Genomic DNA, 71,262 nt, shown 5'->3' on the forward strand with positions numbered 1-71,262 from the left:
AAGGATTTACTGATTATGCAGATCTCCCTTCCCACTTTTCCTTCCTGCCGTTATTACAGGAAATAAAATGCCATGTAATGAAAACCAACCCATCTAAGCACAGCTGCATATTAGTAATATGAGAAATCACTTTGGAGCACTATGCAATGGACCTGACAGAAAAGGTGTTAAAAGGTCACAGGTATCTAGGTGGAAAAAGCAACAGCTTAATATCCAGACACTAAGCAGTTACTGTGCCATTTGTTACCACAGATAGTGTTAGGTTGGTTATGCTTCATACTAGCAAGCCACGGTTTAGCTAGTCATGAAATGGCATCGTGGTTTGCTTCTTCCCAAGAAGCCTTAGTCTTCTGTTTGTGGATTGTTTAGAAGAAATGGACTTCTACTTGTTTCCTTCCCTGAGTGGCCCAGTCAGGAACAGGTGCAAGCCACGCACTCATGCACATCAAGCCGTAGTTGAAAATAAATGATAATGTTGTGTGCAAATTGGGTCATTTTTGTTTTATCAGTAAGCTGTGCAGCCAGCATTTTCTGGAAAGGAACGTATAAATAGGCTGGCAGGATGCCTGTAAGCGTAATTAAGAGGGCTCTTATCTGCCTTGTTAGAAGTGAAGTTATAGGGAAGGAAAACAACATTGACAAGTTAATTTTAAAGAAATATAGGGACAATGCATGTGTAGCGATGGAGGTGCAATTCACTGCAAGTGCTAGGATATGATCTGAAGGGATACCCAAGGATGAAATAAAGGTTGAGAATGGAGGTGGAAAGCAACACTTATCAATTTAGCAGGAAATAGGCAGGACTGCACTGACCCTTTGCATCCAATCATATGGCCCTCACCAGCTGTAAGCCCCTTTTAGAGGTAAGCAGCTGCCTGGATCTGCCTTGTCTCTTGCGCAATGCACTGCATGTGTTCTGGCCATTTGGAGATTTTTAAACTGGTTCTGGATAGACAATAGAGTCAGAATGAGCTTACTTTGCGGGATGAGTTGCCTTTCCAATCCAATTTTATGCTGAGTCACCCTTGTGCTGGTCAGATTTCTATTCGTAATTTCATTTAATTAATTAAAGCAGGAAAACAGTATGGAGATGACGCTTGGAGATTTATATTAGAAGAGTACATAAAGTGTTAACATTATAGCTACCATGCATTAAAAAAAGGAAAAAGGTGACATTTAGTAGAGAGCTATGGACAGTGGCAACAAAAGCCAATAAGGGAGTGAGGTCCACTCAGGGAAGGGCCCCTTGCAGGCATCTCACACAAAGATCCTCCAGAGCCTGGAGGTCACAGTGACTTCAATCAGCCAGTTATGAGATTTTTATTCCAGAGCCTGTGTGTGTGCTGCAGTGCCGATTAGTGAAATGGCTGCCTTGAATCAATCAATCAATCAATATACTTTATTCGACCGATAGTCAGAACAAAAACATTTCACAATACAAAGATAAACATATAAAACTGAAGGCATCAGGAGGATACATAAAATATAAAAATATAAAACTGAAGACATCAGCGGGATACATAAAAATATAAAACTGAGGGCATCAGCGGGATACATAAATGGGGTATGACCGCACTACTAAACCTCCTACAGGTAACCCACATCAAGACATTCGATTATACGTTTCCGACACTTGAGCGCCAGGAAAAGGAATTTAGCCACTGAGAAGGTTATTTTCCCAGTGGGCTTGTTTAGCAAATATGCTGCCTGCCGTTCTCTTGGTCGGGAACTAAACTGAGATAAATACGGGTCTATAAGATATTGCCTTAAATCATTATAAAAGGGACAACTCAGTAGAATGTGTTCTGTGGATTCTACCTCACCCAAGGCACAATGGCACATTCTCTGACCGTATGGGACTCCTCCAAATCTTCCCCTCAAAACCGCCGAATCAAGGACATTCAGTCTAGCCGCAGTAAGTAGTCTGCGGTATTCCACGTAGTGGATATCCGCCAGGTAACGGGCTGGTGCAGACCGATACACCTGCTCCCCTAAAAACATCCCAGATTTCACGCGGGCTATGTCCTCCTGTCTGGCGATATCCCCCAATCTCTGAGCGATCATCGCTTTAGCGCGACTGAACGTCATGGACTCAATATAAAGGGAGGACAGACCGCACTTTTGCACTTCCTCTACCACTTCCCTTTCCCATGGAGATTTAAAATTATCCCTCAGAATCAGGGGGGCCAAACCCATCGGTCTGAAACATAGTTTGAGCCATAGCCATAATTTCGCTTTCAGGGCCACATACGTAAAGGCTTGGCAACCGGTCTCCAATCTCATGATCGCACCCGCAACAGAAGGGGGGATCCTGAGAATGGCCCTGAGGAATTGTGATTGGATGGATTCCAATCTTACAAAGTCCCTACGCGTACCCAAGGCAATGCCCACCAAAAGTAGTGGGAGAACTTTCATTTTAAAGAGTCGCAGGGCAACATCCACTGTTTGTGCCTGTTTCTTGGAGTACAGGGATCTAATCAACAGAGCTGCTTTAGAAGCATTTGCGGCTATATATTCTCTGTGTGCCAAGAAGGACCTGTTTGATCGAACTATCTGACCCAGGTATTTGAAGCAACTAACCTGCTCTATGGGAATACCATTAATTGACCACAAATTAGGTTTTGGTCGAGCAGCAAAGACCATTATTTTGGTCTTGGCATAATTAAGATGGAGCTTGTGTTGGGTCACGTATTCATGAAGAGCTCGAAGCATCCTCCTTAACCCAATGGGGGAGGTAGCTAAAAGGGCGGCATCATCCGCATACAGGAGGACATTCAAGGCTCTACCTGCTAATTTTGGCGGGTGGAAAGCAGCATTGGTCATATGGGCCACTAGTGAGTTAATATAGAAATTAAATAGGGCAGGGGCAAGCAAGCAGCCCTGTCTTACCCCTCTAGTGGTGGCAACCGGATTAGAGACTAGCCCCTTGAATCACTTCTCTCTGTTTCTTTTTCCATTAAGTAGAGAGAATTCTGCTAGCATCTTAGGAGAGGGCTGAGGAACCTCAGACCAGGGCCCAAATGTATGTGCCCCAGGAAAAGACCTTTTTAATGTTACACCAGCTAACTAGAGTGCACAGCTCTTTTCTTAGAAACTACTAGGGATGGTAAGTGGGCCTATTTGTGTTTTAGTTATGTATTTAGTGATTACAGTGAAAGGTGTGAAAGGTGGTAGATGTGGTTTTCTTTCTCTGACAACAACCCTGTGAAGGAAAGTGAGGTTGGGAGATGGTGGCTAGCCCAGTGTTTCTCAAACTTGTAGTCCAACAATAGCTGACAATCCAACTCCCAACACTCTGGCCACTGGTCCCGCCAGTTAGGGAAGATGGGGGTTGTAATCCAACAACAGCTGGAGACCCAAGTCTGAAAAACACCGGCCCAGCCTAAGGTCACCCAGTGAGCTTCATGACTGAGTGGAAACTAGAACCCCAGTCTCCCTTGTCTCATAGAATCATGGAAATGTAGGGTTAGAAGAGTCTTGGCTAAATAATAATAATAATAATAATAATAATAATAATAATAATAATTGTAGCGATCAGCTTAAAAGTTAGCCAGGTTGTAGAGGGTTAATCTTAGTAGAACTCTGAGAACCCAGGGGGGAGGGCTCTGGGAGAGTATAAAACCCCCACCCCTGGAGTCAGTGAGGTAGTTGAAGTCAGTTGAGTTGTTGTGGAGTTAGGAGTTGGTTGGTTATTCGCAGAGAGAGCTGGTTTAATATTGAGGTGGATAATAGATAGTGATTATAGGCAGACAGGATACAGAGTTGTGTGATTATTTACAAATATTTATTTAGTTGACTTTAGCGGTAATAGGCCGGTAATTTATATTTAGAGGTAATAGGCCGGTATAGGAACCACCTGTAATTTGGAACATCTAAGATTTGTACTGCAACCATTAAGCTTATGAACACAATAAATCATCTTGTTTTATTTTACCTTATCCTGGTCTGAGGTGTGTGAGTGTCTGAAGGTATTTATTTTGTCGTTGGCACATCATCAATAGACCGTGAAACGTCCGGGGGTGATGTGCAGGTCAGAGTGACCGTGATAATAATAATAATAATAATAATAATAATAATAATAATAATAATAATAAATTATTTATTATTTATACCCTGCCCATCTGGCTGGGTTTCCCCAGCCACTCTGTGCGGCCTCCAACAGAAAAATGAAATAAAATAATCTATTAAACATTAAAAGCCTCCCTTAACAGGGCTGCCTTCAGATGTCTTCTAAAAATCTGGTAGCTGCTTTTCTCTTTGACATCTGATGGGAGGGCGTTCCACAGGGCGGGTGCCACCACCGAGAAGGCCCTCTGCCTGGTTCCCTGCAACTTGGCTTCTCGCAGGGAGGGAACCGCCAGAAGGCCCTCGATGCTGGACTGCAGTGTCCGGGCAGAACGATGGGGTTGGAAGTTCAGGTATCCCAGCTAAATGCAGGAATCCCAGCTAAAGAATCACTGTGCCATTCAAAAACCTCCAATGAAGGACAAGTCCATCACCTTCTGAGGTAGCCCGTTCCAAACAGCTCTTGCCATTGAAAAATTCTTCCTAACATTTAGTCTGAATCTCTTTTCTTGCAATTTGAATCCATTGGTCTGGGTCCTACCTGCCACAGCAGCAGGAAACAAGCTTGTTCCATCTTCCTCATGACAGCTCTTCATATCTTTGAAGGGGTTTCCTTTGTCAATCAGCCTTCCCCAACTTGAAGCCCCCCCCCCCAGTCATTAGAGGGAACCAAGCTAGGGACACTTGGCAGTTCAATACTAGCCACTATACCAGACTGTCTCTACTGTTTATGAGTAGATAACCTGCAGGTGCTGGCTATTTTTCTATATTTAATATGAGTTATGGGATTCGTAATATATTAAATTTATAAAACGATCCTATAAATTGTTCTTCTGCGATTTGATTTTGAATATATGCAAGAACAACCCTTTAAGCTATGCTGAGAAACCCCCACCCCCCCCAACAAGAAATCTGAACCATTGCCTCAATCCAGATCTTAGCACATGTCAGCATTGTCTTACCTTTAAGAGGACAGAATTTACGTCATCTTTGCAGCTGACTGAGAGTGTTTCAAAAGGGACAATCTAAAAACAGCAAGCAGCAATGTGTTTTTTTCTTTTCCTTTCAGCACCCTGTGTGGAGTGGAGGCAATTGAGCTTTATAACAATTCCCAAGGAACTGTTTCCTTTCCTGGGTGAACTATTAAGTGTGTGTTTGTATCCATCTCTCCCAGCAGCACCCAGTCCTTGCATTCAGAGGGGAATAATAGCAGAGGAGAGGGAAACAATGGACCACGTATGTCAGAACTTCCTCGTAACAGAGGGGGTGAGATGGGCACATACATGAAAATATTCCATGGACAAACTCTTCACTCTCATAAACTATGAACCATGTTTGAATCTGAGACAAACTATCGTGATGGTGCTTTGAGAGATCTGCGTTCTTTTTGTTACTTGCTTGAAGTGAATTCTGTGACTCATTTCCTACAACTAAGCTGGCAGTGAGGATAAGCTGCTGACATAGTCCAAATAAAGAATAAGCAATCTCACTCCCTTTCTTGTATCCCTGCTGAAAAATTTGTGCCACATCTGGGCGAACTGTGTTTGCATTGGGTTTAATGCTTTAGTTAATGACAGTCCCGGAATGAATCATTAGTGACAGTTGGAGGAAATACGGTAATATTGACGTGTTTATCTTGATCAGGTTTCAGAAGTTTTATTTTACATATTCCCTTGAGGGATAAACACCAGACAGGCAAGACCTGCTCATTTTAAAGCTCACACTGGGTCTGATGCTTAGCAAAAGAGAAATGTCTTTATGGCAACTGGAAGTTTCCGGAAAGGTGGATAACTCTTTCAGCTGGAAATTAATTCTTGAGCCATATTTTTATGGCTCAGAACTTGGCAGTGAAAAATCTTAGTTTTTGTTTTTTACTTGAAGGCGTGCCCTGATGTGTACCAAAGGTTTGCAATGCCAAAGAAAATTAGAAAGCACTTATTTATATGTAAATTAATTTGTTGATGGCTTTAAAGCACAATCTTATACATGTCTACTCAGAACTCAGTAGGGCTTACTCCTAGGTTATGTGGGTTACAAGGTCAGTAACTCAAGTGACATGATTTTATAGACCGATTATGCTCAACATAATTCCCCCGCCCCCATAATAGTATGCAACAAAACCCACTGAATACCTATAGGTCTCATATGTTTATCTGAACCAAATAAGATAATGGTAATACAGGATTGAAGCCAAAGTCTGTAGTGTTTTGCACACAAACCTGGGAATAATCCCTGTTGAACACTGTGGGACTTGCACCTGAGTCAACATGCATAGGGATGGATGTAAACTAACCAGATCTTGAATCAAGTTGCTTTCATGACTCCTGGCTTGTTTTCAGCTAGATGGAGTATTTTGTTGACATTGTTTTGAGTGCATGACCTCTACTGCCCTTATGAAGGCCAGATGACAAAAAAAATCTTTTTATAGCTGTGAAGTTCTTGTTGTGACTAGAGCAGTCCTGTGAAGTAATAGCCGTGTGATCAGATGCACTGTACAGCACCAACTATTGCTCCATCTTAAAATCTAGGTGATTCCATATGCAGCTGAGCCCTGCTGTATGTCCTGGTGTGGTCCATGTATCCTAATGTGAGCAAAAGTTTATTCGGTCTGTACGGTTATTTCTCATTTTAAATGAGCTTGAAGCCTGGCTTTTCAACTCGGTGCTTACCCCCACCCCCACCCCCCGCACAATATTATTTCATATCAGGGATTCGATCTTAAAGGGTGGCACTTGTTGTGGACTGGGGTGGTGCAAAGAGGCCCATCAAATGGAAACTCTGGGGGGGGGGGGAGAGCACTAATCTGAATTTATCACCTTATCCTTCCTGATCATAACTCCTCTTATTAGGGGTCTTCACATCCAATCTCCCTTCCACTGCTGCATTATTCCTGCTTCATGGGGTCAGATCTTCACACCTGCACTTCTGCGCCTGAGCAACCACATCGCTGGTTCTGTTATGGGGAAGAGCACTTTGCAAGTTCCCAGCAGCCCCAGGAAAGGCTCTAGAAAGAATTGGGGGTGTTCTCCCTTCTAGTTCAGGGATGCTGAACATCTGTGGCTCATCACTGAACCACTGTCCATGCTGGTTGGGGCTGGTAGGAGCTAAAGAGCTGCAGGTCCCGGTCCCCCCCCCCCCGCTGTAGTTACATGGATACCAGAGCCGTACTTCTTCCTAACTTCAAAAATGTGCTTCCTGGATTGCTAAGAAAATACATGTTTTTATGGTTGTGCAACCATAAACCACAGGTGGCGTTGTGGGTTAAACCACAGAGTCTAGGGCTTGCTGATCAGAAGGTTGGCGGTTCGAATCCCTGCAACGGGGTGCGCTCCCGTTGCTCGGTCCCAGCTCCTGCCCACCTAGCAGTTCGAAAGCACATCAAAAGTGCAAGTAGATAAATAGGGACCGCTCCAGCGGGAAGGTAAATGGCATTTCTGTGCGCTGCTCTGGTTTGCCAGAAGCAGCTTTGTCATGCTGGCCACATGACCCGGAAGCTGTCTGCGGACAAACGCCGCCTCCCTCAGCCTATAGAGCGAGTTGAGCGCCGCAACCCCAGAGTCGGACACGACTGGACCTGATGGTCAGGGGCCCCTTTACCTTTACCTTAACCAGATCACATTACCATAAAACCGTACTATGAATCCCATTTGTATCTATTTCTTCAGTCAAAAAGCCTGCAGCTGGCTCCCAGTCTGTGCTGTACATTTGAAACAAAAGTTTCAGTTCTTTCTTTTTTCCATATCTTTCAGAATTGTTGGGAAGTTTTCTCCCCAACTTAGTGCACAAAATGCTCCTCTGAAATAGGACAATAACACAGAAAGCTGGTCATCTTCTATTTGGCTGACCAAACTACCCGCAAAATACACAAAACCAAATTGCCTATTCAAAGTTGTGAAAGTCCGCGGGTGCTTTTCTTTGTACTAGTCATGAATGTGGAGAGTTTTCTATTATGCCTGCTCAGTGCTGGTGGTTGAAGAACAAATGGGAAATGGAGAGAAAGGGGAAAGTGGATTCTGAGGATAAAATTTCAGCATCAGTGTGCTGAACCTCTGGCATTTACTAAGGAACAACTGGTTCTGTTCTCCCTTCAGCCAGCTGACATTTGGGTTTTCAAAAGGCGAGCTACCTTCCTCTGTCAAATAGCAGGATTACTTTGTGCTCTGACACTAGACTCTTGAAGCCGACAATCTTCTTTTTACTCTGTGTTTTTCAGTCAATGTTGCTATGAGGAAAGAAGTCAGAGATGACTGATGTAGAGCCTGTGGTCACAGATTTTGCAGCCTCTGGACGGGCCGGTCGCCGAAATGCCTTACCGGACATTCTGGGTTCTTCTGCTGGTGCTGGAACATCGGACCTACCACACAAATTAGCTGAGCTCTCAATGTCTGAAGGTAATGCAGACAAAATGATTGAGAACAAGATGTTACCCCTCATTGATGGCCAAGGGTTGTACTATTTCCTAGGTAATGACTTGCTTGGACTACTGCAATGTGCTCAACGTGGGGCTACCCTTGAAGGTGACTTGGAGACTATGACTAATCCAGAATGCAACAGTTAGACTGGTGACTGGGAGTGGCCACCGGGACCATATAACACCAATCCTAAAGGAGTTACACTGGTTCCCAGTACATTTCCAAGCACAATTCAAAGTGTTGGTGCTGACCTTTAAAGCCCTAAATGGCCTCAGCCCTGTGTACCTGAAGGAGCATCTCCACCTCTATCATTCAGCCCAGATGCTGAGGTCCAGCTCCGAGGGCCTTCTGGCAGTTCCCTCATTGCGAAAAGTGAAGTTACAGGGAACCAGGCAGAGGGCCTCTCATTAGATGTCAAGAAGATAAAGAACTACACAACTTTTAGAAGACATCTGAAGGTGGTCCTGCATTGGGAAGGTTTTAATGTTTGATGTTTTATTATGCTTTTATATTTGTTGGAAGCTGCCCAGAGTGGCTGGGACAATCCAGCCAGGTGGGCAGGGTATAAATAATAATAATATATTTATTTGATTGTTTTGGGTTCCAGAGGAACTCAAGAACTTCTGAAATGTATATCTTCACAACAACAAAAAAGCAGCAGAAGGCTACCTTCCATGTAGTATGTAATATATACATGCTTTTTCCCCCCTGCACAATGAAATTAGCATATCATCTCCATTATCCAAAGCTTTATTGTCAGGGGTTTCTTGTGACTACTCTCGAGTAACGACGCTCCTCAGGTTACTTTTCCATAACGTGTTTATTGGTGCTGATATGTACAGTGAAGCAGGTGCAGAAACATGTCTGCTCAGTCCGTTGCAGAATCCGGAAGTGCCCCTCGGCGCGAACGCCCCCAACATAAAAGGCGTGGGACACTGAATCTCTTTCCTTTTCTCCTCCTTCGTAATTCCGGAACCGGCGGAAAGGGTCTGCGTTCCATGTTTTCCCTCTCCCCCTGGTCCCCTTCTCTCTCCTCCCGTCTGTGGAGTCTGGGCTCTTTCATCCTGCCTGAGCCCGGGCACTCACTCTCCGTGTCCTGACTTCCCTCCCCGGAGTCTGTGTTTCCTTCGCTACTCTGTGAGGAGCTACTCTTGATGATGGGGGGGGGTTACTCAGTACTCCCTCCCCCTTACATTTATTGTAGAACCTCCCAGATTCTCTGAATTCCGCATGGTCCAATATTAACATAATCCATTTTTAACTCGGAATTCTCTTCACCAAACCTCCTAATGATCGGAATGTTTTGACCAAACTGTTCAGGTACCATCTAACAGGTTGTTTCTCATACCTATCTCTCTTTAGATGAAGGAGCTGCCGGCGGGGAAACGTCTTCTTCCAACACCACAACGGAAAATCAAGAAACGGAAGGGAAGAGCATGGATTCCTAATAATTGTGAAATGCTTGGTTTGTGGCAATCGCCAACAGATTCCACTCCCAGCGTATGCAAGACTCTGAAATACACAATACTTCAAACAGCTGGCAGACACGAATAAGGAGCTGTTGAAGGTTTTCGGTGGTGTTACTTAATCCACGAAATAACAAGTTATTTGTGTACTATAGGTCCACAGCCAATGTCTGCAGAATGCATGTCAAGGTTTTAGATTTGTTTTCAGTCCTGTAACAAAATCAGCTCCAGCATATCCTCTCGGATACGGTGTAAATAATCAAATACAACAACCGCCCCAATACTTGCTGCTGTTAGGTTGATCTCTTGAGGGCTTTGCAGAGGATAAATCCAAAACATTTCTATATTTGTGTTTAATGTGAAACATTCCTAGCCCTGATTGAGAGCCGGTGGTGCACTGTACTAATGTAAAAGATGTAGGGTTCACTGTGCTGCAGCAACGGAGCTTGACCAAGGCTTTAAAAAAGAAAGTAGAAAATGAATCCTGGGAGATGGGTGCTCCAGAGTGGAGCAGGAGAGCTCAAAGGCCAGAAATAACAATACATTTCTAAAAGCTATAAAATGGTAGGGCACTGAGGCGGGAGAGACAGCCTTGCAGGTGTGCTTTTTGTTTTAAGAGGTCCCTGGGAACTCTCCTCGCAGCACTTCTGTAGTCCAGCAAAAAGGAGCACTATCTAAAAATGTAAACAAATGAATCATACGGGAGCGGCCTTATACCAGCCCAGATTATTTGCCCATCTAACTCAGTTATTGTCTACATAGACTGGTAACAATGTTTATCAGTCTCTCTGGCAGAGATAGGGAGACAATAAATTGTACAACCCCCACATTCACACACTGTTTCAGGACTGGGGAATGTTGGACGGGCACCATGGGGACAATCTAGTAGGTGCCCATGGCTCTCATGCAAGCACAATTCACACAACAACGGCCATTGGCTGATGGGAGCTCTGCTCCACACAGCCGTCACCATGGCAATGGGCTGCTCAGAGTGCCACATTTTCCTGGCCAGAGAATACAGAGATGAAAGTATCTCTAAACCGTAGGAAAGGTCTCTGGATCCCTTGGAACAATGGCACAAGTGTTGTGCTACTATCTGGAAAGGCGCTCCTTTCTTCATATTTAAAGTAACCTTTTCTCTCTTTCCCCCAGCCCTATCATTTTTTAATTTCACCAGAATCCGAGGCTATATTAAGCCGTTTATTTATGACATAGAAGACTGTCTAATCTTTGGAGGAAATGGAATGTCACCTGTCTGTAACCCCAAGAAACCCTTTTGAAGTTTGGACTCTACCTAGAGATGTCCTGGTATACAGAGGAAAATGAAAAACACTCTTTCCTCACTCCTTCAAAATGTCACAAGGCAGTGAGATCACTTAGGATTTTAAAATCCTTTTGAGAGCATTCTGCACTGCCCTTTCTCAAATCTGACTTATTCGGTGATCTCAGCCTTCTGTGTATCCATAAGTTTCTAAAGTGAACTAGTGGCATTTGTAATTGATTTAAACTTTTATTTCATTTCAGCATGAAAAATGAAATTGGTTATCTCTTCATTTGGTCTTTGTTTGTCTTTTGTCGCTCGTGTCTTCACAAGACCCAGGGACGCAAACTTTTCACTTGAGTTAGGATGTGGGTTTATTGGCTCATAACTGATCCTGTTAAAATCAACATTCAAAGCATTTTCTTTCAATATATATTTTGTCTGTACCAAAGGCTTGATTCACATTTTATAATAAAGGTTGTATTTAAAATATACTGCATATGTTATTTGTACAGGAATTCAAGAGCACACTTTTATGAATTCTTGCACCCATAGCAGTATAATTTTGGATGAGGTACCATCCAACTTCGTTATTTGCTCTGGCATCAAAAGTTGCTGTTGTTGGCATCCATCTGTCTTGGGAGACAATGGAAGAGTGTACCTTTAGGGGTAAAGTCAAACCATTGGAGAGTTATAGCACTTGCTGTGGCTGTAGAGACCAATACAGGAGAGACATGTTTTATTGCAGGTGGGGCAGATGAAGGCATCCAGTTCCACTGTTACAGATGTTTCTTCTCTCTGCACTCCTCTGCACTCCTCCTCCTCCTCTGGTCACTGCTGTGGATACACAACCTGACTATCTGTCTCCAGGCACTGCCAAAGATGCTTTGGGTAATCATAGTTTCAAAATGTAGTGGGTTGTACAGTTGTGCCAATAATTGCCATCATTACCACTTGTCATGCACCAGCATCATACAGAACTATCATGTAATACAGAAATTAGAAATGGGCAAAATGAGCCCCATCCTTCCTTGCCAAGAATTGACCCAAGCGGAAGTTTGGCTATCAGCTAGGAAAAAAATGCATACATTGGATACCTAGCAATTGCTTGTTATTATAGGCCTTGCAAGTGACAAGTCAGCAAAGCAGAATTTTCTCACTTGTTAGGAGCACAGGAAACGGCCTGAGGATTAGTCAGTTCTTTGGTTCATCTATCTTGGTATTGTTCATGGAGGCCTGTGACATCATTTGCCTGCACCCAGGCTGGGTCCAGTCTCTTGATAAGAAAATTGTGTGCAGCTCCAGCATACCTTGGTCTCTGCTGCAAACAACATTCTGTGATAGGGAAATGGGTTTCTCCTCCCCTCTATTTCACACACCAGATGCTGCATTCATCCCTCTATGCTCCATGGCAAATCTGTAGCAATTTGTACCAAATGTTGCCACCTGCCTCTGGGCAGGATTCAGCTGAGATGTGTGCATGGGAAAAGGTCTGCTTGCTCAATGAGACTTTCTCCCCCTCTTCCCTCCTGTGTGCCCCCTAAGTCTATTCTGGAGGGTTGAGGGGTAAACCAGAACAAGTTTAGGGGAAACCCAGGGAAGAGAGGAGGGGAAAGTCTCATTGTGCAAGCGAACCTCATTCCGTGTCCACATTCCCTGCTTGATAATACACTGTGTTCCACCCAGTGCCGGATTTGCATATAAACTAAACAAGCTATAGCTTAGAGCCCCATCCTCTTGGGGGGGGGGGGGCAAAAAAAATTAAAGGAAAAAAACCTGGATGTACATTTCCAAAATATAAGATAAAAAAACATATAAAATAAAGCGTACATACAGCAACAGTGTTTTGTGTTGTGTAGGTTCCTGTGTATTATGTGCAAATGGCTTTAGATACCTATTAGGTCCATAAATTACCACATAGCATATATTCAACACAAACAACAGTGACAATTTGTTGTTGACAAAGGACAGCTGGACAGCTGGACAAAGGACAGTAGTGGTTAAGAGTGGTAGACTTGTAATCTGGGGAACCGGGTTTGCGTCTCTGCTCCTCCACATGCAGCTGCTGGGTGACCTTGGGCTAGTCACACTTCTTTGAAGTCTCTCAGCCCCACTCACCTCACAGAGTGTTTGTTGTGGGGGAGGAAGGGAAAGGAGATTGTTAGCTGCTTTGAGACTCCTTCGGGTAGTGATAAAGCGGGATATCAAATCCAAACTCTTCTTCTTCTTCTTCTTCTAAAGGGCCCCATTACCTTCCGTAGCTTAGGGCCTCATCAAACCCCACTGAGTTCCACATTTGGGGGGGAGGGGGTAATTGAAATGTTTGATAGTAGTAGATACCACAGTATTCTGATAATGCTTTCCTACAGGTAAAGGTAAATGCTTTCCTACAATTCACTCAGGTCACATTTCCTCATCACATGCAAGTCAATCATGTCCCGGATGTCAGTGATTCTGCATCTATTTTCCAAAGCTAAATGTGATGAACTGGAGTGTATATATATATGTTACCTTAATGCTGTAAAATATGAAAACCATTCTGCAAAGTCTTTTACCCTTTTACTTTCTTGTTTCCACAGTTCTTTACAAGCTGTAAAGTTCCAAGATAAGGTGAAGGGCCTGCAAAGAACAGACAAAGTTGGTATTGCTTTCTGCAAGCAGTAGATGGCGCTCCGCACCCATTTGAAGTGAAGCATTTAATATCCTGCAGACCAAGCTGTTCCAGGCCTTCAGCTCAATAAGGCTTGTGCCAGCTGGACTTTTGAGGAACAGAACCTGCCTTGGACATGGGTTTTCCTCTCTGCACAGTACTTCCGAACACACAGAAACCCCTATGCAAACTGTATTATTCTTTGGTGATAAAGTCGTAGACTAACAAAGCACACTATTGAGCTGTGGGGAACACATGCTACACAGCTAGAATATATTATTAATACATTTTTATGACACCTCCCACATTGGTCTTAAGGGAGTGTACAAACGTTTTAACATAACATAACATAACAACATAACATAACAACATAACATAACAACTGCAATGCAATTTAAAACACACCTCATAACAGCAAGAATAAATGAAAAGCAATGTACTGAAATTATAACAATGTAACAGCAAAGGCTGGTGGTGGGGATACAAGTAATGTTTTTAGAAGGCACTTGAATATCAAGGGTTGTCTGAGCTGGGAGAGAAGATGATCTCAAGAGAGAAAGGGAGTCGCCACATACCATCTCATGCGAGGACACTCTGGAAAGGAGAGGGTATGAGGAAAACTGGAGTGAGGGAGCAAAAAGTGTGGGAAGGCAGGGATTCGGAGAAAAACGTCATATGGGTAGTGGAAAATTGCTAGCGGTACAAGAAGCTTACTATCCACATAAAATGGCAGTACATTGGTACCTCTACTTACGAATGACTCGACTTACGAATGTTTCTACTTACGAATGGAGCTCCGTCCGCCATCTTGGATGCTGTTAAGATAGGATCTTTTCTACTTACAAATTTTTAGATAGGGTTGCTCCGACTTAGAATTTTTTTCTCCCAATGCCTATGGGATTCGACTTACAATTTTGTTCGACTTACGAATGTGCATTCAGAATGCATTAAATTCGTAAGTAGAGGTACCACTGTATGGATGAGCCAAATGATACTATCTAGCCTTCTGAGTCTTTGGAATTTCACCGGGTCCATGGAATTTCACTAAGTCAGATAGCTGTGCACACAGGATTTGATCATTTCTAAACAGTTTAGGAGACCTTATCACAGTGGAAAGATTAAGGCAGATTCCTGCAGCTATTTGTCTCTTGAGAAATTTCCATTATGGCCCTGGTTCTATCAAAAAGGATGCTTTCAAATGGTGGACGTGTTTAGATAGTAAGAAGATACAGAGCCATGTCCCTTTTTGACCAGTCAATGGGTGGGGGAGAAATGAAACCAACCCCAAAGTTGGCCACCTAACCGAAAGGTCATAGGAGTGCTGTGAGCTCTTCCTGGGAGAACATTTCTCTGACAAAAATAAGGACGTCCTATGGAAAAGCGGGACATTCCCGAATCAAATCAGAAACCGTGACAGCTTCTGTAAATCCGAGACTGTCCCTGGAAAATAGGGACACTTGGAGGGTCTGTTGCATGTATGTGCAGAAGGAGGGGCATAGTTATTTATTTTTAAATAATTTTATATTGCCTTCCATTAAAAATAAATCTCAAGGCAATTCACAATAAAACAGTAAAAATATAGTAAAAGCAACGAATACCGCAGCAACAGAATCCCAGTAAATTCAGCATCCTACACCACAGCATCAACTAGCTTAAAATGTATCAAGTAACTCTGGGGCAGCTGGTCCTGCACAGCAAAAGTGTCGCTCCAGTTCTCTTGATTTCCTTTGGTGATTAGAAGAAGAGGCCATTGCATTTGTTATCCCTCTGAACGCCATGTTCGTATGTGCAAGGTATGACAGTGGCGGGAAGCATATACCCTATACTGCCACAGTGGCTATCTACCTAGCAATTTGGGAAGCTGCTTTGTCCTGAGTCAGGCCATTAATCCATCCAGCTCAGCACAGCGACTAGCAGTGCTAGGATTGCAGACAGGAGACAGTTGTACTGGGAGATGCTGGGGATAAAATCTGGTAGTGTCAGCATGCAAATGAGATGCTCTGCCACTGAGCTAGGACCTTCCCCAAAATCATTGCTACGAACATAGGAAACTGCCTTATGGTCCATCTAATTCAATATTGTCAGCGCTGACTTGCAGCAGTTTTCCAGGGTTTCAGGTGAGGTTCTCACCTAACCCTTCCTGGAGATGATACTAGGGATTGAAGCTGACACCTTTTGAATGCATGTGCTCTATCAATGAACTACAGATTTATTGCATGTCTTCTTGGTGACCCGTACCTCTGCACATAAGGGGGGGAAAGCAGTCAGTGTTAAGTCACAAATCTTTGGGCCTGTCTCTGTTCAAAGTCAGGGGGGGGGAGGGAAACATTTTGTGTGGACTGAGTTAAGTGGCATTGTTGTAACAATATTTTATACTATATCTCACTTCTTTAATACCCTTCATTTTCCTTGGAGAAACAATGTCGCTTTAGTCAGTGTATATTACCCCTCCTCTTGATATAGTTCATTCCTTTTTGGCATGGGTTGGGGAAAAGGAGGGGTGGGCAGATATGCTAATTCTATCTTTCATACTTTCCCCTTTTTAGGGAACAAGGGGTTAATCCCTGGTTTTCTTTGCAAGACAAATAACAGCCCAGTGTCTTTTAAAAATCTTCACCAGCATATAGCGTTTCAGTGGAAACTAATCTGAATGTCTTATTGTGTGGCTCTCCCTTTTGAGGCCGCCACCTCCCTGTGCCAAGTTTTCAAACACAACTTAAAAGACCCTCAGACATTTTTACATTCCCCTCACTCACAGAAGGAGCCTCTTCTTCTCCCTCCCCTGATTTCCAATCTGAATAGGATGGCTAGTCCAACCAGCTCTGTTGACCCAGTGGCCTGATCCAATCATCTAACAGACTGGAAACCTTCCTTCCCCCCAACTCTCCCCCCCCTTTTACTCTGCCTCAAAGGAGCAATGAGGAGGCCTGGGTGGAGCCTCCAATTTAAGTTATTTTCGAGTTTGCGTGCCTCTTCCATCAGTAAAGAGCTGGAGTGAAGGTGCAAGATTTGAACACAGGAATAGTAACACCTGCTCTCGCACCAGCTGCTGCCTCTCCCTCTCATTCAACAGCCAAAATGGTCGAGGCATTCTGTGCTACCTGGAAGCTGATTGACAGCCAGAACTTTGATGAGTACATGAAGGCACTGGGTATGTACAAGTAACTGCTTAAGCCAGGTCATCCTAGGTAATTGACTCGTGCGGTTTATGACTGTTTCTTCTTTAGCACAGTTATAGAGTTTGGGATTTTGCAGTGTGCTAGCTCATTGCAGTGATGTAAGGCTTGTGATACTGACAGAAAAATAATGATTTTGATATTTTGAATAAGCATGCATTGCCGCAGGAATGATGAACTATGTACTGTAATTTAGACCAGTATGAGGTAATCAACAAATGCTTGAATTTAAGTAGATGCTGTTTGCAAGTCTAAATATGCTTGTGAAGAAGTAAGTCTGAATGAACTGAGGCTGAGATTCTAAGCATGTACGGTTGGAAGTGCACTTATATTTATTAAATCAAGTGGATAATAATAGTAATAGTAATAGTAATAGTAATAGTAATAAATATATTATTTATACCCCACCCATCTGGCTGGGTTTCCCCAGCCACTCTGTGCGGCTTCCAACAGAAATATTAAAATACACTAATTTCTTAAAGATTAAAAGCTTCCCTAAACAGGGCTGCCTTCAGATGTCCTCTAAAAGTCTGGTAGTTAACGCTTCAAAGAAAATATAGTTAGGACTGGGGTGTAAATGTACCGGTACACCGGTACATAGATATTGCTAGCATCATTTGAATGAATGTTACTCCCAAGTAAATATTTTCAGGAATCTTAGCCTAACAATACAATACCAAGCACACTTACTAAAAAGTTCCATTGGAACGTTCCATTGGAAATTAATGGACTAAAATGCTCATTGCAGTTAATGTTTGAGCATAATAGAATTGGAAACAAAATTCTCTTTCAGTATAGCTGTCGTGGGAACTGTTTCATGTGTGAATTCAAAAAGCGGCTGAGGGACAATGAGGGTGCACTGGCTCAGCTCTGTAATGGACGGCCCATGCTTTGTGTCGCTCTATTTTTTGTGGACAATAAATGACATCTGTTGCAGTAGCAAAGGCAAATATAAACCTGGTGCTGATTAGAGCAAAAATGTCATCTGTGTGAACAAAATGTAGCAGTCAGTAGATAAGATAATGATTTGCATCACTGATGATTCTATATCCTCATTATGGCTTTTCAGTGAGCTAGCTCAAGCAAGTATTGGAAAAGGGGGGGGGATCTCCCTGTGCATAGACAACTATGCAATGGGTTGCAAAGTAGATGACTGAACAGGAAAAAAATATTCATGAGATCTTCTCCTTTGCAGGTTGACTCCCATGTAAGTCCCATGTAACTGCACTAGGATTGCAGACTTAACATTCACATCTTTATTACAATCACTTTATCTTGATTCGATTCGGTGTAATCTCTTGCCCAGTGCTGATTTTGTGAGCAGTCTTGAACAGACCAATGGAATGGTGAGATGTAAATACAATAAATAAGCAGAAGGAGATCTAAGTACTTCACTGGGATGTATTTAAGCCAAGGCTGGGCTGGATGGCTGGATGCCATGAGTGCTGTAATTGCATTCTGCAATGATTCTACATTGAGCAAGGAACTGGACTGGATGATCGTAAAATTTCTTTGTTTCTAGGGGAAACAGGATTTTTTGAATGGGGTGGCAAGACCTCCTCTCCTTTAAACTTCAGAATCCAATATATAAAATAACCCAGTTTCATTATTTTTATTTTATTTATTTAAAAAAAAAACCTTAGGAGTTGGCTTTGCTACTCGCCAAGTTGGGAATGTGACCAAACCAACTGTGATCATCTGCCAGGAAGGAGGCAAGGTGGTGATCAGAACCCAGAGTACCTTCAAGAACACAGAAATCAGCTTCAATCTGGGAGAAGAATTTGATGAAACTACCGCAGATGACAGGAACTGCAAAGTAAGTAAGAAACAGCTTGTGCTGCAGCAGAGATTTTTTAATTTTTTAAAAAAGCTAATCTTTCAGAATTGACAGGAAGTAAAAGAATACAGAATTTTTTTTGTCTGTTACCAATGGGAGCACTAAGTAAATCTTAATTAGGGCTGTTTTTCAGCCAGAATTAACCAGAACTCAGTTCCAGCACTTCTCAGATAGGCCCCATTGCCATTGTAAGAGAACATGGGAGGCATTCTTGGTGAGGTCTGACACCTCTTTTTCAGGAAAAATAGCACAGGTTTTATGGAAGGCAGGAAATAAAGAATGATTGATTTGAACTTATTCAGCACATTGAAACAATGAGGACACAGGGTTTTATTAAATTTTTGGGCCACCTAAGTTATGACACAAAGCACACCTACTTGGAAGAACTGTTCAAACCAATGAGATCTGGTTCTAAATAAATGCATTCAGTATGGGGATGTGATCCTATACAGTGGTACCTCGACTTATGAAGGCGATCCGTTCTGCAGCACTCTTCGTAAGTCGAAACCTTCGGATGTCGAAGTGTCCATTTTGCGCATGCGTGAAGTGCGATTTTGCACTTTGCGCATGTGCAGACCGCGCACGCCGCTTCTGTGCAGGTGCAGAATGCATGCACGGCGAAAATACTTCCAGGTTTGCCGACTTCGTAAGTCGAAACCTTTGGAAGTCGAGGCATTTGGAAGTCGAGGTACCACTGTACTTGCCTTTCATCTTTTCCAAGGCTTCTGGGAGTGGCATCACCCCCTTAGCAAAGACCTCTGGGCATGGAAGTGTATCTGAAGAACATTCATTACTCCATTATGCATCATCCCATGACTATGTCTCAAATGGTCCAGAATCTGCTGGATAATAATGGGTCCTTGTTCTGTTCCAGAAATGCTTCTGTTTTGATCAGAACCTGTGTTCTTGACTTGAGATCAAACTCCACATTAGTATTTAGCAATCTGACTTTTAGAGTGAAGGATTTCAACTAAACATTGAATCCATTTACTGGATGATGTTAATCATACCCAGAGAAGACCCAGTGAAATCAATGAACTGAAATGCAAGTCCATTGATTTCAGTGAGTCTACGCTGAGTATGACTTGGTCGGATGACATCTATTACAATTCACTGAAATGTGTGAATGGTCCCTACACCAGGTCAAATATGAATTCTGGTACAGCTTTATTTAAACCAACTATGCATAGAAGAATCAAATTATTTATATATATATATAGTATACATTTTATTACCGAGCTGTTTTTAACTGTATTGTTATCAAGTTCACTGTTTTGAAATAAATGCTTCAAACTAATAATTCAGAGATTTAAACATATGATTAATTTTTTTCCATTGATAATCGAGATTTTGAAAGTCTTTAACTGTGGCTGGATGGGCTCAGAATTATTTGGATAAACTTAATGACACTTGCCCCATTCTAAATGAAACATCTGGTGTGTGTTCTTTATACCCACAGTCAGTGGTGACCATGGATGGTGATAAGTTAATTCATGTACAGAAATGGGATGGCAAAGAGACAAACTTCGTTAGAGAAATTAAAGATGGTAAAATGGTCATGGTGAGTAAATAAAGGTTTATTGAGGCCATATATGCTCATGTTGATAACACTATGAGGTATTTATTATGTCTCAGACTTTCTGATAGTTCCCCCCCTCTTCTGACCACTTTATAAAGAACATGTTTAGCAGAAGTAACATCTGCAATTCCAATGTTAATAATAAACTAAACTGATAATGAACATTAAAAAAAAACAGTCAAGGTGTAGCCATCTTACTTCTGAGTAGACATGGTTAGGATTGTGCAGTAAGTCCTACTTAATTCACTGGGGTTTACTCCCAGGTGAGTAAGATTAGGATTGCAACCTCAGCTGGAAGTTAGTTGGGGATGTTCTAACAATTCATCTTCCTGCCGTCACATACTGACATAAAATCCATGACTTTCATCTTCGGACATCTAATGAGAATTCTCAACATATCATTGAAATGTCTGTAACGAGGCTTTCTCTTCTATTACTCTTCATTCCTTGGTTTCTCTTGAAATTGCATTTTGTTCCATATCTTCTTTCAGACTCTAATGGTTTTCAGAACCTGCAGTGGTACATTCTAATGTGAACATCTTTGCCCTTGGTAAAATGGTTCTTGACTAGAACCACATTGTGCAATATACTGATGAAATAAATATAATGCAGTTTTTGAATATAAGAGCTGGCTGGCTGGATCAGGCTGGCCCATCTAGTGCACTATCCTGCTCTCACAGTGGCCAACCAGTTGCCTGTGGGAAGCCTGCAAGCAGGCTGGCTAATGTTTGCAACAATGGCTTGTTGAAGAATCACAGGATCTACATGGTGCTTTGTGTTATGTCCAAATGGCACATTCTAGTCCTAATCACCCCATCTCTCCTTGAATTTGCAGACCCTCACCTTTGGTGATATTGTTGCTGTTCGTCAGTATGAAAAAGCATAGAAATGCCACTCTCTTGTTGGGGTTTGTATGAAGAACTGTCTTCATACTATCATCTCTGAAATGAGCAATGCTGACACGGAAGGAAAACCAAGTGCTAGTTTGTTTTTTTTACCTGTATATCATCAAATTGGCAAACTCTTGCTCTGTAAATTGCCAGCAGTAAAACTTTGCAATAAATTTCTGAAATTCTTGCTTGTCTACTTAAGGATTCCAATAGTATTTGACACTTAGTTTATACAATTCAAACGAAACTGAAACCAAGAGAATCTTTGGGATTCATACTAATGGTATGGCTCAGTGAAAATAATTTTGGTGGGATAGCCCTTTTATTCAATAGTTGATCACCCCACTCCATCTGTCTTTCAAACTTATACATATTATCTAACTGTCATGAACACCTATATATTTTCTGTTACCCATACACAAGCCAGGTGTGGGATACCTTTGGCCCTCCAAATGTTGCAGGATTGCATCTCCCATTATCCCCTGGCCTTTGGCCATGCTTGTTGGGGCTGCTAGGAACTGTAGTTCAGCAACATCTGGAGGATCAAAGGCTCTTAATCCCTGTGTCATATGCTTGAATCCCACCTGCAAAACACCCACACACAATCCATATTATAAAAGAAAAGAGATTAAATTTCAGTTTCTATTGCCAATATCCCATCTTATCAAACTTCCCTATGGGATTTTATATGTAAGTTACACATCCATATACACAGAGGCCACCGTGTTCTGGCCGATGCACATGGGGAACTTGCTGTCCTCTCCATGATTGTGGCTATTTCTAAAATGCTGCTGTGATTTTGAAAGGTGAGGTCATCATGCACCACTGCAAGAAGTAATTTGATGGCGTATGAATTTATTGTTCACAACCTCATAAGCTGCAATGATTCTGGACATTTATAGAATCCCAAAGCTTGTAGCACACACTCTAAGTGGCAAAACTGTAAAATCCAAAGTGTACTCAAGATTGGGTAAATTGCTTTATCATGGTGGTGTATATTTAGAGGTCCTTGTCTCTAAAGATCTAACAAGAATAAGAATGGTCCTCTCCAGCATTCTTGACAGGCACCCAAGAGCTGCTTAACTAAGGGAAGCTGAAATAGAGAAGCCACGACACATACAAGAAAGGCACCACATCGATCAATTAATAGTTATAAGGCATGAGAAAAAGCTAAGTTACCATATGCAGTGCAGCATTTACATGTGTGGAGCATGGGGAACACAGTTGAATATCCTTTGAGATGGTAAGTTTAGTTCAGAGGAGCGCCTATGAGATGCTGCAGGAAGGACTACAGCTCCCACCATTCCTCGCCATTGGCCATGCTGCTGGCGTTGATGGGAGTCAGAGTCCAACAACATCTGCGAGTCCACAGGCTCTGCACATTGGTTTAATTGATGGTTCCCTCTACACATTATTAAAAGGTTGGTGTCTGGAGAACACACATTATTTCTTCTGTCAATACTCCAAGGATGCAGTACTGCATTCTCAACGTTTTGGGGAAACATTTTTGATTGGATGGGAAGTTATGTTCATAAAGCCAATGCTGAGAAGAAATGACCACTCAGACAGTCTAAACAACTCTCTTTGGTATTGGTTCCATCCAGACAGAATAATAAACAGCTTTGGAGACAACTGGACTGGATCGGCCGTGGTGGGGAGTAATGAAATGTTGAAGCCGAGCCTTTTCTTTGTCTTAGGATCTTAAACAAAATTAAAAAATTCCTTCCAGTAGCACCTTAGAGACCAACTAAGATTGTCATTGGTATGAGCTTTTGTGTGCATGCACACTTCTTGGGTGCTGAGGTTGTACTTGAACTGGTTTGGGTCCTTATTCATTAACTGCTACACATTTAAATGCACTTATTTATCCAATTTAACAAGCCAAAGATACCACACTGAGGGTAGTGCCCATTTTATATTTTCTTTGCCATCAATTTGAAATATGTGCAGACTATTTCTTATTACAGCAGCACATGAGACCCAAAGGAGCTTACACTGCTGACAACTCATTCCATCTTTTTATTTCATCATATACTTGAACTCAGAGCCATCCTATAAAGCGAAAGGTGGTGTGTCGGTAATGAGGCATGCATACTTAACCAGTTGAAATAACATTTGCATGGTTTTTCACATTTTTAAAACTTGTTACAGGCCATTAGTGCTATAGCTGGATTACAATGAGGAAGGAAAAGGTCCTTTATTATTTTACTTAACACAAGAAACGTTAGCACCCCATGGGATACAACAGGAAGTAAAAGGCTCACATTTAAATCAGATAAGTGGTAGCATTGCTTTCAGTTACAATGGTAAACATAACCATCTTTCACAAGGCTGACCCGAGATACAGCAACATTTGACACTATTTCTTCCAAAGATATGTTGAACGCATATCTCTCCTTGCCTCATTTCATTGTTGCCTACAGCTGCCTTTACAAGCTCTAGTTTTTCCTCACTGCTGTCATCAGCATCGCTGGAAGAGCAACCAGTACCACTTTCCTCACTCTTTTGTTATAGCAGTGGCTTTCTTACATGTGCCACTTTCTTACATGTGCCATGCAAGGGCAGGGCAACTCAGGCCCAGCAACTATTAGACTCAGGGCTAGCCAGTGGGGCCCAATTTGAAGAAGTGGGGTGCAACTTGATTTTTTTTTGGTAGGGCCCCAGTTCACAGCCAACGTCTGAAAAATCATATAGATATAAATAAAATCCATCTAGATCGCCCTGGTGCGGGAGGGGCCCTTGGGAGCGGTATGCGGGGCCCAATTTGGCCCAATTGCTCCGATTGCCTTAAGGTCAGCCCTGATGAGACTGTGCAGGGGTTGGACTGACACGCCCTGCACCTTCTAGGTCCCTGGTGTCACCATTCAGAGTACAGACTCAAGGACTTGTTATGGAAATAAAGGGGGAGCACTTATTGGAAATCAGTTTTGTCACCTCTTCTCCCCAAACCCCGAGGCAATGAGTCCAACCACCTTTTATTCACAGTCACATAAGCACTACACTACAACATGGCCATAAACTTGTATGTTTCGGATCCCGGATTCTGCAGTCCGGGACTTGGCAGGTATGTCCTACTTACTGGCATGCAACGTCTTTCTTCACATACTTAGTAATTAAAACTGAGTTGTGACCCAGATGTTCAAGATCACATTTCATTATGCACACTTTGAGGCTTTAGGGAACCAGTTTCTCAGCTTCAGCCCCACAACTGTAATATAGGGCTAATAGTGGCCTATTTTTCAGGGTTGTTGTAAGGATTACTGAGATAATGTGAACTGCTGTCAAAATTCTATAGAGCTACATAGAATACTAGGTAAAAAGGGAAGTTAAAGGACCTGTGGACGGTTAAATCCAGTCAAAGGTGACTATGGGGTTGCGGCACTCATCTCGCTTTCAGGCCAAGGGAGCCGGCATTTGTCTACAGACAGCTTTCTAGGTCCTGTGGCCAGCATGACTAAACCGCTTCCGGCGCAACATAACACTGTGACGGAAACCAGAGCGCATGGAAATGCCGTTTACCTTCCCACTGCAGAGATACCTATTTATCTACTTGCACTGGTGTGCTTTCGAACTGCTAGGTTGCATGGATCCAAACTGCCGACCTTTTGATCAGCAAGCCCGAGGCTCGGTGGTTTAGACCACAGCGCCACCCGCTCCACTAAGCACCCAGGCACTGCAGTAAATAATGAGGAAGCGTTCATGCCTACAGAAAGACCTGTAGATAGAATTAAAAATATTTCCAGGCTGCTCTCCTATCCAGCACTACATTTGGCAGTGGGTCCTACACAGGGAGCTGCCGCTGCTAGTGTACTGGGAAGGTCCAATGTATGGATCAAAACCACGTGGAGTATCCATGACAATAGCATTTCACCCAGAAACCGCATACAGTGGTGATGCAGGAAGTTCTGTCAGCACTACGGTAGTTTTCAGAAACTGCAACCCCAGTACAGATGTAGAATCATGATGTATGTGTGTGAATCTATGCAAAACTGTAGCTTATTTGTGTAACCTTATAATACTCTTATTCAGAGCTTGCAATGTTTTGTGACTGCAGTATGGTAATACACATTGTGTTTGTAATCCATTAATACAGCTCACATCACTGCTGTCTAGCTTGTGAGTTCAAAACAGATGACTGCCTTTCCCAGACCTCCCATTCCCAGGGATGTGAGAACAAGGTTGTTGACTTCATCTCCATGGAAAAAGCCATCATTCGAGTGGCGTTAATTTCCATGGCAACTGATTTATGGTGGTACCAAGCGAAAGAAAAAAGACGATTAGGTTAAAGGTGGGGATGAAAGGGGAAAAAATGGTTGGAAAGGATTCTGGCATATATACTATGTTTAAATGATAAATATTTGACAACGCAGTCTCTTCTGTTGTGTGATATTCTTCTTCACGCACTTCAATTCTCGCTTCCCTTCTTTTAACTACTGTACACACTGCATGTTTTTATGCATCCCAACGATACAATACTTTACTGGCTTGCAACTTGTAATCGATAACTGTGAATATCGAAGGACAAGAACATGTTGCTACTTGCGACATCTTTTGAAATGTTTTGGGGAGGTGCATGCTTGAAGATGCTAAACTCATTTAAAACACGGGAAACTATGTATTTCGCGTGGAAAGTTTACGCAACATGTGAGCCCCTGGAGACCAATTAATCAGCAGGCAAAACGAAAGGAGAAGTGTTCCTCCCGAGTTAGCACGAAGGTTACACTTCCTCAATCGAGGCAGGCCAAAAGTGAATCATTGCCTTCCATGGAAATGCGGGCAAGAGACGGGGGTCGGGCAGCTACACCTGTTGGGCGCCTGCTGCCGGTGGAGCCCTTCTAGGAGCGGGGAAAGAGAGAGGTGGCTTTGGCCGACGCTTTGCATTTGCGCAACGCCGCTTCAGGATGCCTTTCCCCGCTTCCTGATTTACGAGGCGTCGGCTGGCTCCCTTCCAAGCTCCTCCGAACAGGTCGCGCCGTTCCGAGAATCAACCGCCTTTCCTGGAAAGGGCTTGAGAAAAAGAAACCCCGGCTGCTGCTTCCCCAGCGAAGGGAAGGGAGCGAGGCTTCAGCTTCTCCGCGCGCCTTGCCGAAGGGGAAAAGCCTGCTTGGGAAGGGCAGCCGCAAAGCCCTCGCCTTCCTCCTTCCGCGGGGTCGCAGGAGAGCGAGCCCGCTGCAAGGCTGCGGAGAGGCCCAGCCGAGCATGGGAGGGTGGCGCGACCCTCGCGGCCTGGCCCTGTGGGGACTTCTGCTGTGCGGCTCGCTGCGGGACCTGGCCAGCGCCGCCCCGGCCTGCGCGGCGCCCTCGGACGCGGGTGAGTCGGACTGAAGCCGAGCGCGGCCTCGCGTCTGGGGCCTGTCAAGCTGGGAGCTGCCAGCTGTGTCGTAGGAGCGGCGACCGAACAAGGCGCCTCCCTCCTTCCAGCCATAACAGAAAAGTAGGTCTAGGGGCCGCTCCAGTTGGAGGCGAGACAGGGCTGGCCGGCTGGGGAGGTTGGCGCGAAAGCGGCGAGGGAGGAGCGCCTTCTTCCCCTGGGCTCAGCGGCAATTTCGCCCTCGCCATTTGCACCCACCTCGGGCAAAGAGTGCGCGCTTGCAACGAGGACTCCTCGAAGCAGCATTGCGCACAACGCAATGAAATCAGCAATGGGACCTCCTTCATGCAGCCAACGCATTAACAAATTAATACTGATGGTTATGGTTATGATTTATTGCTATTGCTATTATAATAATAATGGTGAAGGCAGGTGGTGATGATAAAAGTTCCACCTGTTGAATTCAGTGGGCGTTGCAGACAGGTGAGTAAGCAGAGGATTGCAGCCATCCATCCGGTGCTGCAGGAGCCTGCTGCAAGTTGCTGACATATGGAAACTGGCAACACCAAGGAAATGCTGTCAAACAATCCGGATGGAGCTGGTGGAGAAAATATTCTTGTAACTTAGGGCGAAAGAGTCAGATAAAGCGTTGGCTGCATGAGGGAGGTCCCATTGCTGATTTCGTTATTTCACAGGTGTTGCATATAGAGCTATATGTACATAACCACGGGGCTCAGTTACATAAAAAGTCTTGCCTAGTTCATTGCCTGGCTCTTAAAAGTGGCCAGTCAGATGCCCTTGTGAGTCAGGCCAGTCACCCACCTAGTTCAGCATCCTGTTCTTACATGCATCTTAAGTGGTGCTGATTCCAAAGTGGACACAATCTTGCTCAAAATTGGTGCTGATGACGGATGTGGTTCTCTGCTAATAGCAAAGGTGGCAGGACAGACTCACAGGGGTGCTGCCTCTGGGGCTTCTGCTGTCTGGGGCAATAGCTGCACCCTGTCTCACGGCATGGCTCTGTGTGTTGCCATAGAGACAAATGAGTGGGCATTCCTCCCTCAGCTGGCTGGATTTCATGTTGTCCTATGGGTGAGAAAATAACAGGCAAGGGGAGTTGCTTGATTCAGTGACTGAAGTTGTGATAGGAGCGACAAAGAAGCGTGACTTGCTCTGTATGCTGAATCCAAAGATATATTTTTTGGGGACCCCACTAGAAAACTAAGATCTTCTGGAATATTAATGTTGGAAGCCCTTCCATCCTGTGCTCAGGTTGTATATACTAAGTTGTAAATAAAACCATATATCCTAAAGACACTACAGTCTCCACCTTTGTTCCAAGGAAACTGAACCTTCAGTAAGCACTGGAACCCTGGAGTCTGTTTCTCAGAGATTGGGGTGCACACAACAATACTTTGCAGTGAGTTTGGGAGCAGAGCTTGAGTTTGGGGAAACGGGAAAGAGGAAGAGAGGTAATTGATCTGCTCAAGCCACTGCCTTGGCAGCTTAAGGGATCATGAAGGAGGGATTAGAGTAGAGAGAATGCTTTCCTGGTTCTAGAACTTCATGCCCCACATTATTTGTTCTCACTACAGGGACTTAGACTCAATGACCTATTGGTTCTATTATTCCATGTCCTCAAGTAGCTTTTACCATTTGGGACTGTTGTTACTTATAGAACATAACACATGCCAAGCAAATAACCTGAAGTACAAAGCAAGTAAAATGATGCCTTTTAATTAAATCAGTCTCCATTGTTGAAAGTATGCAAGCTTTTGAGTCTATTGAACTAAACAAGAATTCTGAACTTTTCTCAATACGTATTACATTCCCTTCTGTGATGTCATTTCCAAACAGCCGGGCAGTGTGCAACTGTTTCCTCTTTTTCCAACAGGTTTCATAACTTCTTATCCTTATCTATTTTGAAAACAAATAAATCCCAATGTGTAGCAATAAGAGAGCTGGTTGTTTTCTATGCTGTATTGACATCACCTTGGCTTGGATCCAAATCTGCAATAGCAAAACTCTGCTTGTAATGAGACTTTCCCAACGTCCGTCCTCCTAAAAAGTTTCCCCTGATGATTGGCAGAACCTCAATAAAATGGTGTTTGACGTGGTGCATAGGAGAGAGTAATTGGTTGAAATTGGAAAGCCCCTTTACATGAGTAGAAGTGCCTTCTGCTAACAAGCACCTTCTTTGGATCTTTTTCTTTTGGTCTTAAAGCACAGTCTAATCCTTAAACTGTGAGGGGCAGTTCCTCATTTTCTGTGTGATTTACTTTCCCCATTATTTCTAGAAGTGGCATGTTTACGTGTTCTTCTGACATGATCTCAGCTCCATACCACTGAGACAGTATTGATAAAATTTCTTAAGATGGGCCTGAAAAACCCAATTGCCTTGAAAAAAGATTGACAACACTCGAAATGTATTGGGCATCAATTTGGTTTGACTAACTGTTCCATTGCTCCTTTTGATATTTGTCTCTTCAGCTTTTTGTAATTGCACAATGACTTCTGAGGAAGAAATTTAGTTCTCAGAGATATGCTGCTGTTGCTGCTTCTTTTTTATTTTTTTAAAGCTCATAAAGTTAGGACTCTAATCCAGTGTTGTTGCCAGTTTTGTCCCAGACAGTGATTACCTCCATGTAAATCACTTCACCATCTGCATGCCATTTTCAGAACTAAAATTTGTTGTGTTACACTTAAGACACTTGCCTCTTTAAAAAGTGAGTACCAACCGAAAGGTACCAACCGAAAGTATTGCTTAGTGTTAGAATAAATATTTATTAAGTTCCATATTTTTTCAGATCTATGTTCTGGTTAGTCCACTGCCTATATACGAGTGTTTGTGGTATGTTTCAATTTTTCTGCTCTGTCACTGTATTGACATTTGGTTGATCAGAGGGCAGGGAATTGCTGTCAACAATTGCCATTCCTGGTCAGTTATTTCACAGTCATTGATGGAGAAAATAAACCTTAGATGCAGTCACCTTTTAAATCTTTTTTAAAAAAACAAAAACAAAAAAAACACAGTTGTGTAGCTGCACAGCTGTGCTTCATGAAGTGCCACAGATTACTTTCCATTTTTTATCTGGATGTTATGGGATGCAAAAAAAACCCAAACCAAAATAACAAAACCACACTGAAGTAGCCTTCCATTGTAATCACTGCCATGTGGCAAGGAGTTCCTTGATTAATTTAAGAGGAAGAAACACACTATAGCAGGCATGTCAAACCTGCGGCCCTCCAGATGTTTTGGCCTACAACTCCCATGATCCCTAGCTAGCAGGACCAGTGGTTGGGGAAGATGGGAATTGTAGTCCAAAACATCTGGAGGGTCGTAGGTTTGACATGCCTGCACTATAGTACAGTGTGTAAAAGCACCAAGTAGCACTTCCAATTATAAAACAAAGCAGCACCAATGCCTCAGCAGTGTAAAGCTGATTGGTGGAGATTTGCCCCAAGTCCAGAGAAACAGCATAGGAAAACCTAGGAATGCTTTCAGAATTGTTGTGATACAATGGTTCATATTTTTCATTCAGAAAGTTCTGTAAATCCAGACAAGAGTTAAAAGAAAAAAGCCTAAAGTTTATAGTGAAAGCTTAAAATTTTGCAGGAGTTGATGATTCAGACCTTGTACTCACCAGGGGAAAGCTTTCTGGTCAAATGAATAAATAATTTCTAGGCACTGACCAAGGTGAACAGTGACCCTTAATGGGAACATGGAGTCTTAATGGGAGTTTCAGGATTTTTCAGTAGCAGTATTTTTTTTTTTTACATTTTGCTAAGAAAATGTACATCTAATTCTCTGTTTTTCTTCTTCTCTTTTGTCTGGAAACAGGCCAGTTCTGGCACATCTCCGATTTACATTTGGACCCCACCTACCACATTACAAGTAATCACACTCAGGTTTGTGCCTCTTCCAAAGGCGTGAATGCCTCAAACCCTGGTCCATTTGGAGATTTCATGTGTGATTCACCATATCGGCTTATTTTATCAGCTTTTCAGCACATGAAGGATTCTGGTCAAGAGGCATCCTTCATGATATGGACAGGGTAAGTAAGAAAGACATTAGTATTTCTGATGTAAAGCTACGGAAAGGTTAAAGCAAATGTATTTGGCCATTTCGTAGCCTTATTTTAACATGGAATTAACTTTAAGGGCCAAGTTACACATTTTATTTGACTTCATCTTGTTTGACTTGTCCCTAGGCTCAGCATGCAGGCAAGTGGAATGGAGGGGGGGGGAGCCCAGATTAGATCCTGTTTTTTGGGACCCGGGATTACAGACTGGCTGACAGGAAATGTTGTATGCCACATCCTGGGTCCCCCCCCCCCATATTTGCAGATTCTCCAGTACGCACACATGGGAGGGATAGTAATATTGCTTCCTGTAGGTTAGACAGATTGCAGGTTACAAGGACTAAAGATTGCGTGCATTGAAGCCCAAAATGTCCTTTGAAGGGCCCCCAGTTTCTTTTAACTCTGGTTAGTCATAAAGCAATTTTGTAACACATGAAAACATTTCATGCTTAATTAATTTCTTTGAAACTGTTTGACTATGTTAATTATAACTTTAATCACTCTCAATATGCAGTGTTGAAGTACTTTTAGAGTACTGCAGAGAAACTAATGTTTGATTTCAAAAATAATTACACAACTACCAACTTGAGTTTTTTCTTTTTCTTTTCTTTTCTTAAAGAGACAGCCCTCCACATGTTCCTGTAAAAGAACTCTCCACAAAACTTGTCATTGACATTATTGGTAATATGACTTCTACCATAAGAAGTTTCTTTCCAGATCTCCAAGTTTTCCCTGCATTGGGAAATCATGACTATTGGCCACAGGTAAGACAAATTCTTCAAGAGAGTGAATAATTTGGCAACCTGATCCTATGTTTCTATACTCCTTGGAGGTTTTGGGTGCAAGTATAACTTAACTGGGCACTATCTGCCTTTGATTAGTAGTCAGCATTATAAAAAATGGCTTAACAATACAACAGTGCACATTTGCTTTGAGGAAAGTGCTGCTGAGTTCAGTGAGACATACTCTCAAGTAAGTGTAAGTAGGAATGCAGCCTAATGTTTGTACATCTCTTAAGTTAGGAAATTCCTGTTGCCCCAGAATGAACTGCCCATCGAAACACAGTGTGTTTCAATGCTAAAGTACAGAAGAGCAAGCACTTGGATAAAGTGTGTTGTAACGCTATGGAGTTAACTGCTTATGGTTGAATTCTTACCTGTTTCAAATACATTTGTCCCTATTTGAGGATTCAGATGTTTAGGGGTTTTGTTCTTAAAAGCATCTCATGCACCTATATGAGAATGTGACCTGATCTACCTGTAGTGCAAAAGGAGGAGGGGTAATTCTGAGATGATAAAATCAACAATGCTATTTCAGAATGTAGGTGGGGGTATAGAATGATACTCTCCTTTCATCCAGTGTAGAGTTTGGGGTACATTCTTGGTACATATCCAACCTGAAAAGCTAAGATTTGGACACATAATGATTAGTAAAGCATAGTCTTAAGGGGGTGTCTGTATTTTAAAGGATCAGCTGCCTGCATCTGTCAGTGAAGTTTACAATGCTGTAGCGGATTTCTGGAAACCTTGGCTTACGGATGAAGCAGTCGGCACCTTGAGAACAGGTAGGATGGATAGTAAAACAACACACATTTGCTAGGTCCACTGTCTTTATTTGGTTATGTTGGATATGGGTGAAATTGACATGGTAAAATTTCTAACATTGGGTTCTTATTGTAAGTGAAAATGTTCCATATTTCAGGGCACTTTCTATCCCTGAATCGCCAAGGTCTAATCATTTTACTGATTTACTAAACATTACAGTTATATGTGACAACACCCACAGTGTCACTTATTTTGTATATCCTTGATAGTTTGCATAGGCGTTTCTCAGTGTTTAAAGTGTTTCTGAGTGATTCAAAGTCAATGTTAAGGATGTTGTTTACAGGAACAGAATGGTGCGATACAAGATATAACCCTCCTCTTTAAAAATGATCAAACAATAGTTTATTACATAAATATTCAAGCAGTGGTCATAGTATCATAGAATTGTAGAGCTGAAAGGGACCCCAAAGTTCATCTAGTCCAATGCCTTGCAATGCATTGTAACTAAACCAAATAATTGAAGTCATCTATTTTTCCCTTGGTTAACAGTTTGCAAATGTTCTGAAGAAGTGTGCATGCACACGAAAGCTCATACCAAAATATAAACTTAGTTGGTCTTTAAGGTGCTACTGAAGGAATTTTTTTTATTTTGCTTCGACTCAGACCAACACGGCTACCTACCTGTAGTTTGCAAATAGTTAGCATGATATCTATAATTAAATTGCTCTATTTTTGCTCTGAGATAAGCAGGAGCTACAACCTGCTTATATAATCGGCAAGCAAATAAATTTCCAAATCTATTGTAGCCTCTTAAGTATTTGAAAATAGAAAAAGGGGTTTCCCCTTGAATTTGATTCTCATTTTGCACATTAAAATGCCTTGCAATGCATTGTAACTAAACCAAATAATTGAAGTCATCTATTTTTCCCTTGGTTAACAGTTTGCAAATGTTCTGAAGAAGTGTGCATGCACACGAAAGCTCATACCAAAATATAAACTTAGTTGGTCTTTAAGGTGCTACTGAAGGATTTTTTTTTATTTTGCTTCGACTCAGACCAACACGGCTACCTACCTGTAGTTTGCAAATAGTTAGCATGATATCTATAATTAAATTGCTCTATTTTTGCTCTGAGATAAGCAGGAGCTACAACCTGCTTATATAATCGGCAAGCAAATAAATTTCCAAATCTATTGTAGCCTCTTAAGTATTTGAAAATAGAAAAAGGGGTTTCCCCTTGAATTTGATTCTCATTTTGCACATTAAAATTCAGGAAGTAAAATTGAGACCTGTAAATCAAATTTTAGGTTACATATTTTTTTTTCCAGCAAATGTACAAAATATTAGAAATATGCAGAATTCTTAAATGTTAAAGATGCAGAAGTTATATTCCATTACTCCTGTTTACCCTTTATTAATTATCCCATTGGAATTATATCCATGGGACATCTTGGAGAATGGTATTACCCAGCAAGAATATGCATGTTAGATTTAGGCCCATAGAAAGGATATTGCATTTAATTTGCAAGTCAATTATCAGATAATTTTGTCCCATTCTATTCTACCTGACTTGACACTGGAGAAGAAAACCAAAAATAAGTGGAACTTATCCATAGTAAATTAAAGACATACATCTTCTCTCCACCCTCCCCTAGGTGGTTTTTATACACAAACAATTCAGTCCAACATGACTACACAACCTCTTAGGATAATTAGTTTAAATACCATCTTATACTACCCTCCCAACACTATGACTCTGAATATGACTGATCCAGCAAACCAGTTTGCATGGCTGGAACGTGTATTAGAGACGGCACATCAAAACAAGGAAAAGGTAAGGATTTTTTTTAAAAAAAAGTAATAAGAATGTGAAAAGGGTAACTATTTGTTGCAAGAAAGTTTGCAGTTGGTGGGACCTTTGACCAAGGTAGGTATGTCCCCTGAACTTCCACTGCTCTGAGTAGAAAGCACACTAAACTTGTATCAGTTAATCCAGGGGAACTCCTCAGTTTGGTAATAAAAGAGCACCCCAAAGGTCATCCGTAAAGGTAAAGGGACTCCTGACCATTAGGTCCAGTCGTGACCGACGCTGGGGTTGCAGCGCTTAGCTCGCATTATTGGTTGAGGGAGCCAGCATACAGCTTCCAGGTCATGTGGCCAGTATGACAAAGCCGCTTCTGGCAAACCAGAGCAGCGCACAAAAACGCCATTTACCTTCCCGCTGTAGCGGTACCTATTTATCTACTTGCACTTTGACATGCTTCCGAACTGCTAGGTTAGCAGGAGCTGGGACCGAGCAATGGGAGCTCACCCCGCCGCAGGGATTCAAACCGCTGACCTTCTGATCGGCAAGCCCTAGGCTCAGTGGTTTAACCCACAGCACCACCTACGTCCCACGTAAGGTCATCTATACACAATGCTAAATTATGGGGACACTCTTACTCAGTCTAGTATGGTGCAAAAAAGTGCCAAATACCAGGTCCCACCAAATAGTTTGGTGCTGCCAAATGCCAACAGTTGGAGTTGCTTTAATCAGTAAGTGTGAATGGGTTGAAAGCATGTGAGCTGTCTGTGTGGGCTTGAGCCTGGAGCCAGCTCTTGAGTTTCCAGCAGGTATAGCAGGCATAGTCCTGAAGGTTGGAGTGTCATCTAACTCTTCATGGTGCTTATGTCTATGCTGGGATCATTAGTTCAATGCTTCTGACTCCTAAATACATCAGTTGTTGTGGCCAAAAAACGAAGAGACTAATTAAGATAAGTCCTACCTCAAATACTAAAAAAAATGCTTTTTGAATGCAAAGCCACAGGACTTCTTGTAGTAAGGGTTTGTGCAGTTAATGGGAAATAAGTTGTAATGCATGCTTCTAGTCAGTGGCATTGAAGAACTTTGGTTTATTCGACCTGTAATCTATATCCTTGAAGCTTGTAAGCCTTTATGCCTGCTTCACAAACTCTATAACTTCATTCTTAGTAGGGATAGGGAAAAAAGTGTTTACCTTTCAGAAAGCAACAAATGGAAAAGTGAGATTATAAGCCATTTCTTTCACGTCAACATTATAGTATACACCTAATGTATTTGATGTAATATTAAAATGCCATTTCTGATGTTTATATTCTTATCCCCCAGGTTTATGTGATAGGACATGTGCCAGTAGGTTATCTGCCTTATTCTCGAAATACAACTGCCATAAGAGAACACTACAACGAGAGGTTGATAGAAATCTTTCGCCGGCATAGCAGCGTGATTGCTGGACAGTTTTTTGGACACACTCACAGAGACAGCATCATGGTTCTTCTAGATGAAAAGGGTAAGATGTTTGCAGATGACAGCTTTCTTGGCTGGCGACACAGATTACACAGTAACGGGAGATCTATTTCATGGTGCTTTGGGGATAGGCAAAGGCCCTATTCTCTAATGGGATAAATCAGAGTTGACCCATATGATCCCTTTCATATGTTGTCAGGTTGCAACTCCCATCAGCCCCAGCTAGTGTAGTCAGGGAGGATGGGAGCTGCAGTTCAGTAACATATGGATGGCACCACATAACTTAGCCCTGCAGTTGCCAACTTGGATCCTCCTCCTCCTTCATACCCTTGCTGCATGATTATGGTGCATTCTTGCTATTCCTAAATGTATCGGTTCTCTTTAAAACGATCACAAATAATCAGCATCGCAGAAACTAATTCCACTTTGAAGAAATAGATGGTTAAAAACCAAGCGGCAAAACCAACCATGTTGAGTAAATGCATCCCAACAACTTTAAAATTCACACTGGTATTATTACAATCAGTACTTTTCCAAGTACTCTGTACCGAATCATGTTCTGCAAATGGTTTGGCTTGTGCTCTATTTTCAAATAGGAGCCACAACGGGTCTTTTGTTAGGTTCACACTTCATCATAAGACAGTAGCAGATCCTATACAAAAATGTTTCCTTCCTGTTTCTTCAGTGACAGTCACAAATTACACTGGGCGGTTCCTACCCATTGTAGAATGTGTCAAAAGGGAATGTTCTCAAGCTTGTTAGATACACTCAGTTTTTCTGTGTGTTTCCTGCATCATTACTAGATCTCTGTCTGTACTGGGCTCCCTGCTGCTTCAGAGTTAATTGAGACAGGAACAGAGAGTGAAGATAGAAGGAGAAAGGAGTGTTCTAACCCATAATATTCTGTAAAATGTAGCCAACATCTAACTTTCAAGATTATATGCAGTATTATATATTTTTCTCTTAAGTTGTTTCAGATTGAACAAAGAAACTTGCAGCAGCAGGAAGCATTAAAATCTAAGAGATACCACCTAAATATTTGTATCTCTTTAAACATCATGGCCTAAACAAACTATAAGCATATTGGCTTGGTGTTGTATTTGCTGGTTCGGACATCATGCTAAACCAAGGCACATTATGGTTTAAATGAACAAATTACACAGTGTTATTTGCAAAGGCAGTTATTATCTCAATAAGGCACTATATTGAGTTTCCAATAGTGATATAATCATTTGGTCAATGGATTAAAAAGCAGGAGCTTAACCAACTGGATGTTCTTTAATTTGATGTCAATCCTAATAGCATCCCAAAATGACATGTCTGTATTGTAGAAGATCCACATTTGAGATATGCTGACATTCATTCCCACTGATTACAGTCTGCTTCTAAGCCTATGGCTTAGAAGGGAAATCAAAATTGTTTCACTCAGAAGAGCAGAGCATGTACTGATTTTTTATATACATAGTGATAACCTATCCTCTTCATTTAATCTGGCACCCGTAGACGTAAACCAGTATGCTTGTGTAACCTGAACAACAGCAGGTTTTTGAAGCACCCAAAATCCTTTTGCTTGTTGATAATTGGTGAGCAATTAAATCTTTAGTCCTGGAATCTGGAACTGGAGAGCCTCTGGTTGTTCAACTACAACTCCCATTATCTCTGAGCACTAACCGTGCTGGTTGGGACTGGTGCAAGTTGGACTCCCAACGGCATCCCTTCTTTAGCTGATTAATTCAGTTAATTGATATGCAGCCAAATCCTACCCATGTTTACTTGGAAGTAAGCCTGACTAGTTCCCATGGAACATACTGCCATATGTGACGGGTTCCAAAAGCTTTGAACTACTCTAGTTAATATGCCTGGAAATTCCCACATGTCAAGTAGAAATACAAGTAATTTAATGATGTGAATGCTTATGCAATTTGACTTTTAAAAAAGAAAAAAGCAGTCCATGTATTCTTTATGGACAAACTCAGTGTAAATATTTTTTTTTAAAACCCTAAGTAGTCAAATTGAATTGTCGAAACAAAATAAAAAAATTCCTTCCAGTAGCACCTTAGAGACCAACTACGTTTGTCATTGGTATGAGCTTTCGTGTACATGCTCGCTTCTTCAGATACACTTCTTCTTCAGTGGTATCTGAAGCAGTGTGCATGCACACAAAAGCTCATACCAATGACAAACTTAGTTGGTTTCTAAGGTGCTACTGGAAGGAATGTTTTTATTTTGTTTCGACTGTGTCAGAGCAACATGGCTACCAACCTGTAAATTGAATTGTGTTTTTCGTTTTGGACAACTGTGCAGTACAGATCTGTGTATGTTTACTTAGAAGTAAGTCCCAAATGTGACTGACTCCCTAGTAAAAGTGCTTAGGTTTTCAGCCTAAATTAATCTAAAGATGTGTAAAAATCTAGTTTTTACAAAGCTTTCTTAAACATGGCTTTCGTAGAGATACTTTGACTGCCTTTCAGAGGATTACCCAGAGTCAGATCAAGACAAGGTTCATAAAAGTTGCTTACCGGTAGGTGCATGTCACAAGGGGCTTTCAATGACTTTTTAAAGTCTTTTTTTACTCTGAACAGTAGACACCCCTCCCAGTTTCAAAACTGTGTTCATTGTTGTTTAAATCTAGCCATTGCCCAAAACTCTGAAATCTCCAAAATACTGTAAGTTTTTCTTCAGGGAGTTGGCATAACTTTAATGATTGGCAAGCATTGATGGTTGCATCAGAAATTGTAGCGAGGGGTTCCCATGTGTGGTTATTGCATAAAGATTTTAAATAATGTGCCAGTGGAAGGGCAGGACATAAAGTACATGTCCTAATGTAGTGAACATACGTGTAAGTTTAAACATTACCACTTATTTAAACCCTTCTTCATTCCTCCAAATCTTTTGTTTTGTAATTGTTCAGAAAAGCCAGTAAACTCCTTGTTTGTGGCACCTGCTGTGACGCCAGTGAAGGACGTATTGGAGGTAGACTCAAACAATCCTGGAGTGAGATTATATCAATATGACCCTCTTTCTTATAATCTACTGGTAAGTAAAAAAACAAAAAACAAAATAAAAAGCAGGTAATCTGGAAAGTAAAAATCTAATGTGAAGGGTTTTGTGATTAATTTTTCAGTTAACACTACCGTAACTTCTGTGGTTAGCGGTAAAGCCATTCGTGCTTCCTAAATAGTCATTTTCCATGTTTCCATAATTGCGTATCAGTGTTTAACGTTTATGAACTGAATTGAAACCAGTAGCTAGAAATGTATGAAGAAGTATGAGGAAACTTCTATACATTTTGTATCCTTATCCGTCTCCCAAGTTTCACACGCTTTAGAATTCCCTTCTTCCTCCCTTCTTCCCCAGTGAGTGCACTGTTATTTATTTATTACACCTTTTTCTCCAAAGAGTTCAGTTGCTCCTCTCCCCACTCTCCATTGTTAACTTCACAACAACTTTGTTGAGGTAGGCTGAGGGATTGTGGTTGCGTAAAGGTCACTCAATGAGCTTTGTTGTCAAGTAGCGATATAAACCCAGATCTCTCCAGCCCTAGTCTGGCATCCTAACCTCTATACCACACTTATTGGAAGTAAGGTACTGCTCTTGTTGCTATTCCTACAAGTGGTCTTCTCCTCTTTCATTCAGTGGTGCAGTTAAGACTCTGGGCTTTACGGTTTTATGCCTCCTGCACCCTCTTTAGATGGCAGTGCAAATTACTCCACTTACATTAAAACTTGGTAATCCATCTCTGCTGTATTTGTGGGTCCTCCTGCTCATTCTGCTGAGTGTGACCCTGGACTCCTGCCCTGATGGCTCCACTGCTTTTATCTTCATTCTGCTTTGGTTTCCTCAAACTGTTTCATTTGCAGGAAAGGAAGAGCAGCAATCAATATGAGGCAGCTCTGCAAAGAGGAGGAGGAGGGGTTGGGGAGAACACGCCTTGTTCAAACGTTATTATTGAGGGAGGTGTAAATCACAGTTCTGCCGGAAGCATTATCAAAAGCAGGTCACATTAATGAACCCTTTTATCGCTAAAAGCAATGGGATAAAACAAGCCACAAACCAGGATGGGGACACAAGCTGTAATTAAAGCAGGCAATAAATCTGCAGCTCGTGCTTGTTAGCAGGCATTTACCAGTTGCTGAAAGACCCATAATGCAAGGACCACCAGACAAGCATTTCCATAGTTTGGAATGTGTCGCCAGAGAGACCAAGAGAATTTTAAAAACGAGGACACAGAGCAGGCCTGCCCCAGTGGATCTGAGAACATGGGAACAGATGTATGGGAGGAAGAGACTCTCCCTAAGGTGTGTGTGCAGATCTAGAGCATTTGGGGCTTTAAAGGTCAGCAACTGGGCCTGGAAACAAACATGCCATTGAGCTAGAACTAGAACAGTAAATGACATCTTCCCATCTGGTGTCACACGTTTTTCACTAGCTGTTGCTGCAGAATCCTCTTCAAAGGCAGGCCCATGTAGGCCACATTGCAGTAACCCAAACAGAAGATTGCTGAAGCATAGATAACCAAGGCCAACTTTCTGTTTGAGAGAAGGGATTGGAGTCAGCTCCTCAGCCTAAGCTGGGGAAAGTAGCACTCCTAATCACTGACACCACGTAAGCACCTAATACTAAAGTGAGATCCATGGGCATACCAGCCTCTGCCAACCTAGTGCCCTCCCATCAGCATCGGCCGGAATGTGCTGGCTGGAGCTGATGGAAATAGCACCCCAGACCAAGAAGGTGCCAGTTTGACAAAGACTGTTCTAAGCATTGTCCTTTCCCTTCCTGTTTTGGGCTGCCGCAAGGTCATGATGCTTGTTCTGTCTGGATTCAGTTTCAGTTTGTTAGCCATCTTCCAGCACATACTGTAAATACAACAGGGCAGTTGTTCAGGAAATCCATTGTTGTTCCTGGATTTGCTGGGAAAGCAAAGCTTATGCTGGATGCTGAGTGACACAGCACTCCATGCTGTCAAAGAGCTCTCTCAGCAGTTGCCTATAGATGTTTAAAGTGTTGGGGCCAAGATGCAGCCCTTTGGCATCTCTGGTTCTGTTGGGTGTATCAGCAGTCACCCAACAGCAGTTGCCTGTCAGGTGGGAGTGAAGCTCCTGCAGAGCAGCGTCCTTAACTCCCAGCAGTCTCAAGTAGCACAGAGATATCGGATTATATAGTATCAAATGCCACTGAAAGGTTTAGGAGACTGAACAAAGATACAACTCTTTCTGGTTCTATTCCAGACACAGGTAATAGACTGGAGTAGCTAAGGTGCTTTCGGTCTCAAACCCTTCTCTGAACTTCTATAATATGGGTCTAGAAAATATTTATCATTCAAGAGGTTTTGTTGGTCTGGTACATTCTGGTCTAGGAAGGCAAATTTGTACTGTTCTATATCTGTTCAGATCAACTATCTCAAATGAAGATTTTTTTTTAATCACAAGAAGGTGGATTGCAGCATCTCTTAAGCATATTGGCACCATCCTCTCCTCTACTAGTATGCGAGAAGCCAGCACCATGAACAATTGGGTTCTGAGACCTTTATCAATCATGCACATTTGCATAGTTTCACTTCTTTTGCCCAGATTATTCTATAATAATGGAGAGAGAAAGAGAGCCCTGAAATCCTACTACACCTACTAAAAATCTGCCTGGCCAAAAGGCATTGGCTTGCACACATTCAAATATAATTTTGCACTAATGTGGTGCAAAAAAGTTGAAGGTTTTGTTCTCAGTAGGCTATTCTGTGCTCAATTCCACACTCACGGGACACAGAGAGTAATGGGTTATGTTGGTGTGATTTTTTCTTAAGCTGGATATATTGTTTGTCTTATCTGCAGGCCATACCCAAGAGTGTTGTTTTTGTCTCTCTTCTTCCCATCCATTGCCTTCCCCTAGTATTAGCATATGACAGAAACTGAGCTATATATGAGTCCACGTCTTGTGGTGGGACATGACCTTTCTCTTCAGTTGTGAATAATAGGCAGTGACGGCTTCTTAATCAATACATCACTCTAGAAGTTTAATGAAGCAGTGGATACAATTGTGCACTTTTTGTTTCCGTTTAATTCCAGGATCTTTGGCAGTTCTACTTGAACCTCACAGAAGCCAACATGAAAAATGAATCAGTCTGGAAACTTGAGTATGTTATGACCAAAGCTTATGGAATCAAGGACTTAACGCCAGAAAGCTTGTATGAAATGGCAAATCAACTTAGTGTACCTCAAAGCAAATTGTTCCAAAAATATTACAGCCACTACTATGTGAGTTACGATGATCCAAGCTTGTTCTGTGAAGAGCACTGTAGGATCACCCAACTCTGTGCAATTAAATATTTAGACCTCACCTCTTACACAGATTGTATCGGACATAAAGGCAAATTACATGGGTAAAAAGTAGTGCTCACGTTAAAGAATTGTGTCCTCTAAGGCAGTGTTTCTCAACCAGTGTGCCTCCAGATGTTTTGGGACTACAACTCCCATCATCCCTAGCTAGCAAGACCAGTGGTCAGGAATGATGGGAGTTGTAGTCCCAAAACATCTGGAGGCACACTGGTTGAGAAACACTGCTCTAAGGCCTGGTTCTGATGTAGCAACTGTAACCGTTGTTTCTTCAGCTGAGAACTAGTGTGGTGTCTGCCCACTCCTCTCTTCCTTAGTTTCCCATTACAAATGAACTGCTCTTGGTTTTATATCCTGGTTACCAAGTCATGATTAAACCACAGTTTCTCAGTTGAAATGTAGCAGGAAATGGTGGTTTCAACTAAACAGAATGGAAGCACTGAAGCTAACATGCATTGGGGGAAACGCACAGCCACAACATTAGTTTTTGGTGCAATAAACCATGGTTTATATAAGCAGAGGCCATTACTGCTGTATCGAGCCTAAATAAAGTCCAAAAAATATTTTGCCAAATTAGAGGCCTGCAAATTAATCAAATGGAATGTTGTAGAGAGAATCTCTATGTGTTAGTGTTGTTGCAAGATGAAAATGAATGAATTGTACCTCTAAGCATCTGTAAAGAAAATTTCCGCTTAATTTCTTGCTGCTGCTAAGCATCCAAAGCATGTATTTAATCAACTGAAAGGGGTGGGATGGGGTGCTTCTCTGTATTTTTAAAGTTTAGCTGTTTCTTCAATTGACTCCGGCAGTGTATGCACACACAAAAAATATCTCATTCAAGTGACTGTAAGTGTATATCGCTGCATTTTGCAAGCCTTTTAGAGAATTTTTCTTGAATGTATGATTCATTTAAAAATATTTTTAGAGATATTTGTATGGAAATTGTACAATTTGTATAGTAAAATTGTCATACGTTGAATCATGGAAAGTATCTGTATATATACAAAGTTATGGCTTTGTTTCTCTGTAAGTTTTAAGAACTTGTGATTTTGCTCAAGTCAGGCAAGAATTCATATGGCCATAAAATAATTATTTTTCTGGGGAATGGGGTGGAAAGTAAAGCAATGAAAGGAGGGAGCAGTCTAGTTTCTTACCAAAAATAAAAGATGAAAATAAGAAGAACACAGGCTGCACAATTTGCTTCATATCTCAGGTTCTACAAATGCTGGAGTTGAACTTAAGTTTTATACATGTTGTGATTTTTCACATTTTCTTCCAAATGAAGATTTTGGGTTATAGATTTGCTTTTCTTGCTGATTTATATGAATGGCTTTGTCTAGCTGTATTGTATAGGCTTGGATTCTAAGTTGCTTCTCAATTCATGTAAAGGGCAGCTTTTTGACCATTCCTCTTTGTCTGTAGCCCTTCACTCACACCATATCCAAGAATCCCACAACCCCCAGGAGCAAAAGTTCAGGGGCTGCAGGTGGATGGGGTGAGGCCTGAAATTCCCGTTCTGTGAATGTGAACTCTGTTCCACTTATGGAAAGAAAGTTAGGATCCAAGTCATAGTGTTTAAGAAAGTTTTGGTTTTTATGAATCTTCACCCTGGAATAAATAATATGGCTTGATCCTAAGCATAGTTTACTTCTATAGCACACAGGCTTGCAGAAATTCATTGGTTGTGTACTAGCTCAGGGACTTTCACAATCTTATTTTTTATTGTGTTAAAATAAAACTTGCTCATTCCAAGTAGATCTGCTAAAAATGTGTATGTGTAAATGTTTGGGTGTTTCTAAGATAAGATCTGTAAGAAAAGCTCCATTGGAGAAGATGGGGACAAGTTACATGTTTTTGTTAGCAGATCAGCAATTTCACTTTTGAATTATTTGGGAACTTTCTGGTGGATGCCATCTGTCAGTTTTTGTTTTGTCAGTAAGGTCTAGTACTTATCACCACTATTTGTCTCAGTTCCTCAGGCTCCCTGGGAAAAGTTGGTTAAAGCACATAGTCTACCTTATATCTTCCTCTGTGAAGACAGGTGGAAAACATTTATTCAGTTTCTTTGCAATCTCTGTTAGCACGTCTTTGACTCCCTTGTCATCCAAAAGCCCAACTGCCTCTTTAGTCCTCTTCCTGCTACTAATGTATTTAAATATTTTTTTGGATCTTGGTCTTCATGTTTTTAGCAATGTGTTCCTCAAATTCTTTTGTTTAGCATCCCCTTTTGCCTGCTTGCATTTCTTTTGTCAAAGCTCCTTTCCCTCCTTATTTAGACTAAGAATTCCACTTAGCCTCTGGTCTTTGACTATGCTGGCATCCTCTTGGCCTTGTTGGTACCTGCTTTGCTCTGCAGTATATATTCCAGCTGAGCTTCTAATATTACGGCATTAAACAACTCCTAAGCCTTCTGGAGAGATTTGAGCCTCTTGCTTTTTTTTTGCCTTTGGAGACTCCAGTTGTCATTCAAGAACACATGCAACATTGTGCTCCAGCTGGATGTTTCAAGAGAAGATGGGTAGCAATGGCCAAGTTGTCTTTTAGAGAACGTTTCTTCAATTACCAGTTTTCCCACTGCAGAATCTCTCAGGCTTCCCAGAAATTGAGGAGTCTTTGGAAACAGATGAAGCTTTATCTTGGCATCTCCAGATAGGACTGGTGGAAAATACCCCTAGCTGGAGCGTTGCTCCCAATCACTGGAAATTACTGAACTATACAGATCAATGATGACAACTCAGGATAAAGCAGCAGTTTCCTTTGGGTCTATTTGTACTATGGAGAAATTAGCTTCTTACATGCCTAGGAGCACATGCTTGAGAGCCATTTCTATACTGCAAGGCACATTAGAAAGGAGTAACTAATGCTGGATGTCCCAGCATTAGTGAAACCACAACTGAATAGGAATCTGTTCTATTAATTGCTATTCAAAAGGAAAAAAATACAAACCACTTAAAAAAAATCTTAGCATGAGAAAGAGTGGATGCTGTAATGCCTGAGTAGTTACATCACTAACATAGTTGTACCATGGGCACAGATTTAATTTGCCACCGGGGCTTCTTAGGAACTCTGCGCTAATCCTTCAAATGGCCATCCAAGAATGCAGTGAATTAGAAGAATCTTTAAGCAGGCTGTTGTATTCATTCTACGCTCTTAAGATTCAAATCACTTCCATTGGAAACTGATGCAGATTTCCTATGTGGATGAACTTTTAAGATATCTGCATTTTTCATCAAACATAAATACAGCCTACACCGTTCCTAGAGAATGGCCTAGAAAGCAGAGAGAACTGAAAGATGCCCTTTAGCTACTTATACTATTGCTGCAATCAAGAAAATGAAACTTCTAAGGATCATAAATGTATATATGAGTGAACAACTTAAAATAGGATAAATTTACTCATTCCTGTGTTTGATTTGTACCTGCTCAAGATTATGTTTCTTATTTTTCTTCTACCAGTGATCTATCCACGTGTACTGTAACTTCAGCAAAGTGATGGCTTTTAAATTATTCTGTAATCCAAGCTATATTTATTTTAAGGTGCTATACATAGTTTTTCAGACATAACAGTCTCCCAAAGTGGGTTGAAAAATGCAACAGAATCAGTAAAGATTCCTAAGGCACAAGAAGATCATGGCAGACGAGCCAGAAAAACTCATCACTTAAAAACCAGAGATTCTGATAAGGCTGGGTGAATAATAATAATTTTGGATGAAATTTAAGATCATACGAATGCTAGTGGTTCACCAGCTCAAGCATTTCTGCTTGCCAGATGGAACAATATCTTCCCTCCTTCCCCTGCTCACTGTTCTGCGTATTCTCCCAGCCCTTGGGGAATTTATGTTAAACTTGCAAGAGTTGTTGCATTCTTTTTTAAAAAATTGATTTTTATTAAATATTTTATATTACAATCTAGAATTGTTGCATTCTAGAGCAACGGGTTAGTTGAATCTGGCCGAAAATGTTTTTACCTAACATGGAAAGCTCCAGGGATGTAGCACCATAACAGAAAGTGAAACTGGAACTCTACCTTCATGCTTGTGCATTGCAATGGATTATTGCACATTAATATCCTTTAAAAGACAATATTCTCCAGTGCAGAAGTAGGACATGTTGGACTACAACTCCCATCAGCCCCAACCATTGGCCCTGCTGTCTGGGCCAGTTGGAAACTGAAATTCAACAAAATCAAGAGGGCCACATGTTCCCAGCATCCCCATTCAGTGATTACCAGACAAAGGAGATCTGCCATGCACACATACACCTTTTCCATTTAAAAAGGCCTCCATTTCCTTCAGCGGAAGAAAAATGCTCCTCATATAAGCAAGCTTCCCACCCCCCTCCAGTCCAATGAGGTATGGCTGTGTTTTGGGCTGGACTGGTGCAAATGGGGCCAGGGTGGCAGATAGCAAATCTATATATACCGTATTGGCCTGAATATAAGCCTCACTTTTTTCCAAATTCACAACCATGAAAAGTTAAAGTGCAGCTTAAATTCACGAAAAATTGGCTTTTACGATATCACTGCTGAAACAGACATACAGTAAAATGGAACAGGTGTGAGCGCCTGTGGAATTTTAAGGGAGTGGCATATGTTCGGGTATTATCTTTTCTTCTCTCTCTCTCTCTCCCCCCCCCCCGAATTTTAAAGGTGTGTCTTGTATTTGGGTGCAGCTTATATTCAGGCCAATGCGGTACGTAGTACAAAAACGAATTAACTAAAATTTGTAAGTGAACGGCTGACTTATAAAATATGCATAAATAGGCTCTTAAGTAATATCTGTGCTCAGATATTCCAAAGGCCACAATAAATGGGGCACTGTTGTCTTCCGTGCATATCTTCATCTTTGAATATGAGAAAATACCAAAGCTGTATAAAAAGCCACAACATTTCCTTAGAACTGTAAGATGATGATGATGATTGATTTTATTATTATTTTGCAGAAAAGCTACTTCACCAAATGCAGATGTGGTACAATTTTTAGCTAAGAGCTTTAAAAGTATCCAAAATCACACTGGCAGAAATCAATGTGATTAATGGATCCTTCTACTGTGGAACAAAAACTACACATGGTTGTCACTAGATAGTTGCTATGGCTTCTTGAAGCCTCCTGGCAGCAATTTCCTAGCTTGGCAGGGAGGAAAAGTGACACAATAGAAGATAAAAGTGTTCCATCGACTGTTCACAGTCATTGCAAACATGTCCCTCTACATACGTCCTTGACGGTACGGTTTCATTTTTTAAAAGAAGAAGAAAACATTGTTAATGACAAATATATTTTGAAGTAGGTCACACAAGCAAATATATATATATATATATATATATATATATATATATATATATATATATATATATTGTTGATTAGTCGTTTAGTCGTGTCCGACTCTTCGTGACCCCATGGACCAGAGCACGCCAGGCACTCCTGTCTTCCACTGCCTCCTGCAGTTTGGTCAGACTCATGTTGGTGGTTGAGAACATTGTCCAACCATTTCATCCTCTGTCGTCACCTTCTCCTTGTGCCCTCAATCTTTCCCAACACCAGGGTCTTTTCCAGGGAGTATACTCTTCATATATATGTATATATACACACACTACACACACTTTATTTTCTTAGAAACATGTCAGAATATACATTTGTGATTATCACATCTTCAGTAACTGCATGAGTTGGCAGTGCCCCAAAGCTACAAAGACAGGAGTGAAGAGCAGGGAAAAGATTTCAAACCACTCTCAAGGCCTGGCTGTTCTGGATAGTGCTTTCCACGAATTTATGATGTAATAAACCAAGATTTAAGTGATTGCTAGATGCCTCAACTTTAATGATGCTTAACATTTAAATTTGGTTTAGAATTATGTGCAAAGGCTTTGAAATAAATAACTTTCATTATAACGCAATAGATTATTTAATTGATACATAGGGCAGCACTTCCAATCCTTAATCAGCCCAGCCTGTCTAGAAAGTTCCATGGCCGATGGTCTTCGAAGCTGCTGAACAATCCAGAAGAATCAGCAAGACAGAAAATTTGACCATAAGAGAAGCTTGAACCAAATACAGTACCAATAAGGGCTGTGGGAACTTCCTCTCTGGTGGTATTCGAGCAAACACTTGATGAGTCATTTCCTGGGGATGGCTTGGTGCTGGATTGTTTGCATCAAGTAGAGGCTGGGCAGGATAGCCTACAAAGAGTCCTTCAACTCTATGATTTCCCCTGTCTCTCTTCCAGCATAGGCCATCTGTCAGAGTGACCAAAGCGGTTTCAAAGCCAAACCCAGACATGAAATCTAACTGAAATGGAACTAGGCACTCCATCTCATCCAAATAATGGAGGCTCTATGGTAGGCATGAAGCCAGAGTTAGTTAGGTGTGTCTTTTTTCATTATTCCTATTAAGAAATAATTACTGTTGCTAACAATCAATTTTGGCTTGGCTTCACTGGTGAGAGAAAGGGAAGAAGCCATACCAAACTGTGAGGGACAGGGGATATCGGGAGGTCCCTCCCATCTTGAGCTCCAGCCCATCTCCGAGCACTGGGGAAAGCAGGGAGAGTTCCGACTCAAGTGGAGAAACAGGAAGTGGTGTCCGAGGCTCAGGCAAGGTAGCAGAGCCACTGCCCAAGGAGGGACAGGAAGGGGGGAGCAAGGGGGGAAGGCCAATCCCACCTACTCCGGAATTGCGCAAGAAACGTCGGGGGAAGAGGCTGGGTCTCCCCAAGCTTTTATGCTGGAGAAAAACGCGCCAACCTCCATTCGGAGGTTCTGAAGAAGACCGATAAGATGTGTTAATCTCTGTAAATAGCTTTTAGCACTGTAAATACACAGCACCAATAAAACAATAAAATGCGGAGCTGTGTGGAGTCGTTTCTCTGAAGTAGCCCACCCAGGCCACTGTGACAAACACTGCACGTTTCCAAGTTTCAAAACATAAGCACAGAAAAGCATTCAAGTTACGTTCACAACCCAGTGATTTGAAGACTGATGTAGATTATTGGGAGAATTAGTTGTCATTTTATGCCATTAGCTATTTACTTATAGCTTCATAAGCTTCCATTGTGATGTTTGTGTACCCTGAGGAAAACTGTAACAAAATCTCCACCCACCCACCATAAAGATCAAAACAACTTGATTCCACGGAGCTATGAGCCATGTTACAAGGACACAAGGAAACTGTATGCGTATGTTTATTGTACTTAAAAGGTTTGTAGTGATGTACATTGGTCTCCAATTCAAGCACTGACCAAGTTTGACAGTGTTGAACAGGAGGTTGGTCAGGACCTCCCAGTAAGATCTCTGAGATACTATTGCACTAGATTAGCCAGAGATTTTACAGTAACAACACACACTCTCTTGTGCCTCCTAGCAATTAATATTAAGAGACGTGCTTGTCTCTAACAGTGCAGGCATAACGTAGCCATTTTGGTTAGTAGCCATTGATAACTTACCCTCCACGAATTTGTCTAATCCTCTTTTAAAGCCATTCAAGTTGGTGCCTCCCATGAGAACAAAAATCATAATTTAACTAAGCACTGTGTGAAGAAGCCCCTTTGTCTGTATATTTATCTACGGCCATTAATATGCAAAATGAGCCATGCGTTTCATAGCTATTTGGGATTTGTGGGTCACACTTCAGAAATTATAGAGAAGGAAGAAATGGGAATCATAGTGTTCTGCTCTTTTTCCTGAAACAGAAAATTGGGAGGGTGGGAGGTGGGTAGGAATAGAGCTAGTTCAAAGGTTAGAAAGAAGAATCTCTCTCTCTCTGAAACATTCATGTTTTATTATCCAATGTGTCTATATGAGAAAGAGAGAGCCATGGTTCATTGGGTCATATACTGTACAATATTCCCTTTTAAAATATATTTGGCACTACATTTCAAGGCTTTTTCCCACCCTGGCAGAAATCACTCCTCAAACAATACAACCCTTTGTTAGGTAGGAGCTTAGTAACAATTGGATTGTGTAGAATAGGCTTTCAGGCTCCTTTTCATTGAATCCGCGTCCATCCATTCTCAACACTTTGGCACTGCCTTTAATGAGCCTGCCTGAACTGTAGTAACCCCTCTGGCAACTTGTAAGGAAGAGAAATTAGATGGATCGCTCTCCTCTGTGTGCTGGGGATGAGGCACTCAACTTTCATTACAGGATTCTCATTTATAGGTAGCAAATCTCACCCAAAAGTTCCAGCACTGTCTATGGGCGTATGCAGCTTCCATTTCCTAATGATGGAAGCTGGTTTGAGGCAAACAGGACCAAACAGAAATATTTCTCAAAAAGCGACAGGATACTGATGGGTCATCTGCACCCCTTCACAGGGCCGGCCCTACGGCAAGGCTGGGTGCCAGGCCGCCAGGGGGCGCCGTGCTGCTGAGCCTGTGGCAGCCGTGCAACACTGGGAAACGGGGCGTGGGGGCGCCGGAGGGATCATCGCACCAGGGCGCCAGATATGCTTAAGACGGCCCTGCCCCTTCAAACACTAGTGGTGGGTGACCACCAGACCTGGAGTAAATAGTAATGTGTACATAGTCTTTGTTTTCTCTGTTTGGAATCAGGGCTTTTTTCCCAGCCAGAACTCAGTTCTGACACCTCTCAAGTGGGCGCCATTGCCATTCTAAGAGAACGAGGGAGGCATTCATGGCGAGTTCTGGCACCTCTTTTTCTAGAAAAATAGCACTGATAGGAATATATGGTTTGTGCAAATGTTTCCATGATCCAAAGACATGCAAAAACAGGCTTTGGAAATATCTGAGTTAATTAATTTCTGCCATTTCTTGCTGCTTTCTGCTCCTATTCAGTAATCAGCAAAAGCTGGCAGAGTGGGGCAGCTGCCTCAATCAGCAAATTCTGAGGGGCAAAAAGAAGATGTATGTTATTCTGAGCTCTTTGAAGAAATACTGGAATAAGTAAAGCAAGTGAGTAGAACTGGCTATTATAGCTACGTTCTTAAAGCCAATGGCCAATATTATGCCAGTTCCTGTGCAAGCAATTTGTGGAATGGCACTACCAGCTAATTTCCTTCTGCGCTTGTTCTTTGGATCCAACCCACAGTGCTCTGCCGTTTGAAAAAGCAGTGTCTTCTGAGGGCTTCAGCAGCCAAGTCCCTAAAAACAACATATCACAGAAATGTTTCCCTCAGCTACCTTCATCTGTCTCCCACCTGAAGATCCAGCTTGTATATCACAAGGAGCAGAAAAAATTGTCGCCTTCTGTTACTACACGGCATCGTCACCAGCCTAACTGAAAGAGCTGGCAACTGTCTCTCTACTGAATGCAAGATTTCCTTTGCTTTCATGCTCGGCTGGTGCTTTGTTAGGCTGTGAATGCTTTTCCTTTAGCCGTCTTTTGTAAGGACAGATTTAGCTTCAGTGTGACAGTGTTGTAAACCGACTGCTGTGCCATGTGTGGACAAAACATGACCAGTTTGGCTGCAGCCAGTTATCGTGGATCTTCTCCATTACATCACCATCAGACGATGGCTTGGCCTAACAACGCAAAACAGACTTCAGCTTGTGAGAGGTGGGTTTTTTTGTTTTGTTTTTTAAGTTAAGAAGAAAGCCTGGCGGAAAAAACACTGGTTCCCCAGACTTCTTTTCTGGTGAGGGGAAGAATAGTTGAATATCGTCTGCATGGTAATAAAGAAAACCAAGTTGGAAACATCATATTCTAGATTTACACAAGAAGGCTTCAGAGTGGGGAACGAGACAGAGAAATGTTGGGAAGCAATGTCTTCACAATTCCCCAATATAATTTATTGGAAGAGAATCCAAGGAATAAATAAGGGATATTAGTTTCATTACTTTCTTAAACGTTTCTGTAGGAATACCATGAGCAAGCAACAGAAAATAAAAAGTGAGCAAAGGGATCATTTGTAAACTAGTTGGTGTTAACCAAATATACAAGTAACACTCGTTTCTAGTCCTGCTAGAGCTCCCAGTCAAATAAGGCTTTTGATGCCTTATCTCCACATAAATATGACATTTTTCTCCACATTTCCTGAGCAGTGGTAGGTTCTGCGTTCTTTGAGAGATCATGAGACTCTTACAGATTTTTGTTGTTTTGGTTTTTAATTTTTTATAATTTGTGTATTTAGGAATGAACAGGTTGTGAGGAGTAAGGGGAACGAAACACCCAATACAACACTCCTTTCTTAAGGGGTAGACAACACATTGCCCTCTAGACGTTGTGGACATCATCCCTCACCATTGGCCATGCTCACTGGACCTGATACGAGTTATCTGAATAATAATATCCTGTTCATCCTCCCAAAGGAGCCCAGTGGAATAAGTACAATCACTAGAATCCTACAAGCCCTGCATAAATCCAACACTCGTGCACTATTATTGCGACATACCTTTGGTTTTTTTCTTTAAATCCGATTCAGTTCTTCAATTAAACCATAGCAGTGATTTCCCATAGGTTTTTTTCTATCCATTCTTTAATAGGCATTTTGACGTGCTTTTGAACTGCTAGGTTGGCAGGAGCTGGGACCAAGCAATGGGAGCTCACCCTGTCACAGGGATTCGAACCACCGACCTTCTTGATCAGCAAGCCCTAGGCTCAGTGGTTTAACCACAGCACCACCTGGGTCACTAACATAGGTTTGTGCTAAGTCAGTCTGCTGTGACTGTGGTCAGTGGTGGATCTCAAATTTCAGCATTGCCTTGTACGACACAAAAATTCAGCGACCCTCTGCCTCTCGTCTTCCATTGTAAATCACAGTTTATAATATATATATATTTTAAAAGGAAACCACATACCCATATTTAATATAAAATCTACCCTTTGGCACTGAGAGACCACTCTCTGAGTATATAATATGGCAAGGCAAGCAACCTGGTAAAGAATCAGCTGAAGTTTCTGGACAGTGTTCAAGGGGCGTCTCACATAGTGCACATTGCAGTAGTCAACTCAAGCGAGGACTGTGGCAAACACCAGCTCTGAGGGAGTGTGGCTTTTCCTCATCCCAATCTAGAACAGCCAGTCCCATCTTCCATACATCAAACAGCCCACCCATCACCGCCACCCATTCGTTATAGTGTAGAGATAGATGTTCACAGCCAGTACCATTGCCCTTAGATAAACAGATGATGGAAAAAGCACTATCATCAGCACGCAGATGACACAGTCCCCGTGACCCCAATTTCACTCAGAGATTTCATATGGATTCTTGAAATTGCTGGGGAAGTTCTTGAAGAGCTGAGATATCTGCACATTTCACTTCTTGTAACTTTATTTCAGGTCAAACCTGATGTAATGACAGTTGATAGCAGGAACCATTTAAAAGCAGAAATGAGCAAGTGACCTCTAAAAGTACTCTGTGACACAAACAGAATGTCCTCTCTCTGTGCTGCTAATAGCTTATCGGAGGTCTAGTAACTGTTAACTGGCCTTTAATGGCAGACAGACAGACTCAACATGCAAGGGAAAGCTGTAGTAGCCGATAGAGAACATGTGCAATGGATCCAGCATTTAAAGCAGATAAGGCATGATCTGAGCAGTTAAATGAGCACCATCTGGTGGAAAGGCAAGATACAAATTTTACAAATATACAAGAGACTTATGCATCCCATTGATTCCAACAGATAACAGTCAAACATTTGCTTAACTCTTCAGTTAGGATCAATGGGATTTTCAAATTTACCTTGATTAGACCAAGCCCATAAGGACACTTTAGACTAGCAGTGCTTTTTTCCCCTTAAAAATGTTTAGGGGTGTTCTCATTTTCCTACTCATATTAAAATACTGCTCCTCAATGAGGCGAAACAAGATTCACAAAATATTTAGGGGTATGCGTACCCCCCAGAAAAACACACACTGCTTTAGAGTATGCGCCATTAAACGAGTTGGGACTTGCTTCTGAATGAGAGGTTTGCACTTGTCATGTATACATGATAAGGCCAATATGTAAAACGATTCCAGCTCCAAAACCTATTTTAACAGCTCTTTCCAGATGAGAAATCTTTGTGCAACTCTTTAGTGCCCTCCTCTGGTCCATTTTAGAAGTGCTACAATCTGGCCCATTTTAGAAGTGCTACATTCTGGTGAGGAATCTTATTTTTTCAGAGAGAAGCATCTACTCCCCTCAAAAGAAATATTGTGAGCTATGTGTTATGCAAAAAGTAGCCTTTCCTATACCCAAATATAAGCATATCAACTTTTCTACGATTAAAGTGTGGTGGCAGTGAGATTGCAGCACCAAAGTGGAGAACATTTATTTCAGTTATACACCAGTTCTTAAACTTTCCAGGGTGTCTTAGGTATATACTGTACTGTGAAATCCAAACTTTGGTCAGCTCCCGGCAGGGCCAGGGTAATATCAACAGTCCTGCCATTCACGTCAGCCAGGGTGGAGACAAAAGTGATTGGGCCAAGATTGGCCCATGTGATGGTAGTGGGGTCATGTGATGGTAGTGGGGTCTGCTTGGTCTGCATAAAGGCCAGATTTAGAACTTATATGGAAGAGGAAAGGAAGCCATGTGGTCCTGTTTGTTGTACTGTCTGGATACAAGTCCAAACCTTGGGCTCCAAGTGCTCAGTCAAGTATCAGATGTGTGAATCTTGAATGTTTTGGGCACTCGTGGCAATAGAAGTGAAGTTATTGTTCCTCAAGTTCTGTCATTTTATTCTCTCCAACCAACCTATCAAATAACACACATGCTTATTAATTTTTTAATTACACGAAGAAGGGTAATTAAATTACCATACTTATAATTGTATATTGTTTCAGATCACAGATCAACCCAGAACATGAATGATGTAATGATAGTTTCCTGGAAGGACATCCTAGACTAGGACTTAGGATAGGTGACATTTATAACTCTGATGTTAAGATAGAGAAATCTGATATCAGAAACTCAATCCTCCGCAATCCTGCCCCAACAAACATCAGAGCTCCAGGTCGGAGGAGATCAAAGGGGAATGATTTGGGAAGCAGTTTGGATCCAAGATTCCAAATCCTCCTGGTTTCCAGGTAGCTCTTTAGTTATACTCTTGTGCATGACTAAATCTCTCCCTCCCCATTCCTTCCCACTGATTTCAATGGGAGAGAGAAGTTTTTTAAAGCAGAAAAATGTATATAGAAATGTAGGGTATTCCCCTTTCTCTCACTTCTGCCTTACAAATTCAAGCCAAGTTGGATATGACAGTGGAATCATCTCCACATTCCCCCGCAACTTAGTCACTGTTATTGAACATGAAGTAATACAATTCCTACTTTTCAAAATATGGAAATATACTGATCAAGCTTTATTTTAAGAATACTTAATAAATTATACAGTTTGTGTTCCTGCAGTTTCCTTCATGAATAAGTTTCTAATTCACTACATTACAAACTTGACAGAGCCATCATAGCCATATGTTAAAACAATATATTCATATGTTTGCCAAACTACGGTCATTGTGCGTGCAGTGATAAGCACATGTGCTCAGCCGAAATAAATGGGACTAGTGTAAATGGCTGACTGTGCAGATTGCAGGCAACTGCTTAGGTTATTTAGCTATTAAAATAGTATTTCTTTAAAGGTAAAGGTAAAGGGACCCCTGACCATTAGGTCCAGTCGTGACTGACTCTGGGGTTGTGCGCTCATCTCGCATTATTGGCCGAGGGAGCCGGTGTATAGCTTCCAGGTCATGTGGCCAGCATGACAAAGCCGCTTCTGGCAAACCAGAGCAGCACATGGAAACGCCGTTTACCTTCCCGCTGTAGCGGTTCTTATTTATCTACTTGCATTTTGACGTGCTTTCGAACTGCTAGGTTGGCAGGAGCTGGGACCAAGCAACGGGAGCTCACCCCGTCACAGGGATTCGAACCGCCGACCTTCTGATCAGCAAGCTCTAGGCTCAGTGGTTTAACCACAGCACCACCTGGGTCCCTTTCTTTAGATAATAAATTATTGGAATATCTTTAAATATGATTCTATTATTGATGTATGATGAACTGCTGCATACTTTGAAATGAAGTATGTGTCATTAACCATTCACAAATTGTGTAAACTCCATAATTTGTGAACACATCAGATATTCATTGTAAAATAGATTTTTGCAAAATCATAATTTGTTTCAAGAATACTCAGTTCAAAGTGCCTAGCATTAAACCAAGGCCACATCCCGTAAAGAGTAGCACAGGGCCAAAGTTCAATTCTTTCTCTTCATGATCAAATCACAAATGCAAGTGATAGATTTTTAGTATAAACTGTAAATGTCTGTAAACCAAACACTTATGAGTCAAACAGTAATTAAGGCTCAAATCACTTTAGTGTACAGCAATGCAGAGTGAACACATTACAACCATCTTTTTTTGACACAACACAGTCTGGAATGTTTCCTTAAACTTCATTACAGGCCTCTAAGGAGGCTTGCATTACGTTGTGCATCTAAAGCCATCTGGTCGAATGAATTGCGATTTATCAGGTCTCTCACTTTTTCTCTAAGGTCATAAGATGCTTTGGCTATTCTCCTAGACTCGTCGATAGCTGCGTCCTTGTTCCTTAGAATCTGATTGCTTTTCTGAGCTTTCCTTCTTAAAGCTTCTTGCATTTCCCGTAGGTGACATTTTTCGTCATAATCAAGCTTCTGTTTGCGAAAATGGTGGTTCCGTTCTTTCATACAGTTCAGCTCTCTCACACGCTGCGATCTGTCTCGGATATTTTTGGACATGATTTCTCTGGCCTGCTGGATCTTCATCTCAGCTATCTGCAGCAACATCTCCTTGCGCCTCCTCTTCTCCTCTTCCGTCTCTTTGGCCCTTACCTTGGCTATCAAGCCCTGCTCTTCTTCCTTTAAAGTCCTCTCCTTCAGTTCCCTGTTCCTTTCTTCAAGCAGCTGCTCCAGGATTTCCTGGGACCTCTGAAGCTTTTGTTCAATACACAGCCTCTTGTACAGCTCATCGGCTTTGACCCGATCTTCCACCTGGTCCTTAGCGTTCATGTGCTTGGCCTGCTTGTAGTCATTCATATCTATTTTCCTCCTCTTCCTTTCCAAATCCTTTATCAGCTTCTTCTCCAGGGCCTGCAGCATCCTTTCCTTGTACAAAGCGGAGTTCTGCTCTTTGGTACGCCTATCACTTAACCTTTTGTCCCAGAGCTGCTTTTCCTGGCACCGTTTCCGATACTCTGCTTGAAGCCGAGCACTCTCCAGCTTCTCCCTCCGCCTGCACTCCTGCTCTTTGGCCAGCTTCTTCCACTTCTTGTCACGAAGCATCACGTCCCTCTCCCTGGCTGCCAACAGCTGCTGCTCCTCTAGCCTGAGCTTGGCTTTCCGTTGATCGCGGTCCCTCTGCCACTGGTCCAGGCTGTCAACCAACTGGTACTGCCTTTCCTTCTCTGCCCTGGCTTTGTGCTGCTTCTCCTTCCTCCTCATCTTATCCCAGGCGTCGGAAACCTGAAGCTGACGGTCCTTCATCTCTTCCTCCTCCTGGTGCCTGGCGAGCATGAGGGCCGCGATCTTCTTGTCCCTTTCGGGGATCAGGTCCTCGTACCTTTTGTCTGTCAGGTCCTGCAAGCTGACCTGCGGGTCTCCCTTGCGGGGCTTGCGGCGGGGCTTGCGGCCTAGGAGGTGCTGGTGCAGGTGGGCGCTGGGGTCGCGGGGCAGGTAGGGCTGAGGCTCCTCGTCGTCACACGGCCTTGCCAAACAGTGTATGAGGTCTGCCAGGCTGTGGCTGCTGTCGCAGGGCTCCTGCCAGTCCCTCCTGGGGAGCTCCTTCTTCTCCAGGCGAGGGGAGGCCTTGCTGTCGAACTGGGCGAAGGAGAAGGAAGAGGGGCAGATGGAGGGAGGCTTGCTGGCGTCGGTGGGGAGATCCGTGCCGTACTCCAAGGGCCGAGGCACCGGGCTGGCCCACTGGTCGTCGCGGAGCAGCTCTTCCACGCGGGTGCACCTGCCCACCGGGGAGCGCGCGGGGAGATCGGGGTGCCCGGGGAATTCCCCGCCGTAGAGCGTGGTGCACGAGGTGGTGCACGGCGTGGCGCAGCCTTCCCCCGCTGGCGCTAGGTGCTGCTGCTGCCAGGCTGACAGGCGCAGAGGGGACGCGCAAGAGGCGGACGCGGCGGGCCGTTTGCCGCGCGGCGCCGTCGAGCAGCCCTTGCCCTTGCGCGGTGGCGCCGGGGGCAGCAGCAGGCCTCCCTCGTCGCGGTACGCTTGCGCCAGGAGGTGTCGCCGCAGGCCGCCCTCGCCGCCCGCCGCCTCGGGCTCCGAGCTGTAGGCGTCCGGGAAGGGCCGCGGCGGGGAGAGGCGGCCGGGGCTGCTGCGTCGCCGCGCCATCCTGCGCGGGGTCTCGGCGCCCGACAAGCTGCAGCACGAGGTGGCGGCCGCCTTCTTGCGGCCCTTGCTGGTGCTGGCCGCGCCTCGGTCGCTCGGGGAGACGCGCCACCCGGGCTCCGCCCCGAGGTACTGGCCCGACCCGCGCCGCGGCCGACGCCGCTGCTGGTTCCGCCTCATGGCCGATGTGGCCTCGGGCCCTGGCGCACGCCGCCCCCGCCTGCGCAGCAGCACAGTCGGAGTCCGCGCGCGTCACAATGCCCGGCCTAGGAGGGCCTGCGCCGCAGCTGCCTCGGCCCGCCGGGGCCCTCCGCGCAGCACCGCCCGCCGGCACCATCCTCGGCCGCTCGGGGACCCTGGCGTTGGCTTGTCGCGGTCGCCCCCATCGCCACCTCCTCCTCTTCAGACGCGCGCTTGTTTTCGCTGAAACCAATGGGGTGAATGAAGTCATTCAGCCCCAAGTTTGCATTCAACCCAGTGTTTCATTAGAGGCCGTCCGTTCGCTCCTACTGGGCGCCAAACCCGTGAAGGGGACCTCGGCTAGCCCTGCTGCCCCTAGGTGCCCATGCACGTGTTGGCCAGGCCCCCAGAAGCGCTCTCTCTCTCTCAGGCCTGCCCCTGTGACTCCCTGAATGGGGACAGGGCACCAGGGGTCAAGGAGGGTAAGCCCTAGTGGCCACATTGCTGTCACATCCACACCTCCCAGGGGGACGCGGGTGGCGCCTTATTGAATTGCAGTGGGTTTTAATGCTGTGGGCTTGCTGATCAGAAGGCTGGCAGTTCAAATCTCCGCGATGGGGTGAGCTCCCGTTGCTCGGTCCCAGCTCCTGCCAACCTAGCAGTTCGAAAGCACGTCAAAGTGCAAGTAGATAAATTGGTACCGCTACAGCGGGAAGGTAAATGGTGTTTCCGTGCACTGCTCTGGTTCGCCAGAAGCGGCTTTGTCATGCTGGCCACATGACCTGGAAGCTGTATGCCGGCTCCCTCGGCTAATAACGTGAGATGAGCGCCGCAACCCCAGAGTTGGTCACGACTGGACCGAATGGTCAGGGGTCTCTTTACCTTTAAGAATCCCAGGAGCTACACTTCCCAGGATTTTTCAGGGGAAACCATCTGCCTTCAGGCAGATGTTGTCTGACACATTATACCGTAATATAGCTTCTTAACATTTTGTAGGCAAGAGTGCAAAAACTCATAGTACTGTACAGTAAAGCAGTTTGGATAATCTGGGATGCTATCCTGAGTAAACCCAAGTGGTATTAGAGGGAGACTTAAATTTTGTACAGCGACTTAATGGGATACATAATGCTATGCTAAATATAGCTATAATGCTAAATATATGAATTTTTCAGTGACCTACATCTCGGTTAATACCATATTCCTATGTAAGTTCTATTAAGTGCAAGGTGCCTTCTAAGTAAGTGTGCACTGGATTGCAGCCAGGATTATTGAAGTCACAGGATTACAGTGTTTTAGGTTGCAATCCTCATGAGAGTAAGCCTTATTGAATGCAGTGGGTTTTAACACTCAGACATAGCAAGTGTGCATTTTTAAATACTGTTGGCAGCCTTTTGCAGACAAAAGATCAGGTGTGGTGTAGTAGTGGATAAAGTCTTGGACTTGGATCAGGAAGGAAAATCTGGGTACTGTATATGGCAACCCATGTCGGCAACCCAAAAGCTCCTCTCTTTTTTTTATGCTCAACAGCTTTGGGCAAATCTTTAAAATGTCACAATTTAGCAGCTGAACAGTCATTTCAGTTTATCTGGGAAGTGTTGGTGAAGTTTCCAAGGATAAGGCTACGTCTGGACGAGCTTTTGCAACCAGCCCCTGCAGTTCACATTGCATTGCAGCTTACTTGTATGCAATGTGCTTTCACCCTGACTTGCCGCTAAGACTGTGTTCTGTGCTGTTATAAGCCACCCTGATTTTTGAGATGTGTTACTGCATCACCTGTCCATTTGCACCTGCTCTGGAGTAGCAGCATCAAGTGGCACTGATTCAGCCTCACCATACTCTGAAGGGGGCTTCTTAGCACTTTCAGATGAAGGTATCTGTGGGAGAAGGATGTTGGAGGCCAGGCTTGCATGCATGACCCTCCTGCCCTCTTCACTGACAGTGAATGCTTGAAGAGGACTTTATTTACAACTGAATTACAGCACCTGCTTTTTATGCAGTAAGTTAAAATATGCAAACTACTGCTTTTTTATTTTTAATGTATTTCCTGGGTCTCATTTTGACCTTTAATTAAAAATTATTAGTGCTGACAAGTTATTTTGAGAAGATATAATTCCTCATACCATTAAATCTAGATAACTGGACTAGGGGGTGTAAACTCATTAAGGATGCTTGAAAGGGCTTTCTGTCTTGAGAAGATGATAAATATACCAAGTATTGCCACATGTGCAGGAATCAGGCTGTTTCAAAAATGAATAAGCATCCTAGGAGGTTGGTTTGGGATTTAAGGGGTTAATTTGTTTCCTGGTATCAAGCCTTGCCTCTCAATTAGTCAAATTGGAAGGTACTGTATTATAAGTATAAGAAGGTATTGGGCTCTCACTTGTGGGGTGCCTCAGGGTTCTGTCTCTCCCCCATGCTTTTCAACATCTACATGCAGCCGCTAGGAGAGATCATCAGGTGGTTTGGGCTGGGTGTTCATCAGTATGCGGATGATACCCAGCTCTGCCTCTCTTTCAAATCAGAACCAGTGAAGGCGGTGAAGGTCCTGTGTGAGTGTCTGGAGGCGGTTGGAAGATGGATGGCGGCTAACAGATTGAGGTTGAATCCTGAAAAGACAGAAACTGTCTCGCCAGAGTGGTGCATGCTCTAGTTATCCCTCGCTTGGACTGGTGCAATGCGCTTTATGTGGGGCTACCTTTGAAGGTGACCCGGAAACTACAACTAATCCAGAATGCGGCAGCTAGACTGGTGAATGGGAGCAGCCACTGAGACAACATAACACCGGTCTTGAAAGACCTACATTGGCTCCCAGTATGTTTCGGAGCACAATTCAAAGTGTTGGTGCTGACCTTTAAAGCCCTAAACTTCAGCCCAGTATACCTGAAGGAGCATCTCCACCCCCATCGTTCTGCCCGGAAACTGAGGTCCAGTGCCGAGGGCCTTCTGGCACTTCCTTCGCTGTGAGAAGCCAAGTTACAGGGAACCAGGCAGAGGGCCTTCTCGGTAGTGGCACCCACCCTGTGGAATGCCCTCCCACCAGATGTTAAAGAGAAAAACAATTACCAGACTTTTAGGAAACATCTGAAGGCAGCCGTGTTTAGGGAAGCTTTTAATGTTTAATATATTATTATATTTTAATATTCTGTTGGAAGCCACCCAGAGTAGCTGGGGAAACCCAGCCAGATGGGTGGGGTATAAATAAATAAATAAAAGAATAATAATTATTTAGCAAAGTTTGATGCAGCTCCTATGGTAGAGCTTTCCCAACTTTTTAGACATGCATCATTTCGGAACACAGTAATTCAGTTTTACTAGCAAACGAGGTTAAACTAGCCCCTTTCCAGCCCCAGGAGGAGTGCGGGGAGCATTTGTGTGACACACCCACACAATGCAGCTGACACACTAACGTGTCGTGACACACAGTTTGGAAAGCTCTGTCCTATGGTTTGGTGCCATAGGATTGGTACAGCTGTATTTTCTTCAATGTTTTGAAATATTTGTGGATTTAAATGTAAATCAAAGGTAACTCCAGGCTATAACTAGCTGGTTTATTGCACTGGCATTTAGGTCAGGAAGGATCTCATAGGGGGCTTTTTAAAAGTTGACCTAACAAGATTCTGCCAAGTCTTTAAATGTTAGGGACTGTCTAATTATGGGCTAACCAGATGTGTTTATTCCTACGTTGATTTCTGTATTTCCACTCCTTTTGGGAATTGCTTTGTATGCACGTAGCCACTCATCTGCTTAAGCCTTCCCCCTTTTAAGAACAACTTACCTTTTTAGTAAACATTTAATCATGATTCATAAAACCTTGTCTCCATTATTTTAAACCACCCTGCATTTATGAGCAAACAAACACCATTCTAACGAAAGAGAAGGGAGGTTAAAGCAGCCTGGGAAATGCAGACTTTTGACCTGGTGGCTGTGGACAGCTCATTGTAAGGGAAGGCAAAGTAGAGAGGAACACATTATTTGGGCCAGATCTCCCTTCCCTTCATGGTCCTGGGTGCAGGGTGCAGCTGGGGTGCCATGACACCACAGTATGTGAGAAAGTTTAAAAATGGATCTTTATGCCTCTGAAGAAGTGGGGGTTAGGTTAGATGCATAATCTTATTCCAAGTCAGCAGCAGAAGAAAATGAATGAAAGACCTAAGAGCAAGAAAGTCCAAAGAGTTCTGATTGTTGCATATATTTTTTGTGCAGATATGGGTGGATAAGATAGTAAATTGCCATGGTGTACATGTAGTTATTTGGTAATACTGATAAGCATTTCACCACACAATCTCTCACACATTTTACCATGTTTTGTGCACCTTCATACTGCTGTGGCAGTCATTTTTCTGTGGGACTATCTCATGCTGCAGTGGGAAGGCTGACCAATTGAATGGGCTATTTTCATATAATCCATACTGTGGTTGTGTGTGTGTGTGTGTGTGTGTGTGTGTGTGTGTGTGTGTCTGAATTTCATCTTTCTATTTGGTAGGGTAATATATTTGATGGGCACGTTTGCTAGCACAAACTGAAATTCTTCCCCTTACTAAAAAAAGAAAGAAAAGAAAATGTGTCTACATGGTGCCATGACATTATCTGGCTGCTTCAAATATTTGTTTCAGTAACAATTGGAAATTCAGCAAGCCGCAGAAAGAGCCATATGCCGCAGGAAGACATTTACCAGGAACATAATTGTAATTGAATTTAAAGTTTAATTTTCTGTCTTAGTAACATATCATAGGATTAGCCATTTTGACCAGACATTTCCTAGCAAAATTTCTCTGTGATACCCGAGGACCCTTCTAATTATGTGACTGCACTCCACTATAAAGACTCCTCTATTGCATTCAGGTCTCTGTGTCTTTTTTGCTCACTGCATTTCAGGCAAAGTGACAGTGAATTGATGTGCTAAGGATTTGCCAATAGAAAATAAACGATAGGCAAAAATTTGGCACCTATTTTTTAAGGGGAAAGATTAGGGGAACTGCAAAACCTAATGGTTGTTTGCCTTTGGGCACTTCCAGACTCTCACTATTCTCATGTGGGCTTCAGTCACATCCCAACAAGTTCAGGCTGGGCAATTAAAGTTGTCCTGGAGCTCTTACAAAACAAACCTGCTCCCCCAAAATAATCATTTTGGGATAAGGAAAGTGATGAACAAATGCACTGGAAAGTGTGGAATAAAACTTGCTTGATGTAACATTGTTTAATATCCCCCAAACAAATCAGGATGAATTCGTTTTAAATAGCCAGTGTTGCCTAATCTCCATAAAAAACCAATAAAGTTGAATGATCATTATAGCAGGTTGCCTGGAAACAACCTTTGTTAAGTCTGTGAATTGGGTGCCTGCATTCCTAAATACAGTTTCATAAAGGCATGGATGGAGAAACTGGCCTTCCAGATATTGCTGGATTAAAATGCTTATCACCCCTGAGCATGGGCCATGGCGACAGGGGATGATGGCGGTTGCAATCTGACAATGCCTGGAGACCACAGGTTCCCTGTCCCTGCATTAAGGGAACTTCCTGTGCCACATGTCAGTGACTCCATTGCCAGGTTATGCTTCATACTGTATTGGGAGCCATGGTTTGATTTAAGTCCGCCTTCTCCCTCCATCCCTTTTCTTATCTTTCTCTAATGTCCTTTATCAATTAATTCATTTTGCCCCTGGAGTCTAGTTTTCATGCAGTTATAACCACTCCCTCTTTTCTGTTTTGCTTGTAGTATGATTCTGTAATGAATACAGTGGTACTTCGGGGTACAAACACTTCAGGTTACAAACTCTGCTAACCCAGAAATAGTACCTCAGGTTAAGAACTTTGCTTCAGGATGAGAACAGAAATTGTGCTCCGGCGGTGCGGTGGCAGCAGGAGCCCACATTAGCTAAAGTGGTGCTTCACGTTAAGAACAGTTTCAGGTTAAGAATGGACCTCCGGAACAAATTAAGTTCTTAACCAGAGGTACCACTGTATTCTAAATAAAAAATGGGAGGGGGGGGGTTCTGTGTGTAAAAAATTTCCACAGAGAGTCCAGTAGAGAGCACTAAGGGGCCATTGGAAGTGGACCAATCTGGGAATTACACTGAAGGAAATAACTTAATTCTTCCCATTTTTCTGGAAACCTAAATCTAAATATGGCAGTATTTTTAATTGTCTTAATATGTTTTGTAAAAACCTTTATCACATCTAAGCTGTTACTTGCAACTGCCTTTTTTTACTGTTCTTCTGGAGGAATTTCATTCTGACACAAATTCTTCCCACATGTGGCATCATTAGGCAAGTCTGAAAGGACACAGTTTAGGAAAAGACACTTCTTTTGAGGCACGCCAGTGACAGCAATGGGGCACTAGTTATGCAGGCTTCACAAAGCATGTGCTAGTTTCACAGTTTTCCTCATCAACCATTTGGCTTCATGGCATCATCACTGCGAAGACAGATAATGGTTTTCAAGGTGAAGAATCCCAAAGGAAACTGGCGCTAAAATTTCATTGACGGTTCCCATTTTTCTGTTTCAAAAGTACTGACCTTTCTGCTTCAGGACTAAAGCAACTTAGAGGGAGGGAGGGAGGGAGGGAGGGAGGGAGGGAGGGAGGGAGGGAGGGAGGGAGGAAGGAAGGAAGGAAGGAAGGAAGGAAGGAAGGAAGGAAGGAAGGAAGGAAGGAAGGAAGTAAAAAAGAGAATAAGCAATATACAGTTCCTACTATCTAAATGTCACTTTGCTAAGTGGAATCTATTTTACATAATCAGAATTTGTTGGTGTTTTGTGATTTTCTGGCCACAACTTACATGCTTTTTCTGTTAAGTTAAAAATCAGAAGTCTTTTAAAAATAATTATAAAAACATATTAAAGCAGTCCACAAAAGAGTATGCCACAATAAATCAATTAGTCTTTAAGGAACCCCAAGACTATTGCTTTTGCTGCAAGAGATTAACATGCCTACCACTGTGGAAATGGTTACATTTTGATAATGAAAGATCAGTGTTAGTCTATATAACTGTAGACTGTTAGAACTGTATGTACTACTTAGTACAGATCCCCACCATACATTTAAAGTACCACTAAAACACATTTAGGGATGCAGGTGGCACTGTGGGTTAAACCACAGAGCCTAGGACTTGCTGATCAGAAGGTCGGCAGTTCGAATCCCTGTGACGGGGTGAGCTCCTGTTGCTCGGTCCCTGCTCCTGCCAACTTAGCAGTTCGAAAACACGTCAAAGTCCAAGTAGATAAATAGGTACTGCTACAGCGGAAGGTAAATGGCGTTTCCATGTGTTGCTCTGGTTCGCCAGAAGCAGCTTTGTCATGCTGGCCACATGACCTGGAAGCTGTACACCGGCTCCCTCAGCCAATAATGCTAGATGAGCGCTGCAACCCCAGAGTCGGTCACAACTGGACCTAATGCTCAGGGTTCCCTTTACCTTTCAATACACATTTAAAGCATGTGGCTTCCCCCAAAGAATCCTGGGAGCTATAGTTTTCCCCTCATGGAGCGCCCTTTCTCAGCATACTTAAAACTACAGTTCTTAGAATTCCAAAGTCACATGCTTCAAATGTGTGTTGCCTGCGCTTTAAACGTATGGTGTGGATTGCAAACCCCCTAAACACAATCAGATTTGCCCATAGAAACACAGAAATATAAAAGCAGTACGTTACTGCCAGATTTGTTTTCAATCGCTTTGCAAGTGATCCCCAATATGTAATTCACCTTTTTCACAGTTGCTACACACTGGGTCAAAATTTTCATTGAGCTATCCACCACAACTTTAAATTTCCTTCCCTGGTCATTCACTGTCAGCTCAGACGTCATCAGTGTATATGTGAAGTTGATATTCTTTTCTTTTCTTTTACACTTCCTTCCACTCAACTGCATTACAATTTACTGCTCATTTGGAGACATCCTTTTTGAGCTCTTTGATATCCCTTCTTGGGTTCCATCAGCAAACCTGGACACCTCACTGCTTACCCCAACTCTAGATCATTTATGAACAAGTTAAAATGCACCAGTCCCAATGCAGATCCGTAGGGTACTCATTCCTCCATAGCAAGAGTTGTCCATTTATTGACACTCCCTGATTCTGAAGAAGATAAGAAGAGCCCTCAGATCAAAGGCTTATCCAGTCCAGAATCCTGTTCTATTGGTAGCCAACCAGATGCCTATGGAAGTCCAGAAGTAGGGCATGAGCACAATAGATCTGCTTCATTTTCTAGTTTTGTTATTGTTAAGATGACCTCTCTCTATGACATGATGGCCAAGTTTGTTCAGGAGTCCTTGGCAAGTGAGTTTGCCAAATGTCTTCTGAAAATTCAGGTGAACAATGTCTCCTGTATCACCCCCTCTCCACAAGGTTGTTGACACTCTCAAAGATCTCTGAAAGGAAAGGAGACAGGACTTAGAATCATAGAATCATAGAGTTGGAAGAGACCACAAGGGCCATCCAGTCCAACCCCCTGCCAAGCAGGAAACACCATCAAAGCATTCCTGACAGATGGCTGTCAAGCCTCTGCTTAAAGACCTCCAAAGAAGGAGACTCCACCACACTCCTTGGCAGCAAATTCCACTGCCGAACAGCTCTTACTGTCAGGAAGTTCTTCCTAATGTTTAGGTGGAATTTTCTTTCTTGTAGTTTGAATCCGTTGCTCCGTGTCCGCTTCTCTGGAGCAGCAGAAAACAACCTTTCTCCCTCCTCTATATGGCATCCTTTTATATATTTGAACATGGTTATCATATCACCTCTTAACCTTCTCTTCTCCAGGCTAAACATACCCAGCTCCCTAAGCCGTTCCTCATAAGGCATCGTTTCCAGGCCTTTGACCATTTTGGTTGCCCTCTTCTGGACACGTTCCAGCTTATCAGTATCCTTCTTGAACTGTGGTGCCCAGAACTGGACACAGTACTCCAGGTGAGGTCTGACCAGAGCAGAATACAGTGGTACTATTACTTCCCTTGATCTAGATGCTATACTCCTATTGATGCAGCCCAGAATTGCATTGGCTTTTTTAGCTGCTGCATCACACTGCTGACTCATGTCAAGTTTGTGGTCTACCAAGACTCCTAGATCCTTTTCACATGTACTGCTCTCAAGCCAGGTGTCTCCCATTTAAATTTGCAGAAATCATATTGATTCTTCTTCAGCAATATTTGTACTTCCATATACTTGATAGTTTTATCTTTAACAATGCTTTACACCAATTTACCCAGAACAGACATTAAGCTAAGTGGTCTTTAATTTCCTGGGTCGTCACCTCCACCCCCCTTAAAACAAATCTGGACGCTCAAGTAAGTCCAACTGGACCATCAATGAAGGCAGAAAAAGATCTAATTATGTTGCTGTACTGAGGATGATTGGACAAGACACATATACTCAAGCCACCCCCTTCAGTACAGTATAGCAGTTCTTCTTCTAAATCCAGCTTGGCAGACAGTATGTTTAATGATTGGTTCATGATTGACAAGGCGGCATGTTAACATGGGCTAGGACTAAATTCTCTGGTCTGATGCCTCCTTCTCCTCTGAATGCTAATGATGTCTGTCCCAGTGAAATGAATGAAAAGTACATCAATCCCTCGTGGCTTTGTGCAGATGCTCAGTTGTGACAGCTGAATTTGCCCAGGAGAAAACTCACAGCTATAGGGCCATCTGGCTATATAGCATAAACTTTACTGTGTCCAGCCAAATGTTTGGCAAATCAGTAGCTGATAGAAAAGGATTTATTGTTTTCATGCTAGATAGTGCCAAAACCTCACAGGGAAGAAACAGCTATAGATCTGTTATGGGAAATGTGTAGGCTAGGTATAATGAAATTAAGAATCATTTCTGGACTTGGTCAAATAGATATGATTATGGTATACGTAGCAAGAAAAGCTAAGAAGTAGCCACCATATAATGAGAATAAAAAATAACTGTGTTTCTAGTTATTCTGGATAAACTAAGCATTTGCTCTGTTGCAGGCTCCTTAATCATCCTATTATATCCAGCTCCTGTTATAAAACCCATGACATCCTATATTGTATCAATAAATCATAACTATTTTTTTTCAATTTTTTAGGTATCTCACAGAATATTATTTCTGAACTGCATAGTCTATCTTTGAGTATGACTTTTAATATTGATGATGGATTCACACTACTCGGTGCTTATGAAAGGTAGCTGTTACATCTACCGAGGCAAGGAGACGCAATGCGCCATCAAGGACTGAGGCATCTGGGTGGCTAGGAACATTCAGGAAGGACCAGAACACTGGTGGCATCCATACCATACATCGAAAGACCTTTCGGTGCCACTTTTGCAGTCACGACTGGCCCAAAGAATCCTGGGAACTGTAGCTTGAACTAGGCACAGTTAGCTATGGAAAGCTCCTGTCTGTGTGCTTCCCACAGATCTCAAGTTGGCCCCTGTGGGAAACAGGATAGGGGTAGTCCTTTGATTGGCCTGACTCATCTGACCTCCTCTTAGGTCCCTGTGACATATTTTGTTTGGCGTAATGTAAACTCGTAATTTAACAATGTTGCTCTTCCAGCAACGGGTGATTCTGTTTCCAGAACCAGGCAGCCAGCTAGGTAATTGCTGTCATTCTCCCTCAATCTCAGCAATAAAGTTTTATCATTCTATTCAGTATCCATTTTGGCCTGGTTTCTGCCAAGAAATGACCTCACACAAGCTGTAGCAAAAGGAGTTGATGGAAGTTTCAAGGGGTTTAAAGTAGCAGGTATATCTTGCCTTGCGAATCTGCCATCTTAGTGCATTTTTAGGGCTGTTTCCAAAGAGGCATGAAATTGTGCTTAGAAAGGTGGGATCCCTTCATCTGTGAATATGGCTCATAAGGTGCCACATCTTCATTAGCAGGCTGTTTTGCTTGCTGCAGAAACAATGCACACAGTGGAAGCATACACACACACACACACTGACTGTGCTATGATACTCAGTTTCAGTTTTCCTTCCAATATTTCTTTCATGCCCACATTTTATTTCCTTTTGTTTGATAAATGTAAGCACAGTTTTATTGATCTCCTTTTATCATTCTTGCTTTATGGTGCCAGAACTAGAGTGTCGTCTAAATCAGTTTGATATTGCAACTGTCATCAAACATGTAATGATTTCCCCTCCAACCCTCCCATCTTGAAGTAATATCAAGGGAAGATTTATACATCCATCAGTGCAATATTATTTGCCCAGTGGCAAAGGCAAATTTTACATAATGGAGAGAGCAGCAAAACCAAAGAATTCAGTAGCTTCACATGCTGACTTACATGGCCATTTAATTTTTATAGAGTCTTTCTCTTATTTGATCCTGATGACCTTTTTTCATTTCACTCCTCCAGCACCAAACACATGCACACAAGAGAGAGAGATTTCTTTCTTACTGCAGTTTGCAATCATTACCGAAGGATGAAATTTCAGTTTATGTTCAGTGCGGGAGCATTTCAGTCTTATCTTATGTTTCTAATGCTCCCTAATATTTTCCGAAAAATGTCTAACGGCAATAACAAAGCAGGAAGGCCTTCCTGTTGTAGAGCAGCTTATGTTACATAAAGCTGATATTAAGTGTAACTTTATAGTATCCCAGCTCCCAAGATACTTGATATCTCCAGCTGATCATTTATCATTCCATTTCCAGTAGCCAGGCTGTGAGTGGTTATACAGACACACCATACATCTAAAAGTGCAGGACTTCCCCCAAAGAATCCTGGGACCTGTCGTTAAGAAATGACTGGTGCTGGGAGTCGAAGTTTGGTGAGAGATAAATGACTGCTCCCAGGATTCTTTGGAGGAAGCCAAATGTTTTAAACAAACTATAAGTGTAGGGTGTTGGCAGAGGATGCTGCTGCTGCGGCTGCTGCTTGCTTGCTTGCTTGCTTGCTCGCTCACTCACTCACAGAGGAAGCTGAAGAGATGTGCCTTTGAGAAGACTACCTCTGCTCCTCCAGTGCTGGGAACGGCACAGAGCAGATGTGTGGTTTGGAGGAAATGGCCAAATTGGACTTCCTGGTATGCCCACAGCCAAAGATGCCTCACCCCTAGTGCAGATTCTGCGCTAGATGGACCAATGGTTTCACTCAGTATAGGAAGGTTCCTATATATCTGCATTTTACTTTCATTTTAAATACACACGCATACACACACCGTATTTTTCCATCTATAAGACGCCCCCAGTTTTGGGGGACTCCAATTTAAGAAAATTGGGGGGGGGGGAGATCTATCCGTGTATAAGATGCAACCAAATAATTATTTTTAGGGGAAAAACGTAGTCTTATACATGGAAAAATACAGTAATTCTTTTCTACAATAACATTAAGCTCATCCCCCAAGTACATGTGCTTAATATCAAGACACCAGAATCAAACTCTATTATGGTTGAAGTGCAGCTAAAATTCAAAACCGCACATGCATGGAGTATTGTTCTTAAAATTCATTGTCGGCAAACTGTGTTTTCTTTGTGTTTCACTCTAAGAATCAGGACTGCAGCAGCAGTTGAAAACTATGGAATGGTTGTGGGATTATGGGGAGAGAAGAGAAATGTTAACTGGGTGCTTCACAACACATGGCCACCTAAAAGGAAGCATTCAGTCCAAAGTCTAAAATTACCTTGCTCTATCACTGATCAAGGCAGTAAGTCGTTTTCAAGGGAATACTTAAATTGTGTTGGTTTAAGCAAACTGACTGATGTTTTCACGTTCTAAAATACGGGGCTTATCTAGGCTGCCACCTTGCAGAACACATTAATCTCTTTTACATGTGGCTTTAATGTGTGTCTCATTTGTAAGATCTGCACAGGGCACGGCTGGTTAGAACTGTAGTCCCTAATGAGTGTAGCCATGGCTCAGTGGGAGAGCATCTGCGCTGCATGCAGAGTCCCAGGTTAAATCCCTGGCACAGCCAGGTAAGGCTGGGAAATATGCTTGCCTGAGATTCTAGAATTGCTGCCGTCAGTCAGTGCAGACAAAACTGATTAGGTGTCATTCCTACGTACATTACCAGGGTGTTTGT

The 71,262-nt window shown here is 42.6% G+C and overlaps 4 protein-coding genes across 4 annotated transcripts; 3 read left to right on the forward strand and 1 right to left on the reverse strand.

Moving 5' to 3' along the window:
- The first annotated feature begins 8,308 nt into the window (after positions 1–8,308).
- On the forward strand, positions 8,309–13,407 carry PKIB (cAMP-dependent protein kinase inhibitor beta). Its single transcript, XM_035109199.2, has 2 exons — positions 8,309–8,456; positions 9,840–13,407. The coding sequence occupies exons 1-2, from the start codon at positions 8,309–8,311 to the stop codon at positions 9,923–9,925; spliced, it is 234 nt and encodes a 77-aa protein (XP_034965090.1). The 3' UTR covers positions 9,926–13,407.
- A 2,775-nt stretch (positions 13,408–16,182) lies between these two features.
- On the forward strand, positions 16,183–21,525 carry FABP7 (fatty acid binding protein 7). The gene is made up of 4 exons (XM_035109200.2): positions 16,183–17,005; positions 18,674–18,846; positions 20,327–20,428; positions 21,282–21,525. The coding sequence occupies exons 1-4, from the start codon at positions 16,933–16,935 to the stop codon at positions 21,330–21,332; spliced, it is 399 nt and encodes a 132-aa protein (XP_034965091.1). The 5' UTR covers positions 16,183–16,932; the 3' UTR covers positions 21,333–21,525.
- A 4,544-nt stretch (positions 21,526–26,069) lies between these two features.
- On the forward strand, positions 26,070–43,630 carry SMPDL3A (sphingomyelin phosphodiesterase acid like 3A). Its single transcript, XM_060272657.1, has 9 exons — positions 26,070–26,647; positions 30,489–30,702; positions 31,349–31,493; positions 32,197–32,293; positions 33,927–34,105; positions 35,399–35,579; positions 38,448–38,572; positions 41,596–41,950; positions 42,097–43,630. The coding sequence occupies exons 1-8, from the start codon at positions 26,536–26,538 to the stop codon at positions 41,911–41,913; spliced, it is 1,371 nt and encodes a 456-aa protein (XP_060128640.1). The 5' UTR covers positions 26,070–26,535; the 3' UTR covers positions 41,914–41,950; positions 42,097–43,630.
- A 10,762-nt stretch (positions 43,631–54,392) lies between these two features.
- Positions 54,393–58,123, reverse strand: CCDC185 (coiled-coil domain containing 185). The gene has a single exon (XM_035110701.2). The coding sequence runs from the start codon at positions 58,106–58,108 to the stop codon at positions 56,189–56,191; it is 1,920 nt and encodes a 639-aa protein (XP_034966592.2). The 5' UTR covers positions 58,109–58,123; the 3' UTR covers positions 54,393–56,188.
- Between the last annotated feature and the right edge of the window lie 13,139 nt (positions 58,124–71,262).

This window comes from Zootoca vivipara, chromosome 3 (assembly GCF_963506605.1).
Source record: "Zootoca vivipara chromosome 3, rZooViv1.1, whole genome shotgun sequence".
Lineage (NCBI taxonomy): Eukaryota > Metazoa > Chordata > Lepidosauria > Squamata > Lacertidae > Zootoca > Zootoca vivipara.

What these genes read in the sequence shown, in the direction of transcription:
- PKIB (XM_035109199.2), top strand. Translation starts at nt 8,309, where the DNA reads ATGACTGATGTAGAGCCTGTGGTCACAGATTTTGCAGCCTCTGGACGG. An exon ending in TGAGCTCTCAATGTCTGAAG is followed by an intron (nt 8,457 to 9,839) that starts GTAATGCAGACA and finishes ATCTCTCTTTAG; the next exon opens with ATGAAGGAGCTGCCGGCGGG.
- FABP7 (XM_035109200.2), top strand. Translation starts at nt 16,933, where the DNA reads ATGGTCGAGGCATTCTGTGCTACCTGGAAGCTGATTGACAGCCAGAAC. An exon ending in CAGATGACAGGAACTGCAAA is followed by an intron (nt 18,847 to 20,326) that starts GTAAGTAAGAAA and finishes TTATACCCACAG; the next exon opens with TCAGTGGTGACCATGGATGG. An exon ending in AAGATGGTAAAATGGTCATG is followed by an intron (nt 20,429 to 21,281) that starts GTGAGTAAATAA and finishes TTGAATTTGCAG; the next exon opens with ACCCTCACCTTTGGTGATAT.
- SMPDL3A (XM_060272657.1), top strand. Translation starts at nt 26,536, where the DNA reads ATGGGAGGGTGGCGCGACCCTCGCGGCCTGGCCCTGTGGGGACTTCTG. An exon ending in CACATCAAAACAAGGAAAAG is followed by an intron (nt 34,106 to 35,398) that starts GTAAGGATTTTT and finishes CTTATCCCCCAG; the next exon opens with GTTTATGTGATAGGACATGT. An exon ending in CTCTTTCTTATAATCTACTG is followed by an intron (nt 38,573 to 41,595) that starts GTAAGTAAAAAA and finishes GTTTAATTCCAG; the next exon opens with GATCTTTGGCAGTTCTACTT.
- CCDC185 (XM_035110701.2), bottom strand. Translation starts at nt 58,108, where the DNA reads ATGGCGCGGCGACGCAGCAGCCCCGGCCGCCTCTCCCCGCCGCGGCCC.